The sequence below is a fragment of the Castanea sativa genome, chromosome 11, assembly GCF_040712315.1.
Source record: "Castanea sativa cultivar Marrone di Chiusa Pesio chromosome 11, ASM4071231v1".
Taxonomy (NCBI): Eukaryota; Viridiplantae; Streptophyta; class Magnoliopsida; order Fagales; family Fagaceae; genus Castanea; species Castanea sativa.
In genome coordinates, this window is record NC_134023.1 from 26,276,634 (window position 1) to 26,348,148 (window position 71,515).

At 38.4% G+C, this 71,515-nt stretch overlaps 5 protein-coding genes across 6 annotated transcripts; all 5 read right to left on the bottom strand.

Moving 5' to 3' along the window:
• Positions 1–7,661: 7,661 nt before the first annotated feature.
• On the bottom strand, positions 7,662–8,566 carry LOC142616288 (uncharacterized). Its single transcript, XM_075789167.1, has 3 exons — positions 8,220–8,566; positions 7,828–8,077; positions 7,662–7,727 (listed from the first exon to the last, which is right to left on the bottom strand). Exons 1-3 carry the CDS (start codon positions 8,564–8,566, stop codon positions 7,662–7,664), a joined length of 663 nt encoding a protein of 220 aa, XP_075645282.1.
• Positions 8,567–10,824: 2,258 nt separating this feature from the next.
• On the bottom strand, positions 10,825–16,063 carry LOC142616289 (uncharacterized). The gene is made up of 3 exons (XM_075789168.1): positions 16,003–16,063; positions 11,150–12,746; positions 10,825–11,065 (listed from the first exon to the last, which is right to left on the bottom strand). Exons 1-3 carry the CDS (start codon positions 16,061–16,063, stop codon positions 10,825–10,827), a joined length of 1,899 nt encoding a protein of 632 aa, XP_075645283.1.
• A 3,144-nt stretch (positions 16,064–19,207) lies between these two features.
• On the bottom strand, positions 19,208–22,465 carry LOC142617657 (putative RING-H2 finger protein ATL21A). The gene is made up of 2 exons (XM_075790610.1): positions 21,683–22,465; positions 19,208–19,795 (listed from the first exon to the last, which is right to left on the bottom strand). Exons 1-2 carry the CDS (start codon positions 22,416–22,418, stop codon positions 19,365–19,367), a joined length of 1,167 nt encoding a protein of 388 aa, XP_075646725.1. The 5' UTR covers positions 22,419–22,465; the 3' UTR covers positions 19,208–19,364.
• A 1,129-nt stretch (positions 22,466–23,594) lies between these two features.
• On the bottom strand, positions 23,595–27,420 carry LOC142616290 (putative F-box protein At3g61730). The gene is made up of 8 exons (XM_075789169.1): positions 27,305–27,420; positions 26,461–26,663; positions 26,331–26,375; positions 25,591–25,752; positions 25,449–25,496; positions 24,572–24,742; positions 24,093–24,200; positions 23,595–23,899 (listed from the first exon to the last, which is right to left on the bottom strand). Exons 1-8 carry the CDS (start codon positions 27,418–27,420, stop codon positions 23,817–23,819), a joined length of 936 nt encoding a protein of 311 aa, XP_075645284.1. The 3' UTR covers positions 23,595–23,816.
• A 14,966-nt stretch (positions 27,421–42,386) lies between these two features.
• LOC142617328 (histone-lysine N-methyltransferase ATX3) lies at positions 42,387–57,209 on the bottom strand. Of its 2 annotated transcripts, none has more exons than XM_075790122.1 (23): positions 55,956–57,209; positions 55,814–55,869; positions 55,534–55,729; positions 51,376–51,495; positions 51,193–51,261; positions 51,030–51,098; positions 50,846–50,937; positions 50,611–50,703; positions 50,276–50,411; positions 49,572–49,644; positions 49,332–49,431; positions 49,059–49,183; positions 48,513–48,658; positions 47,300–47,404; positions 47,016–47,080; positions 46,674–46,887; positions 46,361–46,447; positions 46,164–46,220; positions 45,957–46,046; positions 43,988–44,074; positions 43,375–43,449; positions 42,828–42,928; positions 42,387–42,748 (listed from the first exon to the last, which is right to left on the bottom strand). In XM_075790122.1, exons 1-23 carry the CDS (start codon positions 56,781–56,783, stop codon positions 42,658–42,660), a joined length of 3,075 nt encoding a protein of 1,024 aa, XP_075646237.1. In that variant the 5' UTR covers positions 56,784–57,209; the 3' UTR covers positions 42,387–42,657. The 2 variants fall into 2 exon arrangements, with proteins under 2 accessions (XP_075646237.1, XP_075646236.1); XM_075790121.1 differs by having other exon boundaries at positions 50,611–50,706.
• Between the last annotated feature and the right edge of the window lie 14,306 nt (positions 57,210–71,515).

The window sequence follows — 71,515 nt, forward strand, 5'->3', positions numbered from 1 at the left end:
TGGGGACATGACCAAGGGGTTAAAAAAATGCATATGTTAAATTGGGATACAGTTTGTATGAGCAAATCAGAAGGGAGTATTGGTCTTAAAAAATTCAAACTTATCAACCAATCCATGCTTGCTGCTCAATTTTGGAGAATAAGTCAAAATCCCAACTCCCTGCTAGCTAAGACCCTTTAAACCCAAATTTTTTCCTAGGTGCTCTATACATGAATGTTCCCCCAAACCCCACCATTCTTGGTTTTGGAGAAACATAATTACACAGGAAAATTCAAACTTAAAGGACGCTAAATGGAGAGTTGGTGATGGATCTAACATTCCCCTTAAGCATCCCATCTGGTTTCACTGCCCACCCCAAAATCTGCAGAATCCGAATCTTGTTACCGGTACTGTAGCCGACCTTATTGACCACAATAAAAGGACTTGGAAGGTGGATCTGGTTAGGAAAATTTACCCACCACCTCAGTGTGCTGAAATCCTTGGTATTCCCATTTTTAAGACAGGGGCTGTACCAGATAAAATTCTATGGAAACATTCCAGCTCAGGGGGATATAAGGTTAAAAATGCATATAAACTTCTCCTCAAGGATGCTGTTCAAAATTCATCCTTACATCCTAGACCTTCTCTGATCCCAACAGAGGTGTGGAAGTTAATTTGGAAAGTGCAGGTGCCTCATAAAATCAGTATGTTTGTGTGGAAGTTGATGCATGATAGTCTCCCCACCTATCTTACTCTTAGGAGCAGAGGTATTGCAACTACCAGCTCTTGTCCAATGTGCATGGAGGAGAATGAATCACATTCCCACCTATTCTCTTATTGCTCCTTTGCTAGAGCATGCTGGCATGGCTCCCCTTTGGCAGTAAACACATCTGAATTGGGAGATGTCTCTGTCCAGCACTGGCTTAGCAATCTAATACTTAGATATAAAAAATTAGAGCAAGATATGATGGACTACCTGCAAGCTGTCTTCACTTTACTTTGGACCATTTGGACTCACAGGAATCTTGTTACTCATGAAGACAAAACTCCTTGTCCTTTAGAAGTTATTCTCACGGCTCAGATATTGTTTTGCAGGTATAAGGAGGCTTATAATATGGAAAGGAACAAGAGCAGCAAATCCACAAGTACTACTTCTGTCAGTCAGAGCATGGGAGGGCATTGGGATTTGATTATCAAAATTTCAGGAGCCAAAGCAAGAAGAAGTGGCAGATCAGGTCTAGCATATGAAGCTATTACCCCCCACGGATTGACCATCTTCAAGGGCGGTGCAAGTTGTGCAGCAGCAACAGCAGTTGAAGCAACGCAAGAAGCTCTAGTGGAGGCTGCGTTGATAGCTAATACTTTTGGTTTTGTTAGAATTTTGTTTCTGTCTAGGAGGAAAGGTATAGTGCAGGCTTGTAACTTGACTTGTCCGAATGGTTGAAGGATAGTACTATGGTTGCTGATATTGTGGCCCTTAAACAGTAGAATTTTGTGTGTAAAGCTGTTTTTGTTCCTAGGGTTATTCTAAGCTGTGTGTATAGGTTAGCTAGTCTAGCAACCAAAAATCCTGGACATCACAGTTGGGTACACCCAACTTTATTGTAATTTGCTGCTGTTGTGTTCTATTGGTATCAAAAAAAAAAAAAAAAAAGTTCAGATTCAAAAAAAAAAATCTTTAGGTAAAAGTCAATTTCAAGCCATTATGATTAGGATGTTAGTGTACGTATTTAATTATATAATTCACATCACACAGGTACCTCGCTTTTTAACTAGTTATAACACTACATGCGTGATCTTGGTTACCTTTGGTTCATTGTACTTGTCCATGCAGTTGGCTTTCTAGAGCTGCATTTGTACTCATGTGAGCTCAGTTAATTTGTAGAAGAATTTTTTATTTTAGAGGACTAGCATTAGCTTATGCAAAAATATGTCATTTTAACCTATAAGAGCACTCTTATCAGACATGTTAAATGTGCCAAATATCAAATATTTGGCATTTGACACACCAAAACACCAAAAAACTACCTTCATCAGATATTCTATACGTTTCAAATTTTTGAAACATGCTACAATAATGTTCTATGTTTAGAATGGTACGGCCAAGTATGCTATAATATTTAACATTATTTTATTCTCTTTTCCCCTTTTCTCTCTCACATGACTATTGTCCTTCTCCCTTTTCCTCTTTGTTTTTTTCCTCTTTTTCTCTTTGCACTCTTCTCTCCTCTCAAACAACTCTCATCACTCTCCTCCCTCTCTTCGATGGTGGTGGTTGTGATTCCTAAGGATTCAAATGGTAGTGGCAGATCATGATGGTGCTAGTTGTTGTGGCGGTGGATCGCGGTGGCGGGGTCTGTAAATCCTTCATTTTTTCTATTTTGAGCTCTCCTTCTCTTCATTTTTCAGCCAAACACCTCAAGTAAATTCATTTTCGCATTGATTAAACCAAAGTTTCTTTATTTTGGGTTGATTTTTGGTGGTCGCAAGCTGGGTCATGAGTTTGTTTGATTAATGGGTTGTGGGTGGTGGCTATAGCTTGGCTTTGCTGGGCTGATTTTTTATTGATTTGTGTTTGATATGTTTGGTAACTTGGTTTTATACTAGATTTTGTTTGGCTAATTTGAGCTTGATGTTTGGTTTGTGTTTGATATTTGATTTGTGTTTGATCTATTGGGTTTTGATAAGAAAAAAAGTTGAACTGGGGAGGAGGAGAGAGCTTCAAAGAGACTATGGTTTGTGAGTTGATTTTGGTGGTTGTGGTTTTTTTTTTATGAGGTGGTGTTGGTGGTTTGGGTTTGTGCCGTTGTTGCGGCAGTAGGGGTTGTGCCGTTGTTGACGATGATGGGGAGGAATTTAATATATTATTTTAATGTGTTGTAAATATTATTTTAATGTATAGAATTGAAGAATAAAACATCTAATAAATGGGATATTGTAAAATGATGTAGTAAAATAATAAAGTAGGCTTTTGGTGTGTCAAAATGACATTTTTTTTTATAAAAGAGAATGCTCTAAAAGAGCTATTTTATTATTTTAGTGCATTATTTTACAATTTTCTTTATGTCACATGTGCGTCCCAAAATAAGGTTGCTGGGCCTCAAAGGAGTTTGGGCTCACAATCTATTTGTATAATGGGCTTTTGGATTTCCTACCACGGGTGGCGCGATGCTCGGCAAGCCCGTTTCCTGAGTCTCCCCTCTTTTCTCACTATCTCTTCTCTTTCTTCCTTGGGGAGAGTTGATATGGCTCTCTCTAGTCTTTTCCCTCTAAAATTGCCAAAAACCCTTTTAACTGAGTCTTCCCTGCCTATTTATAGCCAAACTTAGTGGAACGGTCATAATTATTCCCCTGGTGGGTAGAAGGAGGGGTCCAATACTATTACCCATAAGTGGGGGTTTAGTTAGGAGTGGGAAGAAATGAGAGTGGCATTGGAACTGGCTCCAACGCTGGGTTTGATTCTCGGCAAGGGCGTTCCCTAAGCAATGGAAGGGAGGTCCAATGCCATTTCATCTAAGTGGATGTTTGGTGGCGAGAAGGAGATAATGATAGTGGCGTTGGGACTAGCCCCGCATGTAAGTTCTGTGCTCAGCAGGGCACGTCACAGGTTGCTTTGAGCACTCCGAGCTCATAACTTCTCAGACGGCACGTGCGTTACAATGTGTGATCAGTGTAGGGCTCCTATAAGAGTTAGTCTTCATGGGCCTTAAGGCGATTGGGCTTGACGGGGGGTAAGGCCCGTACAATAGCCCCCCTTGATTCATGTTCTGCTTCAGGCGATGAATTAAGGATCTCGGGCAAGTCGTAGTGATGGCTTCCCGCGGATGTATACTCTCGGCACACGGCCTGGGCGATCATCTCAGCGGATTTCTCTAGAATGGTGCTGTATTAAGTCGTCGCGTCAGTAATTAATATTTAATAGTTGGCGAACTGCCCGACGGTTCGTGAACCGTCTGACGGTTCGTGAACCGTGCCCACGCGTGTGGAGGGTTATCCAAGAAAAGGATTTGGGAGGGTTATATTTCCCGCCCCTAGCCTCATTAAACGCTTCAAGGTCCTATAAGTAGCCCATTCTAGACTCCTTCTCCACTTTTCGTGTTTCTCTCGCTCTCAACCCCTCCTTTGCCGAGCATTCTTCTTCTGCGCAAAAACCTCCTCAATTCTCCACTCTCTAGAGCCCCAAGTAAGTTCTTTCTACCTCTCTTTCCTTTTCAATTCTCTTCCATTTCATACTATAGTAATTGGGTTTTCTCACCTACTTACCCCTGGGGCTACCTTGGCTAGTTTTAGAGAGACCTTTGGCGTCCCAGGGGATGTCAACATTGTGTATTGCAACGTGGGCGACCTCGAACTTCAGAGGGCTGCTGACTAGAACACAGCGTTCTTCCCACTGATGTTGATACTCGAGGGTGGGGTTAGGTTCCCTGTAGACCCTCTCGTCATAGGTACCCTAGGGTTTTACGGCCTGTGCCCCGACTAGTTTCCCCCCAACTTTTATAGGGTTGTTAGCTGTGTCATCCAGTTAAACCACATGTTCGGGCTGCAGTTGAACCAGCACGACATAAATTTCATGTATAAACTGTGCAGCAACTTCGCCCGTGGTTATTACTTGAAAACTAGAGATACCCGAGTCCGGCTCATATCCTGCTTGCCCGACTCTAATAGGAACTCGGCCGGAGAGTTCGTTTGTGTGCGTGGTAACTGGCATGCCAATGACCTTCTTTGCCTGCTCTCACCACGTGAAGTTGTTCGGTACTGACAATCCCCCTTTGATTTGTTCTTGCATCTTTTATATAAATATTATATATATATATATATATATATATATATATATATATATATTTAGCTGATCGGTTTGTTCCCGGACTTATTGCAGAATCCAGAAGGTTATTCCCGGACAGTTGAGTTATACACGCACGAGACCTCAACTTCGTTCTTAGGTCGGAGATCTTCGTGCACCACGACAAGCAGCTTAGGGCGTCTCATTTGATCCTCGGCGTCAACCACGTGTACACCACTTGGAAAAACTTCGGCTAGGCGCTTTTGGTAGACAGCTCACTCCTGTCGTACATCGACGTGCGGTACAAGACCTTCCTTCCCCCCGGGCTCACCACAGGTGAGGCTCGAGGAAGTGGCCCGCCCTATACCACTGCAGATGACATCGCGCCGGTGAGGGACGGCTCTGCCGAGCGAGTGTCGTAGAGTCGACGAAGGCACGTAGCGATCGGACAGCCAGAGGACGCTGCCCCCGTAGCCGAGGAACCAGCTGCCGCCCAAGCAGAGAGAATGGTGAAACATAGGGAGATGACCTTTCCCCGGTTCATCCCCGGCGCCAGTCCGGCGGCTCAAACCCAGTCCCCGAAAGGAACAAGTCAAACTCCTCCCGGGGGCGAAGGCAGGAAGAGAAAAAGGGTTACCGAGAATAACCCTCCTATCCCGGGTGACGCTTTACCGAAGACCCCTCCCCGTGCAGCGAGCGGTTCCAAGCTTCCGGAGGGGCCGATGGTCACACCCCCTGCGGTTTAGGTCGGAACCGACGTGGCATCCTCTTCCCGACAGGTAGTCGGTTGGCAGCACACCTTCCAGTTAGGTGACAAGTGTTTGCCGGAAACCGCCAGCGTCTAGCTATGGGACAGGGGTGCAGGGGGTGAGTGGCCCAAAGTTTGGCGCAGGGCCTCATGCTACCCGAGGATGTGCATTATTATGCGCAGGGCGATGACGAGACACTTGCCACGCGACTACAGTGGCACTCCATCGTGGTAACGCTCTATTCCCCTTGACTGTGTGCATTGCACTGAGTGGTCCTCTCTTTTCTTTTTTAATTTCATCATTTGGCTACTATTTTTATCTCCAGGCCACGCAGATGACCAGCGTTGTGACCGGGCGATTGAAGGATGTGGCCAAGGCCCTGGAGGGGGAAAAGGCGTTGAAGTCTGTTGCTGAGGCCACGGCCAGGGAAAAAGGGGGAGGCTACCACGACGTCGGAGAGGAAAGCGATAGATGCCGAGAACGTCCGGCAGGCCACCAAAGGAAAGCTAACCTTCCTGGAGGCGAAGCTCGGGGAGACCGAGCTTAAGTTAGTGACGGTGGACAGCTTGAGTCTAGCCCAGGCTAATGAAATCGCCAGCCTGAAGGAGTCCCTCGAAGCCTGCGAGGAAAAGTGGTACAATGTCGGCTTCTCGGATGCTGAAAACTCCGCAGAGCCGATCATCCACCAAGCTCGGCACCATGGCTTCGGGGAGGGATGGCTAGCTGCCCTTTAGGCGATAGGGGTGGCCGCGTACTCTCCACTGTGGACCCCCGAGCAGATCCCTTACCCGGCCCCTCCTCCACTTGCCGTTCAGAGTCGGACCGAGGCATCAGGCGAGGAGGAGACTCCAAGTATGATCGACCTCGTGCGGGACATTGACGCTCATATGGAGGCAGTCGACCCAGAGGTTACAAGCAACATCCGCGCAGGGGCCGAAGCTGCACTAGACCAGGTCCCACTGACAACTGTGAGCGGAACTGAGCAGCCTATGCCTCCGCCCCCACCAGCAGACCCTATCGTTTGATAATCCAGCCCTTCTTTGCCTCTCTACTTTTTCTTTTTGTTTTATTGCTGTTATTATTTTTTCTTTGACATTTAAAAAGCTTAGATCGTCGGGCTGTGGCGATAGAACAATTTCCCTGCCTGCCAGACAGTTATAATTAATGTTTTTTAGATATCGTTGTTTCAATTTATGTCGTTTATATGCCGCTTGTGCTTCTCTATTGCTTGCTTGATAACCGCCGATTCTGTACGCGATTACTCTCTTAATGTTAATGTCGTTGGTAAATGCCATCATATCTTACTTTCTCGCTTTTGATTGCCGGGAGTAGCCCCTTTGAATTCAAGCCGTAGGGGCTTATGTTACGAGACGCCCGGCATAAGTGAACGGGTCCCTGTACCTACGTGAGACTAGCGTAAGGTTTTCACCTGCTTGGTGATAGGAATCGGACCGAGGGCAGGTCTCTGTCCTTAGATAAAAATAGTGTAAGGTTTTCACCTGCTCGATGATATGGCTCGAACCGAGGGCAGGTTTCTGTCCTTAGATAGAAATAGCGTAAGGTTTTCACTTGCTCGATGATAGGGCTTGAATCGAGGGCAGGTTTCTGTCCTTAGATTAGAAATAGCGTAAGGTTTTCACCTGCTCGATGATAGGGCTCGAATTGAGGGCAGGTTTCTGTCCTTAGATTAGAAATAGCGGAAGGTTTTCACCTGCTCGGTGATAGGGCTCGAACCGAGAGCAGATTCCTGTCCTTAGATAAAAATAGCGTAAGGTTTTCACCTGCTCGGTGATAGGGCTCGAACCGAGGGCAGGTTTCTGTCCTTAGATAGAAATAGCGTAAGGTTTTCACCTGCTCGGTGATAGGGCTCGAACCGAGGGTAGGTTTCTGTCCTTAGATAAAAATAGCGTAAGGTTTTCACTTGCTCGATTATAGGGCTTGAACCGAGGGCAGGTTTCTATCCTTGCCATGAATAAGTTGCCCTTTACCCTCGCAATTCTCTTTATAATTCTTGCCTGGTGATAATAACTTGAAATAAGAAAAAGGAGGGGGGGGGGGCAGCTAAATCAAGGTCTTCATATTAAACATGCAGTGATGCCCGGTTACATTAGGTTTATATCTTTGGAGGGTGTTCGGTTACTGATAAATTTTTTTCAAATTGCGAACATTCCATGGCCGGAGGAGTGGTTTTTCCTCCAAATCCTCCAGATAGTATGCCCCTGCTCCAGCAATAGCAATCACACGGTAGGGACCCTCCCAGGTTAAAGCTAGCTTTCCCGCGTTCGTCTCTCACGTATTCCCCACTACCTTTCGGAGTACCAGATCTCCCGCAGCGAACTCCCTCCTTTTGATAGCTCTATTGTACCTCCGGGCAAGCTTCTGTTGATACTCTGCCAGCCGAATGGTGGCCATATCTCGGTGCTCCTCTAGCAAGTTCAGCTCCTTGGCCATCAACTCCTTGTTCTCGTCAGAAGCGAATCCCGCAACTCGGGCGCTACACACGTTTACTTCAGCAGGGATGACTGCCTCTGCCCCGTAAGTTAGAGAGAACGGCGTTTCTCCAGTGGATCTCCTCAGAGTGGTTCGGTATGCCCATAGCCTTGTTTGTCGCTTCTACCTGGCCGTTACTCTGCGGGTAAGCCGGCGTGGAGTATCAGTTCCGGATACCAAAGCTCTCGCAGAACTCCCAGAAAGCCCTGTTGTCAAACTACAGGCCATTGTCCGATATTAAAGATTTCGGCACGTTGAACCTTGTTATAATGTTCCTCCATACAAATCTCTTAACGTCAACGTCTCGGATGTTGGCCAGTGCCTCAGCCTCTGCCCACTTTATGAAGTAGTCTACTGCCACCAACACGAACCTTCGGTTGCCCGTTGCTCGGGAAAAAGGCTTGACTATATCCAGCCCCCAGCAGGTGAATGGCCACGGGCTGCAAACTGGGTTCAAGTTCCCGGCCGATTGGTAGATCATCGGCGCGTGAACCTGACACTGTTCACATCTCTGAGCATACTCGGTGGCTTCCTTCCTCATCTGCGGCCACCAGAAACCCTGGGTCATTTCTCGGTGCGCCAGCGAGCGTCCCCCCACGTGGCTACCGCAGTCTCCCTCGCGCGGTTCGGCTAACAGCTCTTTAGCCTGGCCGGGGCGAAGGCACTATAGGTATGGCCCTTCGAATGATCTGCAATATAGCTTCCGATCGGCAGATAACCAGTACCGAGCGGAAGTTCGCTGTACTCTGGCTGCCTCTTTCTCATCTTCCGGGGCTCGATCCTCTGAAAGGAAGTTGATGATTGGATCCATCCAGCACTTCTCGGCTACAGTGACCTGTAGAATCAGTGCCCTGGCGGTAATACTTGGCTCGGGCACCAACTCCACCCTGATCAACCGAGGTACCTCGTCAGCTATTGATGATGCTAGAGTTGCCAAAAATCGGCGTGCCAGTTCCGTCCCCGGGCTATCCGCTCGATCTTGACTATCACAAAGTCACCCATCATTTGCTTTGCTAGCCGCAGATATTCTATCATCCGGGGATCCTTGGCCTCGAAGTTCCCTTGGACCTGACTTACCACGAGGAGGGAGTCTGAGTATACCTCCATCTCCTTTACCCCCAGATCCATGATAACCCTAAGTCCTGCCAGCAGGGCCTCGTATTCGGCCTCATTATTAGAAGCCCTGAAGCCTAACCTGAATTAGTGTTCCAGCTTCAGATCTTCCAGGGTGATGACCACTATCCTTGCCCCCGCTCCAGCCGCATTGGACGCTCCACCCACAAACACCTTCCATGGCTTGACTTCTACTACGCAGGTTATGTCTGTACCTTTCGATGAGAACTCGGCAATAAAATCCGCAAGTACTTGTCCCTTCACTGAGTTCCTCGACTTGTATCTGATGTCGAAGAAGCCCAGCTGAGTCCCCCACTTGGCTATCCTCCCCGTAAAGTCAGATCTCCTTAACAATGATTGCAGCGGGTACTCGGTCAAGACGTGGACTGTGTGGGCCTGAAAATAATGGGGTAATTTTCGGGTTGAGTGCATGAGTGCCAGCACCAGTTTTTCCAGTGGTAAGTACCTGGCCTCCGGGTCGACTAGCGTCTTGCTAATGTAATAAACTGGGAGCTGTGCACCGTAATCCCTCAGTAGTACGGCGCTCGTTGCATGTTCGGATACTGAGAGGTACATGTACAAGTCTTTTCCCGGTTCTGGGGTTGACAACGTCGGTGCCCGGCCAAGGTAATCCTTTAGATCTTGGAAGGCCCTGTCACACTCCTCGTCCCACTGGAACCCCTTCCACTTCTTCAGAAGTTGGTAAAAAGGCTGGCACCGATCAGCGAACTTGAAAATAAATCGGTTAAGAGCAGCCAGCATACCGGTCAGCTTTTGAACCTCTTTCGGGTTGCCCGGCGGTTTGAGAAACTTCACGGCTTCAATTTGATCGGGGCTGACTTCTATCCCCTGTTCAGTAATCAAATAACCCAGGAACCTGCCGGATCCAACCCCGAATGCACACTTATCAGCGTTAAGGCGCAGCCGGTGTCGTCGGAGGATCTCGAACACTTCTTTCAGGTCACCAACGTGCTGTCCTTCTTACTTGCTCTTTATCACCATGTCATCAATGTATACTTCCACTGTCCGTCCAATCTTATCCCTAAACATCCTCGTCATCATTCGTTGATAAGTGGCTCCCGCGTTCTTCAAACCGAACGGCATCACAATATAGTGGTAGTTAGCATCGGGCGTTAAGAATGCCGTCTTCTCTTGGTCTTCGGTGGCTAGGGCAATCTGGTGATAGCCCTGGAAAGTATCGAGGAAACTCATTCTCGGGTGCCCGCATGTAGCGTCCACCAATTGGTCGATTTTCGGCATCGGGAACGGATCCTTTGGACACGCTCGATTCAGATCGGTAAAATCAACACAAACCCTCCACTTGCCGCTCTTCTTTTTCACGACCACCGTGTTTGCGAGCCATTCCAGAAAGAACGTTTCCTTTATGGCCCCCGCTTCTCTCAGCTTCCCGACTTTCTGTCTAACGGCTTCCACATGCTCCCTAGCAGATCTTCTCGGTCTCTGTTTCTTCGGGGGGCACAGCGGATCCACATTCAGCTTGTGAACTATGAACTTGGGGTCAACGCTGGGCACCTCATATGGATTCCACGCAAACACATCCACGTTTTGTTTGAGGAATAAGAGTAGCTGTACCCTTTCCCCATCACTCAAGCCTGCCCCTATCTGAAAACTCCTTTCACTTCCTGGTAAGATCTTTACGCTTACCAAATCCTTGGCAGCATTAGTCCCCTCCCCTTGGGGGTGCTGTAATTGCTATAGGGGTGCCTTCTCAGCTGATTCCTTCTGCTCTGTTTGTCTGATTTCTGTGGCTACCAAACACTGTCTGGCCGCTTGCTGATCACCCCTTATCGTTGTAATTCCTTCATCAGTTCGGAACTTGACTTTTACGTGCAAGGTGGACGACACAGCCCCCATGTTATGTATCCATGGCCTTCTGAATATTACCGTGTACGGAGAGAAAAAGGCGACTACTATGAATGTCACCATTACCTCCCTGCCACCCATGATAACTGGGAGCGAAATCTACCCTTCTAAAATCACCATATGCCCGTCAAATCCTATTAAAGGTGTATCATACTTGGACAAGTCCCCCTTTTTCAGGTCGAGCCCCCTGTATAGGTCCGGGTACATTACATCTGCGCCACTCCCTTGATCTATCATTATTCTTTTCACTATAAATCCCCTTATTCGGGCCGTGACTATCAAAGCGTCGTGGTGGGGCTGAGTAGTACCTTCCAGGTCGTCGTCGTTGAACGCGATAGGTTGTCTGCTGTACCTCGGCTTCTTACCCGGGGGTTGTTCGCTCGCGCTTCCTTCTGCTGACACCACGGTCAACACCCCTTTTGCTGTGGGTGCTTTAATTACCCTTGGAGCGGCGTGGATGACCTCTATCACTCCCAAAGGGGGTGGGAGAGGGTTTCGACACAGCCGATCAGCCTGTTCAGTCGCCTGATCCCCTGTCTCCACCAGAAACTCTTTCAAATGCCCCACCTTCACCAACTGTTCCAGGTGATCTTTCAACACCCTACACTGCTCGGTGGTGTGCCCTTTATCCCTGTGATAGGAGCAATACAAATTCTGGTTTCTCCTTGACGGGTCGCCCGCCATCCTGTTCAGCCGCTTAAAATACGGCTCATTTTTTTTCCGATCAATGATGCGGTGTATAGGCTCCTTGAACGTCACGTTGACTCCCCCAACCGCCAAGCCGGGCTCTTGAATCCTCAAATCCTTCCTGTGTCTGGGGTTGAAGCCGTTGTTCCAAGGATAATTGATTATCGACTCCTTCCCTTTAGACTGTAGCCGATCATCTTCTAAGCGCTTGTACTCTTCGATACGCCTCATCAACTGCCTCATATCCTCGGGAGGCTTTAAGGTCAACGATTCTCTTAGCTCGGATTCTTCGGGTAGGCCCATCCGAAAGGTGCTCGCCACGATCTTTTCATTACCCCCGCCAATCTCATTGTACAACTCCCAATACCGACTGGTGTAGTTACGAAGGGTCTCTCCAGCCCCCATCTTCATTGATAGCAACACGTCCACGGGCTGCGGCACCCGGCTGCAAGTCATGAACCACACTCCGAACTCCTGGATCAATTCCGAGAAACTATGGATCGAGCCCTTCTTCAATCCATTGAACCAACTCAAAGTAATGGGCCCAAGGCTCGAGGGGAAAACCTTACACATCAATGCATCGTTATGGGAGTGTAAGGACATCATCTGAATATAGTGACTTACATGTTCCACTGGGTCTGTCTTCCCTGTGTAGGAATTGAACGGTGGCCGTGCGAACCGGCTCGGCATAGGCACGCTCTCAATATCTCTAGAGAACGGAGACCGAGCAGCTTGACGCAGTGCTCGGCTCATGGTATCCATGGCCGCGTTATGTGGTCGCTCCGCGTCGGGGGAAGTCGATTCACGGTCCGCATACTCTCGTGAGCAGTCGCGGTGCCTACAAGACCCGGATTGATGAGATCCTGCCTCATGGCGATTCCCCACACTTACTGACCTTTCCCTGGTCCCTTCTCCTAAGTCGGCCCCGTGCTTGCAACTCCAAATCCCTGACCGCCCTGCACAAGCGCTCGAGCTCTGAGTCCCTTCATTCAAGCTCCTGGTCTCTTCTGTCAAGGCGGCTGCGGCCTGAGGCGTCAGACATTGTCCGGAGGGTTTGGTACGACCTGATAAGAATCAACAAGCATTCAAGGATCCATTGCATGTTCCAGTTGGGCCTATTACAAGAGCAAGATCCAAGAAGAGCAAAGAAGTACTTAATGGGCTGATTCAAGAGATTTGGGCTGATTCTAACGCAGGACATTCCAAGCTTGGCCCAAAGGAAGCTGAAAACATAATAAATTTAATTCAAGCTATTTAGGGCTGATCTGGCTTAATTATGAGTGATTTATGGTATGAATTAATGATTGATTAGCTCTATATCAGTGAAGGCAGATTTTTTTCCTATTTTGGATCTGCTAATTTCAGACCAAATCAACTTTTATTTAGGGTTTTATTATTTAGTACCTTTTTTAGGTATTTTCCTTATTTTTAGGTCCATTTAATGCTTTTTAGGTCAAATTTGATTCCTGATATGGTAAGGTATCAATTAGGAGTTATTTTAGAATATATTTTCTCGTCTGTCAAGTTTTATGGAGCCCTTAAATAGGCTCTGAAGTTTGTAAACGTTTTTTAATAATATTATTGAATAAAAATCAGAAAATGTGAGGCTTTGCTCTTCTTTTGGTTCTTCAAGAACTGTGAACTTATCAGGGATTCTTCCTTGTAGCGTTCAAACTTTATACATTTGGTTCGTGATTCTTTATAACCATTGGGTCAAGGTCAACTTATACATTTGGTTCGCGTTTCGATTATAAACGTTGGGTCAAGGTTTCTATCAAAAATCTGAATTTTAGCTTTCTTAGGCAAGTATTCCAATATTTTTGTTGGGTCTCAAAGTGTGTCGATTGAGGTTCGCATCATTTGGTATTAAATATTCCAATATTTTTGTTGGGTCTCAAAACGTGTCGATTGAGATTCACATCATTTGGTATCAGAGCACAAGTTCTAAAATCAGTTTTCTATCCCTTTATTATTATTATTTTTTCCTGTTATCATCCTATCCTATTCCTTTTGTGTTCTTCATTCATCGTTCTTTTTTTTCTTTTTTTTTGTTGAAGTGCACTAGGCTAAAATCGTGCACCCAGCTCCCAAAAAAAAAACGTCAAAAAAAAAAGACATCAAAAAAGATTTAGAAAAAAAAAAGAAAAAAAAATTGTTTGTAGTTTCAATTCTCTCAGACCAGAATATCGTTTTCTTTTGTCCTCTTCCTTTGATTTAGTGTTACTGTCATATTTTCTTGCCGTTGGTATTTGTTTAAACACTACAAGTTGAATTTCTTGATCAAGTTTATTAGTTTAATGCAGAACTGAAAAGACGAAACTATGAGTGGAAAAAGGCAAGAGAGTGTGAGACTAATATCGGGAAAAAGCCAATTTAAGAGTGAAACACGAGTGGGAGTGACATAATTTGAGTGCAAACACGTGAGGGAGTGTTGTGAGGAATTATTTCTAACAATTCTCTGTTGTTTTAAAAGTATGTCTTCTAGGTGTGAAACATCAAATAGGGAAGGAGGGGAGGAGTCGTCCATCATTTTGCAGGCTATGCAACAACAATTTGAACGCATGAACGTGGTGTTTAATGAGATTCGGGATCGGATGGATAGGCAGGACACTGTTATTGCTACTTTGCGTAAGGAGCGTCCCCAAAGAGGCCTTAATGTTAGAAGGCAAGAAAGGCATGCGCACATGGATGATTCTGATGACTACCACGAGCATGAGTTTGAAGATGAAGAAGATCAAGCTTCATTGAACAATGAGGGCAGGTTTGTGCAGAGGGGAGAAAGGCGTGGTAGAGGTTTCCGAAGAGATCCAAGATGGCAAGATGGGACTGACAGGAATCTAGGAAACATAAAAATGAAGATACCAACATTCCAAGGGAAAAATGATTTAGAAGCATACTTGGAGTGGGAGAAGAAGGTGGAGTTAATCTTTGAGTGCCACAACTACTCCGAGAAGAAAAAGGTAAAACTCGCTGTCATTGAGTTTACTGACTATGCTATTATATGGTGGGATCAACTTGTGATAAACAGAAGGAGAAACCATGAGAGACCTATTGAGAGTTGGGAGGAAATGAAGGCCACCATGAGGAGGCGGTTTGTTCCTAGTCATTACTATAGGGACTTGTATCAGAAATTACAGAGTCTTACTCAAGGCTATAGGAGCGTAGATGACTACCACAAGGAGATGGAGATTGCGATGATTCGGGCAAATGTAGAAGAGGATAGAGAAGCTACCATGGCAAGGTTTGGCTATCTAGACAAGATCACCTAATATCGGTGAAGTTAGAGTCGAGTTTATCGGAGTTTTGGCCGAAATTCGTGATTTCTAACGCGGAGAGAAGAAGTCTTCGAGTAGGTCAAGTTTGTCAGGTTCTCAGATAGCCAAACCTCCACTCGAACTGACAATATCAGGTCCTAGCGCTGGTGACCTACAACCGACCAAACCACCGCCTGGATTAAGCGATTCTTGGGTGGAGATCGTCAAGTACTGGGTGGGTCTTTGGGTCCAAGTAGGTGGTGGACAGCCCTAGTATTGATGTGATTGAGATTAGTAGGAAAGATTCTTTCCAAATTTATTTTTTATGTTTAATAAAGGTGTGGGAGTAGATTTTTTTTTAATAGTACCTGGGCCCAAGTTTAGACGAGGATCCCGAACTCCCTGATTATAGTTTAAGGGGATTGGGCTTAGTCTACCGCAGCTAAGTAGGCTATTTAAAGACCAAGTGATGCACTGGGCGAGACTCCTGCAATTCACACACACTTGCAATCGAGAATATATGAATTGATCAACAAGAAAAAAAAACAACAGGGCAAACAAATATAATGAAGGAAATAACAAAGTATTTGCTCAGGATCCTTAAATCTGTGGAAAATGTTTCATTAATAAATTTCTTTTTAGTTACGGATTTACAATGAGCTCACCAAGGATTAATGCAAGGTTCAAATAAGCTCAAAAATTGCAGACTTAGATGACTCTTTTAGGTCTCCAAGACTTGCAAAGTATGAATCCTTTTGAATCCAAGCATATGCTATAGTGGCTGTTCCTGGGATACCGGGAGGTATTCCCTTGTTTGCTTTGAGTTTTACAGAGCTTGTTACTGATTCTATCTGTTCTCTCGTTTTTCCAAGATGCCCCCAACATTGGTTGCTCTCCCCCTTTTATAGTGTCACATTAGGGTTTCGGGGTACCATTGATTCTTTCCCTTTGGCCCCCCTAGGTACCAAAGCCCCTCTTTTCATCTCAACTCCTCTGACTACTCCCTTCCTCATTTTTCATAGCTTCCTTCTTTTGATGTTCCTTTCTTTGAAAGTGCCTCACTGACCTTCTACTCTAAGACCCTTTTGCCTTCTAAGTCCCTTTTTGACGCTCCTTCCTTTTGTCATTTTTCCCAGTAAGTGAGGTCTTCTTCTGGGAAAACCGAAGGTTTTCCCAGCCATTTCCTTTTGTGGGTTTCTCCCCTTTCTTTTTTTTTTTTCTAGGTTCCCAAGACGCCGACTCCCTACCTCTGAGCCGTTACTATACAAATCTTCAGGCTTTGCGCCGTATTACTGGTTGCTTCAAGAAGAAGGCCCATCCGTTTCTTGTTTCTTGGGGCCTTCTGAGCTGTCTTAATCCTTCTTTAGCCGTGCTGTACATCCAGAGGTCCCAAGAAATCCCCGGTGTCCTCAGATCTTAGTGGGCTGAACTCTTCTCCTTCCCTTCTCCGTTCCTTTTTTCTATAGACTCCTTACCCTCTATTGGGCCTCAGGTCCATAGTCCTCCCTTTCTTCGTGGCTTCAATCTTTCTCTTCCTTTCTAATTCTTTTATTTCCCACAAATTAGGCCCAATGTATCGTTCCCTTGGGCCTTTTATCATTTTTCTTATGTATATTTATTTTAGACCTCAACAACCGACCCAAATGAAGTTTCGGATCAACCGGGTCAGGTTGTATCGGTTTTCGGGTATGTATTGGTCGATTTTAGGTTTGCCAATATTGTCGTATTTTGGCTGAAATCTGGCCAGATCTCGTCAGATCTGGTTGAATTTAACAAGATTTGGCCTATATTCTTTCAAATCTATGGAGATCTTGCTGAATCTGTTGAGATCTGGACAAGATCACCTAATATTGGTGAAGTTAGAGTTGAGCTTATCGGAGTTTTGGCCGAAATTTGCGATTTCTAACGCGGAGAGAAGAAGTCTTCGAGTAGGTCAAGTTTGTTAGGTTCTCAGATAGCCAAACCTCCACTCGAACCGACAATATCAGGTCCTAGCGCTGGTGACCTACAACCGACCAAACCACCGCTTGGATTAAGCGATTCTTGGGTGGAGATCATCAAGTACCAGGCGGGTCTTTGGGTCCAAGCAGGTGGTGGACAGCCCTAGTATTGATGTGATTGAGATTAGCAAGAAAGATTCTTCCCAAATTTATTTTTCATGTTAAATAAACGCTAACTAATGTAAAATTATAATAGGAAGTTAGTCAGCAATTCAAGTATTACCTCAGTCAATGTTTTCACATATTCAAGTTAGTAAGTGTATATGCGTGTGAAGCTCCCTTTTAAAAACTTGAACTTAAGCCTTTGCACCCCACACTCCACAAGCAGGATTTGAACTTGCTCTCAGCAAGTGAAATAACATGTCCAACATGCAAACTATTGGGCCACGCACATCTTGTTGGTCAAGAATGAAAATTTAATAAATATATACAAATTTAAGTATCAAATATATTAAAAAATTAAATGACGCATCACGGTTTGTCCTCAGTTGAACCTTGGTCCAATCTTAAAAATCTTGAACCTCTCTCTTTCCTAGTTCATTAAACGGTCCGGGTTTCAAAACCATGGATGCTAGTAGTTGTAAATTGATGATATCATCACATTAGCCTAAGATCAGCTCATGCAGCCAGCATATTAATTTGTTGATCAATGCTTTCTTCTTCAGTATGATAAGGAAGCAATTTATCTTTTGGTGGTTTGTAGGCTTATTATTAAATATGCCAGAAATATACTACTGTTCAAGGGCTTGCTTCATTCTGTTGCATCTGGAAATTGATTTTGATAACCATCTTCGGTACTTCGTAAATACCATTATCTGCGTGTTTTAAATGTTTTAGTTCATTCTAATATCACTACTGGAAAAAATCCTAATGGCCAAATTGCTTGGGTTTTAATTAGTTGCAAGGATACCACTATCCCATAGGCTCCCACATCTTTTCTAAAAGCTTTGTCCTTCATTCCCTTTGTTACATTTTCCCAAAACCACTCAGTGGTGTTATCACTGATCGAATTCCGTCGTTGCACTTGCACACAGTTAATCCATCTAAGATGACTTTCAAATGTTTAGTCACTGAGCTTAATTCTTCACTTCTGCTGGGCTCATTTTTAATGCCATAGGTATTTGTTTCATTGCATAAGAGGTTTCGTGGCCAAAAGAATTGCAAGACATAGTGTCTGCTGACCATTAAGGGATAAAATGCGAAAGTGTACAAAGGAAATTGCATAGAAACTCTCTTTTGGTAACATTTGCATACTTCTTGTTCTGACTTGCTGCAATCATTGGCCTAGAGTCTCAACTCTTTTTGGTTTTTGTTTTGGGTACCAACAGGGAGAATTCACAACGTAATTTTTTTTTTTTCATCAAATCCATTAGTTTCTAATCTGTTTATGATGACTTATTTCTCCAACTTGTTTGTTGATATTTTTGTAGCTCCGGGAACGCAGGGGTAGCGGAAGAAGCGATGTCTCAAGTGAGGTACAGTGGCCCTTGATGAGATTCGGCAGGTCATTCTACCTGCTCCTTTCATCAGAGTTGAGTTCATTAAGTTATTTTTATACATGAACATATTTGCATAGATAAACGAACGTTGGTATATTGTGTGCTAGAATACACATTCTAGAAAAAATGTGGCTCTGTTATTGATAAATGAAATTACTCAACTTAAGTAAGCATTGATTTTTGTAAAATTGGGTTTGCTTTTATGACTGCTCTTCTTCAACTTATTGGAGTCATGAGGAGAATCGGCCGTGTTCAGATGATGTTAGTAGTGCTTATATTGGCGGCATGATATGTGTGTGCTGACAAGCCTATTGTATTATACGTAGACATATGGGTAATATTCTAAGATGACCGATCTTTTTGTATATAGATAAAGCAAGTGTCAAAAACATAAGGTGGTCAAATTTTCCCCCCTTGACCCTTGCACGTAGCAACTAATTTCCAAAATCTTCGCTTGGTCTTTTGAGAATGTATGTGTTTTTCATACATTATATTTCTAAGTAAAAGAAAGTATTATTGAGAGAGTTTCTAATCTTACAAGCTTTGTAAGCTTGTAGGGATAATCATCAAGTTGGTTGAACTGTTGTATTTTGGAGGACACACACATATTGTAAGTCTATTACACATTTACACCTAAAATTTCATTGATAGTCTGTATCGTCTCAAGATAGTAACCTAATCCACTCCTTAACTTCACCACTTAAAAATATTCATGAATTGACGATAAATTGTTTATTAAATTATGATATCTAATTTATGTGAAATATTATTATTTAACTGATAATTTGAAAATTATTTATTTATCAATTATTGTTCTTAAAAACAGCATACTGTAACTATGGATATACAGAGTAAAGTAAAGACTCAAAGTTACAACCTCCATGTACAATCAAACGGAAGTATACCTCCAAAAATGCTAATTACAATTATCAAACAATGTCTGAAGTATCCTGATGAGCAGTAGATGGATACTTTCGGCAGACTGGACAAGTTTTATTCATTCGGAGCCATTCATCAATGCATTCAACATGGAAGCAATGCTTGCACTCCGGTATACATCTCAGTGTGTCTTTGGGGCAATATTCTGATAAGCATATTGGGCAAGTGTTGTCATTGGGTCCGGGAAGTTTTTGGCTCTCTTCAAGGACTAGCTTTTCATAGGATTGAATGGTGGATTCATCAAGACCCATCATGACATCAGGACGTTGTGGTGTCACTATAGCCGGGGGATTGGACCTACTGCCTCTTGCACTTTCCATGCAACATGTGAAACATGCAATCCCAATAACACAGGTGATGGTTGGTAAGGCAATAGAGAAGCAGACGATCCTAAAAATTCGGAGACCTGTAGATAATTGGCCTGAAATTTGAAGCAGTTGAGGTCTAAATTAAGTAGCAATCAAAGGGATCAGATACAGTTTAGAGCTAAATTATCACCTAATTCTACATTCATTTTAGATTTCATATTTGAATGCTTTGCAAAAAAGGATGTCTATACTCTATCCCATGAGAGGGGAGAACAAGCACAGAATTTGGAATCAAAATAGATATGTAGAAGTTTTATTAGGCTTTGCAATCAATGCCAAGTATATGTAATGGAAAATTAAAGCTGTTGTTATACTGCAATTTGGTACAAAGGTCTAGAATCTTTTTGATTTTGGTAACAGAGATTTTAGAACTTAATGGGAGCTTTTTCTTGTCCTCAGGAATATAATATGCTCTAAAGATCTGTAGGTTAGTTAAATCCAAATAAATAGTTTGACTTGAGTGAGAGATCTCAACAAATTAACTACGTAAATAAAAATTAACATGATTAATTTAATTTAATGGGGGCAAGTGAGTTGTTGCATCTTCGAGTTCCAGCAAATGGAATCAATAGGATAACCACCAATATGCTGTTGTTCAAAGCTAAAGGAACCTAAAATTTAGATATCTAACAATACCCTTAAAGCCAGTTCAGAAATTAAGTGCCGATTAGGATGTCTAATGAGACGTCATTGTAGCTTGACAGACTAACAACAAAAAAGGGTTGGCAATTAAGGTCGGTAGAACCTGAATTTTAGTGATGGACTATCTAACTCATTGTTTCACAAGTGAATCTTGAGTTTGACTCCTCTCTCCATTTTTTTTTTAGAAAAAACAGATAAGCTCTGTACTAACATTATGATACACCTAGACATTTAGGCCGATATGTGTGTTAAATTTGTTAAATATGAATTAGAGATGGAAATTTTGTTAATATTTTAGAACTATTCAAATTTTGATTATTCGTTTAATAAAATTATTATTAAGAAGAACTAGAGTATATCTTATTAACATATCAATTCTAATAAATTGTAGGAATTCTATTTCCTATATTTGAAGTATAAATTATCAATTCTCACATACCCTACCTGTATTAGAATTACTAATGTAACACTTGAATTCAACATTTCACTTTTTTTTTCCCCTTAAAACTACCTATATAAAGTTAATTTTAGAGAATATGATATTTTGGGCAAAACTTAAATACAGTACTTAGGTGTTGTTCCTTAAATTCCCCTTCTAAGATTCTTTCATGTGAATTTTTTTTTCATGAGATTGAAGTGTATTTTTTAATTTAGAATTCATATGGCTGAATTTTAAGAGGAAAACTTAATTAGGAAACAGTACTTAAGGCACTGTACTTAAGTTTTGTCCTAATTCTTTATATCTAAAATTAGATATTTATTAATATGTTAGAAACAAAATTTTATGGTTTAAAAGATTATTCTTAATTAGCGGTCAAAATATCAATACCGACGGATCTGTTTAAGATTATCTTAAACTTCAAATTTTATACTTCTTAGATATAGTGTTGTCTAAACTACAATATAATTGTCAATTCTATCAATCCTACGGCTCCCATTCCATTGACATTGTCTTCTCTCTCTTTTTTTTTTTTCCTAATCAATACCAATAATAAAATACGAAGAATGTGCATGATATATATACACTATCCTTTTCGAAGTCAACGACCTTAATAAGCGTTACAACATTGTTATCCGTAGGCCCAAATAAGAATATATAGACCTAGTCCGAAAGCTGACATGCCATCTCTCTCTCTCTCCAATTCATTATTCATTTTCAAGATCTACGTAGGGTTTGATGGTTCTAAAACGATTCTAATTCTATGTTAAAGAAATTATATACGTCTGTTATCAAATAAATAATGGAAAACAAACAAATAAATAAAGAGAATATAGAAAGGAAAATGTAAATTAATTACCTGCTTGAGGTGGAAAGAAACAACCAATTTGTTGAGTAGTACTATTATTTGTCCTGAATCCACACACACCGCCTTGTGTTTCACAATCTCCACAACCGGGTACGTACCACGTTAAAAGAAGATCCTGATTGAGGTCATGATCTATGAATCCCTCATAATACTGGGATGGCCAGGTGACCGGAACCGGCGATATGGTAATGACTTTGCATGAAGGAATGGTAGAATTAGCAAGAATCAACGAGGATGTAGCTAAGATAGAATGTGTGGAATTGCTGAGGCATTCGATGACAGAGAGACCAAACTTTCTGAACTGAGATGGGCAGCGGAGAAATACGTATTCCTGATTGAAAGCAGCAACGAAAGGTGAGCCAGAAAGGTTGAAGCGTAGGAGCCTTCGTGAAAGGCAACGATCAGGGTCATACAACTCTATCCGCTGGTTCGGATAGTCGATGCTGCGCACAAAGAATTCACCGGAATGAGGAAGTTTTACAACTGTTTGACTCTTACTATTGCAGCTGAGGTCGAAACCTGGATATCCACACTCATTACTATCATTATCACGCCCAGATTGAGATTGTAATTGGAAGGGAAAACGAATAGATGGGCCGTTTCTGCCACACTTGGAGGCTGGGCAAGGTCCAGCTCCTGCAGCTTTAATTTTAATAATGATAATAATGGGATTGGGAGAGAGGAACAAGAAGAAGAGGACAAGAGACAAGACTTGGAATATGCTCATTTTTTTTCTTTGTTGAAATTGAAAGCCCCCCTGAATCCAGGGCCTTAGGGGTGAGATTGGGCACCCCTTGCACATATATATAGAATTTAATATATAGACTTAATTAAGTAGCCTGTTTTAACTTTAAAAAGTCTCACCATCATTATTAAATAAATTTCTAAACAATTCTAAAGTCAATGTTTTAATTTTGATACTGATCTGGCATTTATAAATTATAACTAACTGCATTATCCAATCAACACTGGTTGGTAGCGGCCTACTGACCGTTATTGTTACAGTTACGTACGTACGTGTCTGTCTAGTACTACTACAATATAATGGTACGGCTGCCATGTAAATACTTACCACCTATAAAATTAATTTATTATATTTGCTTCCAATGCTTAAAATTTTGTCATTGTCCCCCCTAATTATCAGGGGAAAAGTCATACATGAACTATTTATAAAAATATTGCTAAATATTAGGTAGAAAGCTGCAATTGAGCATGATAATATTAATAGTTATCATAAACACCCCTTATCTTATCTCCAAAAAAAAAAAAAGACTCAAGTAATGTGAAATACTTTTACGCATTTCATGTCTATAAGACTATAACGCATGACCGAACCTGGTTTTGTAGACTTAAACCAATAATTGAAGTAAAAAGTTTTTTTTTTCTATTTTTAACCACCCACTTTTCATTTTCAGTTCTTATACATTCAATTAAAATATTGATATTCTTCTCAAAAATATATATATTAAAATATTAATCATAATTTTTTTAATTTTGTTTAGGGAGTAGAGAGAATGGAAATAGAAATAAGTTAGAAACTTAGAATATAAAAACAGGAGAAAAGTTTTACAAAACGCTACAGTACTCCCCAAACTTGTTGAGCACTAAAGCATTTTGCAAAATTGTGAATAGCGTTGAAGAGCCAGATGTGAAACAATTTTGGATTTTCTTGATTCCTATACTCTCCAATTTGGCTGAAAACAAAAAGTTCTGAGGAGCCAGATGTTCATGCCCATTGCTCAATTATAGCCTTACCATTACTACTTCGCACTATTCATCCATGCCATCCAAACACAGACTGGCCGCCCCGTATATTTTTTATGCATGCATATCCACATGTAAGTGTACGTAAGTACAGGTTCATATATACATACATACCTATAGCCTATAGGAGCAAATGTTTGTCATTTCTATGCTGCCACAGTATAATACGGTACAGTACAGTCCCAGGGGAAACCAGACTCAATGTTTTATGTACTTTTAAGGAGCAACACAAAGGATATTATTATATTACCAACTGAATGGATCAACGGTTTAAGTAGTACTCTGTCTGAGTTATCGAGAAGGGGGATTTTACTTTCCTTGAAGAGAAAAATTTTGCTAAGACCAAGGGATTTGAGGAGAATTACAGGAGTTGCTGAGAGATTCTAATAGAAACTACTTCTCCATTAGTTCCAGCTCTCATGGTGTGGAATTTGACATTAATTCCTGTTTCCAAGAGAATAGACAAATCAGAAACAAATTAATCATAGAAAAGATTATTGCAAACTGCAGCCTTGAATAAACCAACTATAGGGAATGCAAGCAATGATCTGATTGTCTGTTTTGAGTAACTATATGACTAGTTATGGAATTAATAGTGGGGGGCAGAAATTAAAAGACTACTTTGAATTTTCTTTACCATCATTTTCTTGTAAATTGGTGTTGACTGCAACTGCATGGAGAGTGATCATAGCCTTTGGGTGCAAGTCATTGATTTTCCCTACCCATGAGTTGAGATTAAAGACAGCTGCCGATTCATTTGAAAATTAGACAATGCCATATTACTTTTAAATAATCAGCAATAGAACAAGACACTTGAGTTAGTTTTCCTACAAGAAAGTTAATTGCACTCTTAAACCCCTTCTAATCCCATTAAATAAGCAAAACTCATGAAATCATTATGCCTGACTTGTTGAAGAATACCATTCTAATGTTGTTGATAGTTAATAAAAAATAACTCACTCTTTGATGTGAAAAAGTACGTTATCTGTTCTCAATACATCAGTTAGGATCAGACAGCATTTTCAGGTACGTCATGTTATAGTATAATTTTTTTTTTCCTCTGGTGACAGCAAAATGATACAGTGACCTCAATTAGTGTAGAGTGTAAAGAATTACCACACGATGAAATGTCCTTCAGGTTTTTGACATCAAAAATGGCCCCAGAAGCTCCAGCTACACGCTCTTTAACATCATGAGATCCAATTAGCTGGTATTCCCAGCTTCCCTTTTGGTACCCATCATAGAGGAACAGCTCTATATGCCTTGCATCTAAAGTCTGCATCGTTCCTACATAAACAACGATATTAACTCATATCATGGAAACTTGTGCAGGCTTTTTGTGAGACATCAAAATGCCAAAACAAGTGATGTTTTATGCAAAATTTTGTTTTTATTGATAATTAAACAAGCGTCCAGCGGATCATGAACCCACAAGCTCACCCTCCACCTTACTCTTACAAGGGGAGGAGGTGCCATTTGAGTTAGAGCTCGCTGGCTTGGAACTTGTCTCTTAGTTGACAAATTTGGCTACTGCATTGTAAGATTCATCGAACGATAGCATGTATCAGTCAATGATAGGGTGTCTCAGTTATCCTAACTAACAACAGTATCAGCAAATAAGACATGCATGTCAGCTCATTTAGTATGGAAGTACATTAATATGGATTCATGGATTAATTTTGCATTAAAACAGCAAAAATACACTCTACTGAATAGAATTCTAAAAAAGGAAACAAGCTTATGAGTGACTGAGTCATTGCAAAAGTAGCTAATCCTGTGAAGATTTTTCATTTATTAGCCTGGCCATAAGTTACCACCACCCAAACTCTGAGCTAGTAAAGTTTAACTCACAGAAACAATACCAGATTATCTAAGTAGTCACATTTCTCTTAATAGTATTTCATAGGCACTAATCTCATGAACCAAATAAATCAACAAGGGAATTGATACATTGTACTTTTATTGGTATTAATGCTTTTTTTTTCCTGCTCACCATCACATGTATTGAGTTCGCAGACTGGGCATCGAACAAGCTGCAGATCTGAAAACATGAGCCCAGAAATAAAACAAAGGTTAATTGTGGTGATAAACTTTGAGCATAAGATCCTTTTTTTTAAAAGACTTATTAGAAGTACCAGCTATCCAGATCCCAGATTTAACATTGTCTAACACGCAACAGCCACTAGACTGCAACATCTTCTCTACAGCATCTTCATTTGGGATTTTGGGTGGAGGGCTTAACTTCTCTGTTAGGAATACTGAAGAGTCAAGCAAAAATGCACCAATTCGCATCCAATCTGACATTCCCATCACAACAAAATATTAGTTAACAACTCAGCTGGTCTGCCAATGCAGGGAAGGGAAGGTTGTTTTATGACTTATACACAGATTCATATCATTCGCATCCAACTGAAAAGATGAAAATTGCTTTCTTCCTCCTACAGTTAATATTACCACTACCTACAATAAATTTTTTTTTTTTTCAATAACAACATTCAATGCATAGCTCTTATGCAATTCAAAAAAATAAGTGTAAGGGCCCAATATTTTTCACAACTACTAATTGGCCTGTTTTGATTAGCGCTAATAAAAGTAATGTTAATTGTAATAAATAAAAATATTATCTTACTTTAAGTATTCTACTTTGTACTCCACTAATTATAGTATGCACTTCTTCTTTTTTTATTCTTTATAAAATATGCAAAGTTTAAAATGAAAAAAAAAATCCAAACAAACACATAATATATAACATAAATTTATTATTAAAGTAATAGCGTGTAAAAATAAAAGTGACGTTACTCCAATCACAATTTGCCACATCAATTGTAAAAATGAACTTCTTTCAAATCCAATATGCTTGACGAATCAAACTCACCAATATGCTTCTCTTTTTGGTGAAACTTGAAAGAGTGACTGCCATCTGCAAAATCAAAAAAGCTGATGATTAAGACGTGGAAAGCAAGCAGAGTAGAGAGGCCATGATAGTGTGAAATTTTTATACAGACCGAAGGCAGAAGTGTAGAGGTTGAACCATTTGAAATCCACGTGTTGAGGAGGAGCAGGGATCTGAAGGTCGCGAAGGCACACGAATTTCCAAATGCTATCATCCATGATCACACGCTGGAACCATTTGCTCGTCACAGCCAGCTTTATCAGAGACCTTCCGTCTAGAAACTTCGCAATCTCTGTCCACACGTCCTCTTCATACCTTCAAAGACAAACAATTAACAATCAAAAAAAAAAATTTAATCAAATTAAATTAAATTTAAAAAAAAAAGAGTCCAAAACTCAAACTCTGTTGTTTGAGTTTTGTTTTTAGGTTCTCTTTTAGTTGTTTGACTCAAAAGTTAGTTAGAGAGAATTCAAAAAAATCTAAATGAATTCATGTTTGGCTCCTGAGAAAACGCAAGAAATTGACTAAAGAAAAAACGAAAACAATATTTGCCGCTAGTGAATAACAATCATGATTCGAAATCAGATCAATCAGTCAAGAGTATAACAGCATTCACTTCAAATCACAGATCGGTACTTTAAAAATCATTTCAGAAAAAGATTTTCCAGATCATAATCCAAACAGCCGTACGAATATGAACGAAATTCATCACTGAATCGAGATTCAAAGGTTCACTAAATGATCAAAACGTGTTCTCCAAAAAACAGATTTACGAATCAAAAATTAGCTTCTCTAAACAAAAGAAAAGAAAGAATTGATTTCCGATCATTCTAAGAAGCACAATCGGATTCAGAATCTCACACACACTCAAATACACACCAAAACCTTTAAAAACTCAACGTAAAATTTAAACAAAATTAAAAAATAAAAAAAAAAGGGAATCAAAATGAATGTACCAGGAGAAAGAGGAGCGAGAAGGTTGAGGAGGAGAGGTGCAAGAGCAAATGCGTTTGGCTGATCGCAATCGCTTTCTCATGTGCTCAACTACGCTCTGCAATTGCCGCTTTCCCATGCTTTCGATTTTTGAAGCTCACAACCAAAAACTCACTCTTTTACTCTCACTCTCTGCCTCTATTTATTTGTTTCTTTCTTCGCGCGCCAAGTACTCCCATTCAAAACAAACCCACCAAATTATTATTATTATTATTTCAAATTGTTTGATATTTTAATGGGCCTCAGGTTAGCCCACAATCTCTACTTTTGTGTGGGGCTTGCTTTATGGACCCTAAGTTCATTTGAAGAACCTATTCGCTTTTATTAATGACTTTCATGCATAACATAAAATTATTTATAGGGTTTTTTTTTTTTCCTACTTTGTATCTATAATTTTTTCTACAAATTTTAAGTTGTGAGTAGTATTTTCTCAACCAAAAAAATAAATAAAAGTTGTGAGTAGTAGAGGATCATTTTTATATGGATTCACCATTAACATTGCTTTACTTTTCATTGTTACCTATCATTTTAGCAATTTTTACTTTTAAATATAATTCCCGCTTTTGTTTTTTTTTTTTTTCTTCTTTTGTCATTTTTTCATGGCATTATATTTAAGAAAAGTGTCACGTCCACATCGTTTTCACAACAAATTCTATGTAGGAAATTGTTAATGGTTCTTGTAGGGGTATTGGGCCCAGTAATTTACCAAGGATGGCCCAACAAAGTCTTTTGGGCTAAAAACCCAAATCCGAGGACATCAAATGATCTAGGAGTACATGAATGTACCTCATAAAGAAAATGTCAAGTAAAGATATGATAAACGAGTGACCAATTACGTCTGAGGAATAGATTTGTCCTCGGGTTTTTAAGCCGAGGTCATAAGAAGAGAGGTTTAGTATCCCCGAGCTATGTTATAAGAAATCCTATGACTACGAGAAGACACGGTACACGTGGAGGACAATAGGAAGAGCGGTGGAATATCTAAGGTAAAGCTGCTACCACCGCCCATACATTAAAAGCTCTGTAATTGATATACTGACTGCATAGATGGAAAGATGGGACCTGAGCATGAGGTTTGGAACTTGGTCCCTGACCCCAGCGGACTTTGGGGAAGAATTGATGGGACAAGTATCCCAAGTCAGCGTTACAACCATGAGGTGGAAGATGACAAAGAGAAGAAGAGGAAGTATAAATAAAGAGAAAGACCTTCGGAAAAAAATGGGGCTTCTTTCTGTAAAGGAGAAAGACAATAGTATATGGTAATCTACAATTGTAACCAACCTTAGGAAGCAATATTATAAACTATCCTCGGATTGTGTCCGATGATGAGCTTTTAGTTATACTCTTACAAATAACTCTTTATTTTGTGCCATTGGGCCCAGAGCCCGTTCTTTTCTATGTTATTTAAAACCATCCTTGAGAACTAGATTACAAACCCACTCTCTACAAATTTATTGTAAAAGGGTCTTTCAAGCCCATTTCCAACCTTAGATAGGGAGTTTGAATTGTGTTCTTACAATTGGCGCCGTCTGTGGAAATTTAGTCTTTGAGGAAGTTTAGAACATCATGGTGGGCTCAGGACCACAACGCAGTGCGGAGTCCGTAGGCTCCCAGCATGAGGATCACTCCTTGCATCCTGATCACGGAGAGAACCGGGAAGGTAGTGTACATACTACTCACACTATCAGAAGTACGAGTCATTCACAAGGAGGAAGTAGAGGTCCTCACGAGAGGAATACCAAGGCCATGCAGAAAGAGATTGACGGCCTAAAAAGAAATTTACGTCACGAAAGGCGAAGGCGAACTCCTTCGGTCTCCGATCCCTCTTCGGAGGGATCCAAGGATGACAATTACAGGCAGAGGTCCAGGACTCCCCCGGGTGAATCTTTTTCTTCCGAGGAGGACAACCTGCATGGGAGGCATGGCAGAGACTTCTCCTCTAAGGGCTTGGGAAATGATGCGATGGGTAGGGCATTGCCCCAAATCTCCAAGTCACCCTTCACGCGCAGACTGGAGGAAGGGAGGTTACCTCGGCACTTCACACAACCGGCCTTCACTATTTACAATGGCCGGACGGATCCTGTGGAGCACGTGAGCCATTTCAGCCAAAGAATGGTAGTACATTCTAAGAATGAGACCTTGATATGCAAGATCTTCCCCTCTAGCCTGGGGCCTATCGCCATGAGATGGTTTGATGGCTTGAGGGCAGGCTCTATTAGCTCTTTCAAGGAGCTTACTAGAGCATTTGGTTCTCGCTTCATCACGTGCAGTAAAGTTCCTCGGCCATTGGATTCATTATTATCCATGGCCATAAGGGATGGGGAAACCCTGAGAACGTATTCAGATTGGTATTGGGAGATGTTCAATGAAATTGACGGGGACTTCGATGATGTGGCGATAAGGACCTTCAAGGTCGGCCTACCGATGAAGCATGACCTAAGGAAGTCTTTAACGAAAAAGCCTGTCAGAAGCGTGCGCCGGCTTATGGATCGCATCGACGAGTACAAAAGGGTTGAGGAAGATCAGCAGCAAGGGAAGGGTAAGACGAAGGTTATCCCACAGGAAAGGAGGGATTTCAGGTCAGACAGATACAACAACAATAGGCCGGCAAGAGATTTTTCCAGACAAGCTAGTAATACGCCCCCATAGGTGGTCAACACTGTTTTCAAAGAACCAGTGCAGCAGCTGTTGGAGAAAATCAGGCATGAGTCTTTCTTCAAATGGCCAAATAAGATGGCAAGGGACCCTCTGAGACGCAACCAAAATCTCCATTGCCATTATCACTAGGAGAGGGGTCACACCACCGAGGATTGTCGCACTCTGTGGAATCATTTAGAGCAGTTGGTCAAAGAGGGAAAGCTAAAGCAATTCCTGTATTAGCCTAATGGGCAAGGAAACCAATCAGGGATGGCAAACCACGGTGGCCCTTCGTCAAGGCCTCCTCTAGGTACCATCAATGTAATTTTCGCGGTACTTGGAAGGATTGGCTCAGCTCCCTTTAGGGTAATGTCAGTGGCTCGGTCTTTGGCCGAGGAGTCAAGGGATCAGCCGAAGAGAATTAAGGCGAGTATCCTACCAGTTTTAAGTTTCTCGGAAGAGGACAAAGTGGGGACTATCCAGCCTTATGATGATGCCTTGATGGTAACCCTAAGAATAGGGGACTATGATGTGAAGAGGGTGATGGTCGATCAAGGCAGTGGTGCAGATATCATGTATCTTGACCTGTTTAGAGGTTTAAAGTTAAAGCTTGAAGATCTTATGGCGTATGACTCACCCTTGATAAGCTTCGAGGGAAAGGCTGTCGTTCCAAAGGGGCAAATTAGACTGCCTGTATAATCAGACCCAGAGGTGGTGAACGTAGATTTCATCGTAGTGGATGCCTATTCTCCCTACACCGCAATTGTGGCAAGACCTTGGCTGCATGCGTTGAGAGCTGTTTCCTCAACCTTGCATGTTAAGGTTAAGTTTCATTCTAGAGACTAGGTGGTGGAGCTACTTGGGAGTCAGTCTGTGGCTCAACAGTGTATCACGGCTGCAATTCTGCGTCAACCTGAGCCGGAGTCCTCGTCCTCGGCTGGCGGAGAGGCGTAGCAATCAAAGTATTTTGGAGCAGCCAAGGTAGATGAACCTGCATGTGAGGAATTGAAGAAGATTCTCATAGACGACGACCCTGAGAAGTTCTTTCAGGTGGGGGTTCAATTTCCATAGGAGGAGAAGGAAGAGCTGATTTTGTTTTTGAGAAAAAACATGGACGTATTTGCATGGAATGCTAATGAGGCCCCTGGGGTTGATCCAAGTTTCATTTGTCATCATTTAAAGGTCAATCCAGTTGCGATACCAAGGAGGCAACCACCTCGGCGGTCCTCCAAAGAGCATTCCGAGGCTGTGAAAGAGGAAGTGCTGAAACTCAAGAAGGTGGGTGCTATCAAAAAAGTTTTTTATCCTGAATGGTTAGCCCATACGGTAGTGGTGAAAAAGAAGAATGGGAAATGGAGAGTTTGTGTGGACTTCACAGATTTGAACAAAACTTGCCCGAAGGACTCTTTCCCAATGCCTCAGATTGATCAATTAGTGGACGCTACTGTTGGACAGCCTCGGATGAGTTTTCTTGACGCTTTCCAAGGTTACCACCAAATACCTTTAGCTGTGGAGGACCAAGAGAAGACTGCTTTTGTCACTCCCACAGGAAACTACCATTATAAGGTAATGCCCTTTGGTTTGAAAAACGCAGGGACTACCTATCAAAGGATGATGACGAGAATGTATGAGACACAGTTGGGAGAGACTATTGAGGTATGTGTGGATGAAATGGTGGTAAAGAGTAAAGCAGTTTCTATGCATTTGGAAGATCTGAGCAACACTTTTCAAACGCTAAGAGAGTATAAGTTGCGACTCAATGCCTCTAAATGTTCTTTTGGTGTGGGATCGGGCAAGTTTCTAGGCTATATGGTAACTCACCGAGGAATTGAGGTGAATCCTGCTCAGGTTAAGGCCATTAACAACTTACACCCACCTCGGAATCCTAAAAAAGTACAGAGACTAACAGGTATGACCGCTGCCCTCAACCGATTTATATCTCGGTCCGCGGACAGATGTAGGCTTTTCTTTCAGTTGTTGAATAAATGGAAGGGTTTTGAATGGACCGAGGAGTGTGCGGTAGCTTTTCAACAGCTTAAAGAGTATCTCTCGCAACCACCCATTATGTCTCGGCCAGAAATTGATGAAGTTCTGTTTGCATATATTGCAGTAGCTAATCATGCAGTTAGTTTGGTTCTTATACGAGACGATAGTAATATCCAGAGGCCAGTTTATTATGTAAGCAAGTCTCTGCATGAAGCCGAGGTGAGTTATTTGCCACTGGAGAAAGCTATTTTAGCGGTGGTGCATGCTACACGAAGGCTTCCTCATTACTTCCAATCCCATACGGTGGTTGTCCTTACACAACTCCCTCTTAAATCTATACTTCGGAGTGCGGATTATACGGGAAGAATTGCGAAATGGGGCACTATCCTAGGAGCTTTTGACATCAAATATATGCCTCGCACCTCTACAAAGGGGCAAGTCATCACAGATCTTGTGGCGGAATTTACTGAGCCCTCATTAGAGGAATATATTGAAGGATCAAGTGTGGGTAAAAAATCAATAGGCATGATTTCATGCAAAGAGCCTCCGTTATGGAAAGTGCACGTTGATGGAGCAGCAAATCAGAGAGGATCTGGTGTGGGACTAGTTTTGGTATCCCCGGAGGGAATTACTTTTGAGAAATCTTTGAGATTGGGGTTCTCGGCCACCAACAACGAAGCAGAATATGAGGCCGTCCTCACATGGATGAACATGATTCATAAAATGGAAGGGAAGATGGTACAAATGTTCTTGGATTCATTATTGGTGGTAGGCCAAGTAGAAGGGAAGTTAGAAGCAAGAGATTCAAGAATGCAAGGATACCTAACCCAGGTCAGATGTATGCAATCTTAATATGAGTCTTTTTCTTTATTACATGTATCCAGATGTGGGAATACTCATGCCGATTCATTAGCCACACTCGCAACATCCTCGGCGCAAAGCCTATCGCGGGTTATCCTTGTCGAAGATCTGCTAAAACCTGCTAAGATGAATGGTAACGTCACTCGAATTCTTCAAATTAGGACAGGGCCTAGTTGGATGGATCAAATAGTAACTTTTCTCAAAGATGATATCCTGCCTAAAGAAAAAGTCGAAGCAGATAAAATTCGCAGGAAAGCAACTCGGTTCTGGTTATCCGAGGACCAGAAATTATACAAACGCTCTTTTCGGGACCATATTTGTTATGTATGCACCCCGAGGCAACGGAGTTACTTTTGGAAGAGTTGCATGAAGGGATTTGTGCAAGTCACACTGGGGGAAGGTTTTTGGCTCATAGAGCCCTTACTCAGGGCTATTGGTGGCCCAATATGTAGGGGGAGGCACAGGATTATGTGAAGAAGTGTGACCAATGTCAAAGATTTGCTCCAAACATACATCAACCAGGAGGTGTCCTTAATCCTCTATCTAGCCCTTGGCCTTTTGCTCAATGGGGCTTGGACATTGTTGGACCTTTCCCAAAAGCAACAGAAAACAGGCGATGGCTCCTCGTCGGAACGGATTATTTCACCAAATGGGTTGAAGCTGAGCCATTATCGAATATCAGAGACATGGAAGCGAAAAAATTTGTATGGAAAAACATCGTTACCAGGTTTGGCATCCCTCATACTCTCATTTCAGATAATGGTTTACAATTTGATAGCAAAGCCTTTAGGAAATATTGTTGTGATCTAGGCATCACGAATAAATATTCCACTCCAGCTTACCCTCAAGGGAATGGCCAAGCTGAGGCCGTCAATAAAGTGATAGTTAATGGACTCAAAAAAAGGTTGGGTGAGGCTAAGGGAAGGTGGGTGGAAGAACTGCCACATGTCTTATGGACATATCAAACTACCCCACGAAGATCCACAGGAGAAACGCCCTTCTCCATGACTTATGGAGCCGAGGCAGTAATACCCCTGGAAACTGGGTTCCCAACCCTAAAGAAAAGCTCCTTCGTTCCAGATAGCAACGATGACCTATTGAGGAGAAATTTAGACTTAGTTAAGGAACGACAGGAGAATGCCATGGTTCAACTAGCTTATTATCAACATAAGCTCAAACAGGGGTATGATTCTCATGTAAAACTGCGACCTCTTGCACCTGGCAACTTGGTATTGAGGAAAGTTTTGGGCACAACAAAGAATCCAGCATGGGGAAAACTAGGGCCCAACTGGGAAGGACCTTATCGTATTACTTCGGTTGCAGGAATAGGGGCTTACAATCTGGAGGATTTGGACGAACATGTTGTACAACGTCCTTGGAATGTAAATAACCTACGGAGGTACTATTATTAAATGAAAGGCACTTCGGCCATTTTTGTTAAAACTGCATTGCGTTCATTGTCTTCGTTCATCTAAGTATCAAATTGAAGCTTGGTGTGCCTGGATCCTCGAACCACATACCTCGTCTAAATTGATATTTTTTATCAAGTGTTAAACAAAACCTTAGTTATGTCTGGTCCTCGGATCATCTACTTTGGGAAAATTAACATTTCAACTGTTGCATCTAAGTATCAAACTGAAGCTTGGTGTGCCTGGATCATCGGACCACATACCTCGTCTAAATTGATATTTTTTATCAAGTGTTAAACAGAACCTTAATTATGTCTGGTCCTCGGATTATCTACTTTGGGAAAATTAACATTTCAACTGTTTCATCTAAGTATCAAACTGAAGCTTGGTGTGCCTGGATCCTCAGACCACATACCTCGTCTAAATTGATATTTTTTATCAAGTGTTAAACAGAACTTTAGTTATGTCTGGTCCTCGGATCATCTACTTTGGAAAAATTAACATTTCAATTGTTTTCATCTAAGTATCAAACTGAAGCTTGGTGTGCCTAGATCCTCGGACCACATACCTCGTCTAAATTGATATTTTTTACCAAGTGTTAAACAGAACCTTAGTTATGTCTGGTCCTCGAATCATCTACTTTGGGAAAATTAACATTCCTTTTCTTTTTCTTAAAGTATCAAAGCTTGGTATGCCTAGGTCATTAGACCATATACCTTATTTCATATATTTGACATAAATCAAACTAGAGGTCTAAATGAAAAATCAACTGCTTAAAAGTCTCCCTGAGATAGTGATAAACGGATAAGAAATCCATGAGCATCACTTAATGCATCTCCTGCCTATAGTATTAAGTTTGATCCAGTTTTTTGGCTTTGACTTTAGTAAATTAATAAGGGCGAAAGGATTACTGTTCTAAATATATGGAAAAATAAAACAAAAGTGAAGACCATCAAACAAAAAAGAACTTGCGCTTACATTAGCTTCAGAAAGTACTTTGTAATTATAAGGAACTTGCGAAATTACACTTAGCAGAAAATGAAGAAAAAAATCAAAACTAAGGAAAAGCAATCACTGCTTCAATTTTATCTTCAGAGGGCCTTTAGGGTCTTGAGGAGGTGGAAGCTGCACCGAGGCCTCATCGGCAATTCCTTTGCCTTTGGAATCATCCTTCAAAGTTATCAGATTTGCTTGGTCACCCAACTCATCCTTGGAAGATTCCTGAAGGTCACTTGAAGGCTGTATGTCTTCTAGTGCCTTCTCTTGTATTGAATCAACTTGCTTGAGGAGATCTTCAGAAAGAGCTGAGTGTTCAGCCTGTTCACCTCTCTTATCCTCAGATGATACCTGGGCAGCTTCATTGTCAGCTTGAGGAGCGTCAGAAGCTCGAATTGCTGAAGGATAGTAGACACTTTCTGCTTTCCAAAGAGTAGAAGAGGCATCAACCCCAGCTTGGGAAAGTGCCTCGTTCCACACTTGGAGGCAGTAATGTCTACATACCTCGGGAACCTGAGCCTTGAAGGTTTCCGTGATCTCCTTCACACCAATCTCGTAACATTCTTGTTCAGCCAGCTCCTTTGAATTTTCGGCCTCTTCTTTTGCCTTTTCAGCTCTTTCCTTTTCTTCAAGGGCTTCCTCTTTGCCTTTGATGGCCTCCTCTTTAACCTTCTCAGACTCCTTCAGATCTTTTTTCAGATCTTCAATAAGTTTTCGTGCTGCAGCGAGGTTCTCGTCGGCTTGTCGGAGCATCAGTCGCTGGTCCTCGGCCTGTTTAGTGGTTGTTTTGAGATCGGCCTCTAAACCTGACCTTTCACTCTCTGCCTTAACCAACTTGGCTGAGACCTCCTGCAACTTCTTCTTCTGAATGTCCGAGATCCTTTGGGCGGCGTCACGCCTAGATTCCTCGGCCCTCAGAGACTTGTATGAGCTGATGGCAATCTCTTCTGCCCTATGGGCAGATTGAACAGCCTGTGAGCAAATATATATATATATATATATATATATATATATATGTGTGTGTGTGTGTGTGTGTGTGTAAGTTTTATAAAAATAAAAAAATATATATATACAATAAAAATAGATAAGGCTTAGAAGAAAAACTTACCATCGCAAGCTTCTTCTTCAGAATCATGAAGACATTGTGGTCTCTTTTCTTTCTGAGCTCACCCATGTCCTCAGGGAGCAGCAACGCTTGCTCCAATGCGTCTGCCACGCACGCAACAGTCCCCTCATCAGAGTTTCTAATGGACGCATCCATGGTAATAGCCCGGTCGTCCATGGTCATGTTAGGGAGCCATAGAGAAGCCTGCACAGTCACCTGCGATTCGGTCCTTTTGTCTGACCTAGTCTGCACCGTGCGGGCCTGCTTACTACCCTTTTCAATCTCGGGCTCTTTAGGAAGAGAGCCCTTCCTTACCTCCATCACTTCCTTTCCCTTTTGCTGTTCCCTTTTCCTTTTAAGGTCAGTCGGATTGGGACGTTGAGTTTGGGGAGGAGGAGGAGGAGGAGGAGGGAGTCTAGACTCAGGGCCTTTGTCAGCACCCTTATCTTGGGCCCTAGGGCGCAGTTCGTTAGGAGGCTCTTGAGAGCCTGTGTAACCCTCAAGCACATCTTTTAGACTAGGCTTGACCTTGCGTTGAATGCCCATGTTATCGGATTGGTGAACAATGGCTGGCAAGACTTGTGAAAAGGTGCCGAGGATAGAAATTGAGTCTTCGGGAGAGTGGGGTTGGTTAAAAACCTCGAACTCGTCCTCGGAATCAGATACCTCAACGATTTTTTCTTCTTCCTTTACAGTAGGATGGGAAGACGTGGCTTCACCAAGTACGGATTGTGTGGGAATAGAGACTAAGGGAATCCCAACTGGAACAGGTTGTGGTAGTTGTATTGGTTGAGTGATCAGAGTACCTTGGGGAATAGGAGCCCCCTCCAGTAGCAGGAAACCTTCAACGGCAACGCTAATCCGAGGAAGGCGGGGGTCCTTGGCTTTGATCACGCACTTCGGTGCCTGAAAGGCTTTGGAAATTGGATTGTAGCCGAGGATGAGATGAGCCGCTCGGAGTTGGCCGTCAATATGCACAAAAACTTCAGCTTGTAGGATCCTGTCCAAACATCCAAAATCGACAAGGAGAGGATGACGATCCGCTGCGTGTGGATCTGTAGAATTATCCAAAAGGAAAAGGGTAAGAATAAATAAGAAGACAAATATATATATATATATATATATATATATAATAATGGTTTTTAGGGTTCTAGATAAAAAACCAAAAACTTCACCTGGAGTCCCCTCCCTTGTCGGACAGGGTAAGCCGTCGTGCCAATTTCCTAATACGATCAGGAAGTCGTTTTTTAGACCCTTATTAGATTCGGGCAGACACTGAATTAGCCTAACTTCTGGGTATCTAGATTTTAGGTAATATTCGTCTTTTTTGTCAGGTAATGGAGGTTATAAACCCAGTTCACGTCGTGATAAGTGAGCCCTAGGTTCATCTTCTCGTTTAAAGCGTCTATGGAACCTAAGATCCTAAAGACATTTGGGGCGCACTGGGTGGGAGTTAATCTAAAAGCCCTAAGGTAATCCCTAGTCACGGTTCCCATGGGGATTCTCATTCCCCCTTCGATGAATGCAATCATCGGGATTACTACCTCCCCCGTTTTTCTTTTTTCAAAATATTCCTCCTCGTTACAGTACCTGATAGATACGTCTGAGGGGATTCGGTACTTAGCCTTGAACTGTTCTATTTTTTCGTTTGAATCCACTAGGGACGCAAACCTACCCATCTTTGAAAAAGGGGGGTGTGAAGAAACTAAAAAAGAACTATGCCGAGGACGAAAGATACAGAGAAAAAGAAAAAGAAACGGAAAGAAAGAAAACAAAATAAACAAAGAGCTGATAAGAAGGGGAAAGAGTATGAGAGAACTTACTTTAAAAAAGAAGAAGGCACGGTCACCTCGGACAAAGTATTTGGTAAAATGAGAAGGCACGTGAAGGTAGCAAATATGGCAGGTACGTTATAAGGTTATTGTAGTGTGAAAGATTTGAAGAAAATTAGTATTTATATATCAAAAGGAGTTATGAAGCGGGAGAATTCCCGCCTCAACCCAGGAACGGCTCTCAACCGTTGGATATGTGTCACATCGTTGAAACATGGGAGACACAGAGACGCCAGAAATTAATTCAGGGGCGCTTCATATGCCGGAGCATCGGGAACATGCGACAGGCAATTCAAAAGTCATTGTCCCCATTAGCAATATTGCCAAAAATCCGCAAGACAAAAAGGAGATTTAAGTCGAGATCCTCTTTTCCTCCCGAGGTGAAGAAATAAAGAATCTCGATGGGCTATTGTAGGGGCATTGGGCCCAGTAATTTACCAAGGATGGCCCAACAAAGTCTTTTGGGCTAAAAACCCAAATTCGAGGACATCAAATGATCTAGAAGTACATGAATGTACCTCATAAAGAAAATGCCAAATAAAGATATGATAAACGAGTGACCAATTACGTCCGAGGAATAGATTTGTCCTCGGGTTTTTAAGCCAAGGTCATAAGAAGAAAGGTTTAGTGTCCCCGGGCTATGTTATAAGAAATCCTATAACTACGGGAAGACACAGTACACGTGGAGGACAATAGGAAGAGCGGTGGAATATCTAAGGTAAAGCTGCTACCACCGCCAATACATTAAAAGCTCTGTAATTGATATACTGACTGCATAGATGGAAAGATGGGACCTGAGCATGAGGTTTAGAACTTGGTCCCTGACCCCAGCGGACTTTGGGGAAGAATTGATGGGACAAGTATCCCAAGTCAGCGTTACAACCATGAGGTGGAAGATGACAAAGAGAAGAAGAGGAAGTATAAATAAAGAGAAAGACCTTCGGAAAAAAGGGGGCTTCTTTCTGTAAAGGAGAAAGACAATAGTATATGATAATCTACAATTGTAACCAACCTTAGGAAGCAATATTATAAACTATCCTCGGATTGTGTCCGAGGAGGAGCTTTTAGTTATACTCTTACAAATAACTCTTTATTTCGTGCCATTGGGCCCGGAGCCCGTTCTTTTCTATGTTATTTAAAACCATCCTTGAGAACTAGATTACAAACCCACTCTCTACAAATTTATTGTAAAATGGCCTTTCAAGCCCATTTCCAACCTTAGATTGGGAGTTTGAATTGTGTTCTTACAGTTCTAATTTAAACTCACGGCTAAAATTACTTTTTTACCCACCAATAACAGCATTCTACTTAGAATTTTTTGTGAAAAATATTATGGACAACATTTCCTTATATTCAATGTAATTTCTAAATATTATTCCAAAAAAAAATTGTCCCTTTATTCATTCTTTTTTTATAAGCATACAATTTACACACTATAAATTTGTTGGATTACCATTTTAGTACATTAAGTTTAAATTTTGGATATACACTACTGTTAGTTTCTTTAAAACCTTCTCCCCTCTTCCCTTGTGTGTGTGTTAAAAATACTTAGTATTCTCAACAACAAAAAAAGTTTAAATTTTATCATCATAGTAAGTTAATTTTGATAACGTTGTCATTTTAGTCATATTCCATTCTAATGTCATTTTAAATCATTTTTTGATGTTATAAAGGTGAAACAAAGTAGTAATCTCTTCTCTTATCATCGAATAAGAGACATAGTATTCAATCCTTGACTATATCAAAATTTAATTAGTGTCTTAGTCTAATAATAAAGATTAATATCAAAAGCAGATATCATAAGTTAAAACTCTCTCTAAAAAAAATCAATTTAATTCCTTCCAAGAATTCTTGTCAAACTCTTTTTAAAGTAATCTTGAAAGAACTTTGGATCCTAAGATAATAATAATATATAATAAAGGTGATGTACATAGAGATCATGTGATATTAGGTTAGTCCTCTCAAAGGGAGAAACATAGACTTCCATTTAGAAGAACTAAGTATGATGGAGAGGATATGCACTGATATATCGATATAGAGATCCATTGGTTTAAAATGACAATTTTTCCCATAAGAAGGAACTTCCATTCCATTCTCTATTTTACTTTTTTCCACATCCACTTTAATTCCCTCAATTCCTTAATTGCTTTTCTATGCATAAGGTTTTGGACAACAATTAAGTTCCGATGAATGACTAATTTGGATGTCCCATTTTGCACTGATTAATAAATTCACATATGCTATCTCAATGAAGAAGTAATAAAGGTGTAATTGACTCTTTACATGATGATACTTTCTTAAGAGAATTTAAGATAATCCCAAGTCAAAAGTATTAAAATTTTATGTTGACAATGACATTTATTCACTCTAATACGTCACTTCACAATATACAATGAACATTTAAGTGATTTTATTTTTTGCATTAGAAAGTAGCCATCTATGAATTTAAATAGACACAAATTTGAATTATTTTAGATTTAAATGAGTAAGATATGACCGTTTGAAATTAATGTAACTGTATTATCTACTAATCATTCGCATGCATACACACTTGATATGTATCATAGACATAAACGAATCATGAGTATACAAAACAGAGACAAATACTCTAATTTTAAATGATTTCATAACTTAACCTTTTAATTTGATTTAAAATTTATGATTCTCAACAAAAAAATAATAATAATAATTTAAAGTGCTACCCACACAATGGGAGACTCAAAAAGAAATATATATATATATATATATATATATATATATATTTGAGGGGAAAGACAAAACTCAATAAAAACACTGATAAAGTTAAGGTTATGTTTGGTAACAATTTTTGTTTTCTATTTTCAAAAACTTGTTTTTGAGAATATAAAGAAAAAACAATTTTCTTGTATTTTTGAAATCAAAAACATGTCTGGTTAGTTGAAATTAAAAAAATATATATAGTTTTTTGAAGAAAAAAATAAAAAATACAAAAATATATTGTTACTAAGATTTGAACTCTAATGCTAACTCATTAAATGAGTTAGATTCATTAAATTAAATGCATATTTTCATTGACTTTTGAAAACTATAAACTGAAAACAACTTTTTACATGTTTTCAATTTCCTTTACAAATTGAGTTTTGAGAACGGTTTTTTATTTTTTGTCCATTTTGGGTTATCAAACAAGTTTTTTAGCTTCAAAAATAAAAAATTGTTTTTGAAAACAGGAAATAAGGGGAAAAAACAGTTACCAACATAACCTAAGTTTTTTTTTGGGGTGGGATTTTTAGCTTACACTAGATAAGATGATAGGTTTGCATTGATTCACCGATGAAGCTCCCTCGCCTTTGGGGATTCTGCTTAGGACTTAGAAGGGTGACCTCTGCTAAAATAAGCTTTATATCGCTTCCACTACCTCCCATCTAGTTACGTGCCGATGATACTCATAAAACAGAGCCAAGAAGTCATCTAGACCCAGAGGATTTGTAAGATTCCAAACTGCAATTATACTTATTTAAAATGTCTGCCTCATTAGGAGCTTGACAATAAAACATCATTTTTCCAAAGTCAAGATCTATGGAAAGATGATATTTCTAAGACCTCTAGAGCTAGAGAGTTTGAACTTGTGTTCAACAAAACAAATCAAGGACCAATAGCCACTCACATGTTTCCTTTTAAAAAATCTATTGAATTCCTCATGTCCCTGATGAGTGACGACTACAATCAGGTAGGAAAAACTAGTCTTGAGATCATTACTGGCTATCACTCAAAAGGTGCCGGCTGCAGCTTATACATATATAGATGTCCTCAAATTCATTGATTGGATTGGCATTAAGATTTAAGACCTCTCATCATTTAACAATTCTAAAGCCTTTCGATATATATTATGAACCTATGATTCTGCTTAATCAAAGAACCATAATGTACCACTCACCTGTTAGGCGGGACGGTACCCGTACCTCCCCAAGCCTTAGAGCTTGGGTGTGAGGGGGTCACAGGTTCTAGCTCTAGGCGAGTACGTTAGGATAAATTTAATATAAATTTCTATCCAGTTTTTTTTTTTTTTTAAAGAAAAAAAAAAAAAAAGACCATAATATAATACTGCTGGAGTCTTCTGCTACGTTTCCCTCTGTTTCTTGTCCATTCTAATTCTGTTGTTTGAGTTATTTTTTCTGTGCTGCGTTCTTGATTATACAATTACACTTTTTTTTTGCTAAGCGTACAAATAGACATTTACTTACAATACAAATGGTAACTCATTCAATTTTGGGACCAAATTGGCATGGTGCGCAGTCATATAATATGCAATTTTTTTCAGAAAAATGGCACCAACAAAAAAGTTGGTGAATTTACATTTATTGCATCTATATGACTATAATACAAATGTGGGTTAAAAAAATTACAAGCTCACTCTGAAAAAGAATGAATCCTCATGGGTTAGGACTAAGGAGGTAAGCGGCCAATGCAAGCTGCTCCATGCAGAGATAAAATGGCAAAAAAGAATGTGCAACTTAATTCATGAATTTCCTACAATTGGGAGTTCTACATCGGCAAGGAACTTTCAACTCATCAAGCTCATCTGGATCGAACAAGTAATCATACCTGTGGCAGAAAGATTAAACAATTGTTTATTCCCAAACTGAATTTTAATGCACCAATGAGGTCAAATTTTAATGCATACGTTAATTCTTCACCAGCAGAAACATTTGTCTTAGCAATAAGAACTATCCTGCTCTCCTCATCACCCAAACTCATGATCCTTGCATAGCAGTTGGGCATGCACTGCAGTAAAATGTGATTGAATGGTTAGCATTGTAAGATATAAGATGCATGTATAGAACCATCAAAAAGAAAAGATGCACGTATAGAAATCTTATTTGCCTTTTATTTCTCTTTGTAAAATACAAAGGTTGGATTTGGGCCGCATAATATCTAGAAAGGAACCCTAACCCAAGCCAAATCTACTTTAAGATCATTACTATGGTCTTACATGTTAATCTGCTGCTCTACTATTATAGTCTCAAAATATAAGCTAATATCTTCCTGGCCAATTCCTCAACAGGCACTGTGACCACAATGCAAATTTGACCAACATGACAAAAGCCAATCAAATTCCCAGTTGGGATCAATTCAAGTTAGAGGTCAAACCAAGCTACAAACAATCCATCAAGCATAAAGATATGAGCCTATGCTTTTTGAAGCAAATGAAGAATAGAACAAGAACTTACCGAATGATTGATTAAACGTGCTATATTCCCTTTATTTGTGGCATCAATTACTACTTCCTCGCTGATCTTGAAGAGCTGCATAAAATTTTTCATTGGACTTTAAAAACCACAGTTAAGATAGATAAATCGGATGAGATAAACAAGAATTTAACCTGCCAAAAAGAGGTGTTTGGGTAAAAATAAATTAAAATGGGGCATACTTAAAATCATCAGGTTAGGTCAGTAAAACAAAACGTACGACTTACTGTATTCTATATATGGTTTATCATGACCAGTCCCTTATTTTTAAAAATAATAAATAAATAAACAGACCGGTCATAAGACATGAGAAAGTAACTTCACCCTAACTTAAAATAAATTCAAACATTTAAATAGTCACTCCTATACTACAACGCTTTCACCTAATTATCAAATATGGAGTAAAAGACATGCAATGGGTACCTGTGCCTAAACTAAACATAGAATGAGAGTTCCCCAAAATTTCCCTTACTGCAATTGAGACATCATAATACTTTTCACGACTTCCAATATAGGCATATGGAGGTCTAACAATATTAGCAATTGCCAAGAGAATGCACATGCAGACAAAGGGAGTATTAAACAAAAGACTCACATAGCAATCTTTGCCTTCTAATTGGTACTTTGCCTCCCTCAAATCAGCAACACTACGCCGCACCTGCTCACCACGATACTCAACAACCTGGAGACATTCATACCTAGCATCAGTTGTCTGACCTTCCAAAGAAAAAAAGCATGACGCAGAACAAAATCAAAACAGATGCAAGAACAGAAAAATAAAAAGATAGAATCTAGGTGTCAACACCAAGGCTTGCTTCGAATCAGCATCAAGCAAGGAAGAGCAAACCTAGGGGTCAACACTTAAGGTCCGCTTGGTCGGAGAAGTAGAAAAGTGAGAGGACAAAAAATGGTGGGAGGATAGAAAAGATTTTATCTTCTCTCCTTTTTGTTTGGTTGAGAGTTGAAAAGTGGAGGGATGGAAAAAATGAATTTGAATAAATTTACTCATATACCCTTATTAAAGAATAATGCTCAATTAAAAAAAAAAAGTGACAGATAACCACACAAAAAAAAAGTGCAGTTACCCAAATTTATTAAAAAAATAAAAATCATATTCCAAAAAAAAATCACATCTAGTTAAAAAAAAAAAAACAACTATCATGCCCAAACCCTAGAAAATCAAATGGAAAAAAAAAAAAAAAAAAAAAAAAAAAAAAAAAGAAAGGCAACGTTACTGCCCAGAAGAGGGGGCAAAAAAAAGCCGCCAGGCCTAGAAAATCAAAAGGAAAAAAAAAAAAAGGCAACAAGGCAACATCAGGGGAGAAGAAAATAAAAATAAAGGCAACCCATGTGCACATGCACATGGGTATTTTTATCAATCAAGAAAAAATTCATTCTCACTCAGTTTTTTCTCCATTTTAGAGAGAGAACATTTTGGTGGGCCCGGAGAGACAACACCTGAGCCCCACCATATATTTTATTTCCTTCCTACTCAACCAAACACACTCCAAAAAAAATTTCCTTCCCATTTTCTCTCCAAAATTTTTCATCCACCCTATTTCACCTCTAAACAAACACACCCTTAGCATATGTTTGGTATGTTGTACTAGGTCTTGTGATGGAATGGTTATTCTTGTGAAATAGTTGTTTCTTTCTAAAAGGGCTATAATATTCTTAGTAAGTGTAATTACTTATAAAATTAATATATTTCCAAAAATACAAATTTTCCATATGCACCTAACAATTATAAAAACTATCTCTCAATTTTTTTTTTTTTCAAATTTTTAAAAATCTGTTTTTAGGAAATATAATTGTATAAGATATTGCATAAAACAAATCCTGAATTATTCTAATGTTACAACCAAAACGTACATATGAATAGATTTAATTATTCCATTACAACATATGTTATTCCAAGTAACAAAAATTATCATTCTTATTGTAATCTCCCAAAACGAGCCCTAAGGTTGGTTGGAATAGACTCCAGACCGTTGAACAATTTTCAAGAGAACTATTCTTAATCAATCATATTAAAAACTGTCTCCATAGGGGTATAATAGCATGCTTATATAAATCTTAAACCCTAATTCTAGTTAAAATTGACTTAGAAAACCAAGTTTCAAATGATTGGGAAAATCCCACTTATTAAATTACAAAAAATACCCTTGACTCTTAGAAATTAAATAAGATCCTAACTAACCTAATTAACTAATAAGACTTAAATAAAATCCAAGTGACTAACAAAAATGCAATTGACTTCCAAAATTACATAAAGACTAAATCAAAATCAAAATTGTATTCCTCCTTCCACATCAACAAACCAACCCACTAAAATACTTAAATGTTTAAAAGGGCAGAGAAAAAGTAGACAAAATGCTATTATGTCAACTAAACAAGGGAAGAAGAAAGCTACCACAACATTGTCTATTGATTTACCAAAAAATCTTTGGGAAGTGGTTATCCAAAGAAAAATTCTCAATATCAGAAATTATGGAAACATTATAAGCAATGCATATACACGTGTGTGCACGAGTGTGTCAAAAGCATTCAACTGAACATAGTACCATTTCTCCTTCTTGAATATTCCTACGCGCAAAGAGACCCCATCCATGTATACCAGATTTACCAAAGCAAACCCGATAACATTCAGTTCTCTGAAGCCATAAACAAGTGTTAATAAAAAAATACTAGACCAAAAGCTAATGAAATTAGAAATTATATCAAGTAGGCAGTACGCAAGTACCCATTTCATATTAAAAAACCATAGCTACCTGTAAGTGGCAAAGTCGTTCCTTGAAAGACGTGAAATCCTTAGAAACTTCTACTTCCTTTTAAAAGAGAACAAAGTATGAAAATGGATATTAACATGTCGCATTACACAACCAAAAAAGCAAAATAAGGTTATTTCCTTCCAAAATGCAAAAGTTTAATATCTGAGGTAAAAAAAATTTAAAAGACAAGAATTTACATTCTTTGTGCTCAAGCTACTTATTGCATCTAAAGAATGATGGCTTGGCCCCATCAGTCGGTGGAATATTGGCTGTCCGTCGGCCTTCTGGCAAACGAAAAAAAAAAAATTGAAATGAGACCAACAAGAGAGACAGTTGATGATTTAGTTGGCAAAATGCTAACAACAAAAACAACAATACGATCAATTGGGCTCATCCCTAACAAAAAAAGGAAATTAAAGCTTTGCAGTATGGAAAAATTTTGTTAAGAAACAAGTATTCTACTGAACTGAAAATTACAGAGACAGATATAAGGTTGCTACATAAAGTAACCTTATTCTTTGATCTTTTGAAGGCACGACATCTTGCAGAAGAAAGGGGCTCAAACTCATTAATCTCTGATGTTGGAGACTCAGGAAGTTCAGTGTTCTTCAATGAAGCCAGCCTTGAACCCCTGAAGCACCCCTGCTGGTTTGGCATCAAGCTTCTAGCAGAAAAAACCCCTGCAGGAGTATGAACAACAACAACAGCATCGGGGCTTGGCTCTCTGCGTGAAAACCAAGGTTTAAACCAATAAATGTGGTGCATAATGCAGTTGAACCAAAAGTAAAAAATAAAAAATTATTTCCACTGATAAAGAAAATATTCAAACAAATTGTGGGGCAAAACCCAAACCTGTGATCCGCACAATATATCAACTTTTTAGTCATTTGTGTCCCATTCCTTTCTGAGCAGTGCAACTGAATGTTCAACAGATAATGTTAATGCAGTCCCTTTTTCCATCCTCAAATTTTTCTCAAAAATTACAAGAAAATATTTTGAAAAATAAAGGCATGCATCATACAGACATGCAATGCAAGCACCAAAACAGGACAACATAATTCAATTCAAGAATATTCTATAATATTAGTAGTTTCAGGCAGACCATTGGTCTGTTCGTAATAACTGTGAAGACTTACTTCCATGCTATATCCTGCTCTCGATGCACACATTACATGAAAATAAGTAGTACACTTGCAGCACTGGGTGCAGGAACCATGACTCTGCTGGCAGATTACACAACGCTGCAGTCCAGAAAAATAGGGTATATTTAGATTTCAAGCACCAAAAAAAAAAAAAAAAGGCATTACCACACAGCAAATTAATCTCATAAAGCTTGGTTTGCTAAAGACCATCCCACGGGACTTTCCAAAGCCTTCTACTAACCATCAACAAATTGAACTCAATACTATGAAATTTTACAAGAGACTTAGGCTGTGTTTGTTTTTATGTAAATTTTATGCATTTCCGGGTGTTTGGGAGGACTGAAAAGCCCGGTCAACCTGAAAATGTTTTCCCTTTGACCATAAATCAATTTATACTTGATTTTCAGTCACAAGATTTTACAACCTCACACTCCTTCAAGCACAAAGAACACAGAGCACCCAACCAGCCTCGTGCCAACCACCGTGATCCATCCACCAGACTGCCATGACCCATCAAGCCACCACGAGGCCCGATCTTCCCAAACCAACCTCCGTTCGCCTCCATAACCACTGCATAACCCAACAGCCACCTCCCTAAACCACTGCAAAACCAACTCTCTTCATGGCTGTTGTTGCTGATTGGTCATTGTTGTCCTCCGCCAGCCACTTAGCGAAAATTTGTCATCCTCCACCATCCACTCCACGAAACTTTGCCATCCTCCACCAGCCATCAACACCGCTGTCCTAAGGCAGATCTCAACATCATCAGTCGTTGTCACCGATCTCTCTCTCCTTCTCAATCTAGCTCTCTATCTCTCTCTCTCACAATCTCTCCCATAAAATCTGGTTTTGTTCTCCATTTTTTGTTTCATTGGATTTTTATATTGGAATTTTCTATTATAGTATCAGTTAGGAACCTGGGAAAATGTGAGGTAGTAGTAGTAGTAGAAAATGTGTTTTCTGAAGCATTTTCACAAACACAACCAAACACCCAAAAATATTTTCTAAAACATTTTTATGAACGCAACCAAACACATGAAAATATTTTCTTTTCCGGAAAATGTTCACCTGAAAATATGTTATGGTCATATATTGATTTCAGTCAAAATAAACGCAGCCTAACATAAATTCATTCATTAAAGATTTTGCAATTGAAGCACCAGAAAATTAGAAACTGTCTAGACAATTATTAGGAACACAATTTTACCTTCAAAAACGAATTGGATGGAATTCTAAGGATTCCAACAGCAGGTTCCATTTTCTCATGATTTAAGAAACCAACTTCAGGCCGGAACCAAGCACACGTGACATGAACCCACAGCATCTCAACATCAGTTGGCTTCAGAGCACCCCCTATAAAAGCAGTTTTTAGAGATATTAACATATTAGCATTTGTATACAATCAACTTTAATAATCAACTAGCACAAGCATAAAAAATTTATACACAGTCATTATATTTGCATGCAACTTAGTGGAAAAAGAAAATACTAGTAAATTTGCTGGAAAGGGAGGGGGGGGGGGGGGGGGCTCTTAATGAGTATCATCCATGTTATACTGAAATCAACAAAAAAGGGATAAGGAATGCAAATATTCCAAAAAAAGGGTCAAAAAACTACTTTTCTGGACATACAAAGAAGATTCTCTTCTAGAGAGACAAAGTAGTGTCTTAATAAGAACTTCACAATATAATCGTATAAAACTTTCAACACAGATTGAATAGGAATTTTTAACACACTAATCTAGATGGCATACCTTGTACAGGACAAAGGCAACATTCTCTCTTGAGATCAGGTGATTCACATGCTCTACAAACCCATGAAGTAAAATCCTGAACAGATTTTTCCCCATAGCATTCTTGGTGGACAGCTATTTGGCATCTATACACCCAAGGAAAAAAAAAGTCAGAACTTCTTTCAGCATTGAAGCTTGTAAATAAAATCCTTTCTTCTACCAGCAAGGGAATTTTTATTTAAGCATCCAAAATACACAAAGTGGGTATTAAGATCCAATGAATTATGGAAACACCTGTTGCAGATAATAATTTTGTTGTCATCCCAATCTTCAACCCATCTACAAATAGCACATCTTTCTGTGGTCCATTTGGCACGAACAGGTTCATACTTCTCTGTAGCAATTAAAATAAGTATCCTTGCTGTTGAGAATTACAATCAAAAGACACCATGGCTGCAGATACAGCACCACACAAACACCAAAGATAGGACTAGCCTTCAACATGTAAAGATTCCAGTGAAGTGCATATTTTACCTCGCAAAAACCCAACTAACTGCTGCTTGTCTAACTTCAAAGGATCCACACCATGTGCATTATACTCTTGAATCTGAAGCATCTTCAATGTTAGCAGAGAATTTTATAGGGGCCATACATATAATTCATTAGCTTTAACCAAAGATGAAATGAGGGGAAAAAAAAAAAGAAGGAATGCTTATAAAGTCATACATAATTTTCCTTAAAAAATAGCAGTTGTCTAGTATCACACACATTGAAGCAAGAATTTCTTTTTTGTTGTTGTTGTGTGTGTGTGTTGGGGGGGGGGGGGGGGGGGGTGGTGTTTGGATTGAGGACTATATGTGTATGTGTGTATATATAAACATTAGATAATTTTTAATGTAACAAAATATAAATTTCTTTTCATAGATTAGTCCTAACTTAGCTGAGTCATTCTCTAAGTTCTTTCATTGTGTTAAATCATGGATACTTCACCCTATACTAAATTTCAGAGTCATCTCCCTTTCTGTATGCACAATCATGCAATCACCCAAAAACTCATTGGGAAGATGCTACCAAAACTTTGGGACATCTAAAAAAAATAAAACCCCACTTTCTCAAGTTGTTTTACGAAGAAAAGTTACTTCTATCAGTTTTATAACACTAGAATACCATAAACAAGTCAAAATACAGAACACGGAGAAACTGGTTGTGCTTTTAAAATTAAGATAATTGGTACAGACCCATTTTTCTAGTGGCAGCATTGTGCCCTTCACTTTCACACTATACTTCCACTTTTTAGCTCTGCAACCTGTGTGCCGTTCCCATTCACTAGGTGTATACTTCTTTGACCCACATGAACCGCACTTGCACATAACTCTAAGATGGGAGGAAAATAAAATGATAAATAAGCATCTTAATGAATCCTTCAACAATACAAACAAAAAGTTGCTGTAAGGAGTGCATAAGAAGAAAATGAATGTGGTGGTGAGAAAAGAGGGCATAAAGGTCCTACAAGAATATTAAAGAAAAATATGTCAACATACATGTAATATTTAGAAACTAGTTCAAGGCTTACATATGAAGGTTCGGAATATACGTTCCTTCCATGCCATTGCACACCACAGCTACCTTCTCAGGTAGAACATTTTGTCCACTATTTTCTAAAGACCTGCTTCAAGAATTGTCAAAAAATTAGGCTTTAAACCTGATGATAAACCTTAGTCTATAAAGTCAAATATACAATTGCCCCAAAAATCAACTGGAGGGAGAAGAATTGCACACGCACACACACAAAAATAGCGCAGACATACTTCACATTTGGCTGGCATTTTTCTGAAGCTGATAACTCATAATTAGACTTTGCTTTACAATCTGGGCAATAGTAATCTACATTCTCCAGATCCTTTAAACCATACACAAGTCAGCGAGTAAACACATATATGGCAGGAACAGAAATTAACATCACAATTCATAAGTCAAGTATATTAAGCACACCTTGAAAAGCTTGCTAGAAATATTCTCACACTCAGCATGCACCCAAACATTACAACCATCACAACACACCTGATCAACATCTCTGAATTCATTGAATTGTTTTTTAAAAGGAAAAAGAATAGGAAAAATTATAAACCAAATTCAGATTTGCTGGTAATCTCACCCAATCCCCACCATCTGAATGGTGCCAAATCTTCTTGCAAATGCCACAATATTGTTTTGATTTACATAACTGTAAAAATAAAGAGGTGAACATCATTTAGAAAACAAGAAGCTATATTAATGCTCTTCCAGAAAAGGTTCTCCACAATTTTTTCCTCTTATAAGTAAAACACTTAGCACTGACCTTAGCACAATGTTTACACAAAAGCTGGGTTTGACGGGTAGAGCCCTTCATTTTCTTCATATTTTTCCAAGGCAGAAACAAACCACAGCCGTCACAGGGTCTTGTATCCTTGCAGAAATCCTGCAAACATAACTAAGTCATGGATGAATTCTTTAACTCGACAGATCAGATTCCGTAAGCATTTAACTGATAAAGTAGTAACCCAAAACATGGAACCAAAAATTGCTTTTGAAAGTACATGCACACAAACACAAACCAAAGAAAATTTTCACACGTCCAGATGATCTGTTGCTACTAATAAAGCAGCATTTTGACATGAAACCGTCACTAAAATGACTGCAACCAGTCCATGATCAACCCATTTTAGTGCCTATCAAGCAGCATCTAAGATGAATAACCATAGAAATTACAGAATGAAAAAATATCTATGCTTCTCAGTACAAGGCCCCAAATAAGCATGTACATGTAGTTGCCATGGACAAGAGAGTAGTTTATGGAAGGGTATTGGGGCAAGTTGGGACAGCTTTTATTTATATATAACTTAAGAAGCAACATATCCATAGAATGAGTGTCGCTGAAAAGAGAATGTTAAGATGGATAAGTTGAAATAAATGGAAAGATAGGGTTCAAGATGAGGAAAGGTTAAAGAAGAGGTAGTGTAATGCAGGAAATTTCAAGATTAAGAAGGAAATATTGAAGACTGAGTTGTCTGTTTAGAAATAACGCACAAAGTTCAACTCTTCAAGAGCTTACTCTTGAAAAGAAACAATCTATCTTTATTATCAAAACTGAGTATTTGATACAGTCAGTGTCTTATTTATACAAAGCACTCCAAATTCTAATCACTAAGCTAGTAAGCTGCAACTAATTCAAGATCCAGCTGGGATTGGCTGACATCAGCATACCTGAATTCTATTTCAGCCTGATGTAGGACAAAGTAGGAATTTGTCTAACGTTTCATTGTGGCGGGTTTAAAATTAGGAAAGAAGAAGAATTAGAGAGAAATTAAGGCTGTTTAGGGGCTGTGTGAACAGTAACCTTAAAAAGAAAGAAAAAAGAGAAGGCAAAAGAAACAACACAATATATATATATAAAGACTCTTGCTTGTACTAATAGTTTTAGGATTCCTACTAGTATCAAGGTTCCTACTAGTATTAGGACTACTATTTTTAAACCTACGATACACACACACATATATATATATAAAGACTCTTACTTGTACTAGTAGTATTAGGATTCCTACTAGTATTAGGACTACTATTTAAACCTAATAAAGACTCTTACTTGTACTAATAGTATTAGAATTCCTACTAGTATCAAGGTTCCTACTAGTATTAGGACTACTATTTTTAAACCTACAATATATATATACACACACATATATATATAAAGACTCTTACTTGTACTAGTAGTATTAGGATTCCTACTAGTATTAGGACTACTATTTAAACCAAATAAATTAAATCAAAACCCATACATAAAGACTCATAATTATATAAGACTAATTAATAAAACCCATGGCTTATAACTGGGCCCATGCCCAACAAATGTAAAATTACGAAAATACCCTTGACTCAAGAATAACTAAATAAAATATAAAAACTTAGTTAACTACCATGGGCACTTATTCTTGGGCTTTTTCTTAGCCTTAGGCTTCCAAAGTGAATATCCTTTCTTTAACCATGTTATGATTCTGCCATCACAGCCACCCCAGGTGTTGCTTGTAACTAACTGATCAACTAACTCACTTATCTAAGTACATATCAAGTTTGACTATTTATTACAAATCAAGACACTCAGATTACAATTGCTCATCACTTGTGAGACTGCTAGATAACTTGTCAAGCTGCTGCCTTAATGAATTGCCAAGTTACTTAGTGACAGATAAGCTGCTGCATCATCCCCCCCCCCCCCCCCATTGATGAGAAGATGAGGGAGAGTTGATGAAAAGAAGAGGGAGAGTCACTTGAGATGGTTTGATCATGTTCAAAGGAGAACGATTAATGCACCAGTAAGGAAGAGTGAGTTGATCCAAGTTAAAGGATCAAAAAAGGTCAAGGAAGACCAAAAATAACATTAGTAGTAGTAGATTTGTAGATGTGGGCGATAAGCTGAAATGGAAACTAAATAGGAGTAGAATGTTTGTTCATATTACGAGGCCATCCAACTATCCAAGGTACCATGCCAACTTCTTTCCATTAGAAGAGTATTTGGTGTATTAAGAATCCAAAGAGAGATTCTTTTTTTATTTGGACAGCAGCATGAGGATTCTTACTTGTGATTATCTTTTTTTACTTGTGATTATCTGATCAAGAAAAGTTTCTATTTTTTTGGTTGGTGCTCTATGTTTCGTCAATATAGTGGGGAGACACAAAATCATCTTTTGATACATTGTGATGTTGCTTTTGCTTTGTGGAACTTTGTACTTAGAGCTTTTGAGATTCAATGGGTTGATCTCTTGTTTGGATGAGGAATTAGTTTGGGAAACACTTCTCAAATATTTGGAACCTATAGCTAAAAATAAAAAAATAAAAAGAGTAGTGTGCAATGGTTTCATGGACAAGCTATTTGTTTCAAGTTAACCTAAACCAACACAAGTTAATAAAAGTCCAACCATCCCTTTCTCTCCAAATTATACACATTCAACACGGAGAAATTGACTTCCAAATCTTCCAACTCCCAAACATAGAAAGCTTGCAAACAAAGCAATTCCAAAATAGCGTTCCCCACCCCTAGGGTTGTAAACAAGCTGAGCAAAGCCGAGTATGAAAAATTCATGCTTGTTCATTTAATTTTATTTCGAACACAAGTCAAGATCAAGTTCATCATCAAACTAGATTACATGTTCAAGCTTAGTTCATATTCTTATCGAACAAGCTTGAACTTGTTTACGAATTACTTAATTAACTTATTCTTTTCCCATATACAGTAAAACCTTGGATAAAATTTCTTACCACTTCACAAATCTATTTTATTATGAATGAACTGTTTTTATTGATGTTAAATTACCGATTGTCTCAAAAGCTTAAGTTATTGGCATAAGGTAAATCTAATTACTTAACCACACAATTCTAACACTCTCCCTCACATTTGGACTCAAATCCTCTTAATAGGTGAGGCCCAACACGTGGGATTTTAAATGGAAAGTAGAGTGGAGGAGACAAGAATTGAATTCGGGATCTTTGAGCTTGGCCCAACACATTATTATCTTTGAGTTTAGCTTGTTTAATAGTCAAACCTAAACTTGTGTTTGAGCTTGACTTGTTTGCTATACAAACGAACATAAACAAGTTTTTTTCCAACTCGAGCTCAAGCTATTCATAAAAGAGCTAGGTTCATTTACAGCCCTACCTACCCCTCCAAACTACACCAAAAAATAAAAATATGATAGACGCCTCCTAAACTACTAAGGCAAATAAATTGGCAAATTGGCCTCATAAAGGAGAGTTCCCACAACACAACTCAAGCCAAACAGAACTTGAAAACCAGGCCCCTATGACAAACTTTATTAAACATGAAAGTAAATCACAGCCATGTCCAATGCCTTTCCATAAGCTAGGTATATGCAAACCCCTTTCTACTGTAGATGCTCAACAATCCAAGCCTCTCCATAACGATAATCCACCCCAGTGACACATCTTTGCAACTGGACCTATTCCGAACATGCCTCAAAAGTTGTTTTCCTGATAAAGTTTTGGTTAAAGATGCTTTTAATTTTCTATCATCCACCAACCAAGCCAACATTTCAAACACTAAATATCTGTAGTTTGATGGTTTTTTATTTCCTTAAACAATGTGCTGAGGGTGACCTAATTCTAAATCTTTACAGCCCTATATTAATTAAAAAAAATTATATCTCATAAATCATCACTCTGCTTATAAGTGTACAAACCACTTAGCAAAACTAAGACTATTTCTATCTATGCACGTAAAATAATAGCCATTCAATTAAAACCTCTCCACCTCAAAAGCTCGGTCAACATAAGCAGATATCCATCCTACGGTAGAAACTGGGAGCTACCCAAAAAATAACCAACTCAGACAGTTACATGGTCAAGCCAAAATTTTTAAAAAAACAGACAAACAAACAGAAAGATAACACGGAGAGACATCCAGATCAGACGAATGGAAAACAAATTAAGTTCCGAGGAAACCTGCCTGATTCTGATAGTAATATTGGTCAAGATTTGAAGCAGTGGCTTCTTGGAATCCATTGGGAGTTGCATCTGAATTAGGCATTTGCCCAGCCCCAAGGTTTGCGTCCAGAATACCGTTTTCTGCCAACAATGCCTCCTCCAATGCCATTTGAAAGTCACTCGGTTTGCTCTTGTACAACTGGGTCTGCCCCTGATATCTGAACAGAGCAAAATTCTAGTAAGTGCTCAACGAAAACTACTCTTAGAAACATCAATCAAAGACCAGCTAGCAAGCAACATACCTGTCCATGAATTCCATAAATGGAAATATCATTCCCTGCTTCACCCACGCATAGTCCTGCCCCATCAGAGAGTTCACTAACAAGTTAAATTTTAACAACAAAAAATATCAAAGCCAACAAAAAAGAAGAGTGAATAATTTACCCTTTGTGTTCCATTCTTGGAATAGCCAAAAAACATGACACATATGGCACCAGGAACACAACATTTAAGAACAGTTTCTGGAGCCTGCAAAATGGGATCGATCACTACGGCCGGCCAAGCCGGATATCTCCTCCCACATTTTGCCCAAACTATATCTCCTAAAGCAAAATCCTCTGGCTTATACAACTCCTTCCTCTTCTGAACACTCTCTTTTGACATCACTCCACTATAACTAAACCCGGTTTTATTCACACCAAACGCATTCGCCATTGAACTACTCGAATTCAAATACTTTCTATAACCAAAATTCTTACAATTTACACCACCAGGTCCAACCTCTCCTTCCCCCTCCTCAAATGTGTAGAACTTGGAGTTCTTAAACCAGGCTTTTTCCTCGTCACTCTTTTTAACAAACCCTACATCTTCTACATGGTCCAACTTCAACTTCAACTTCGATTCCCCAGTCTTCCATATATCAACAACCGAGTCATACAACCTCGAAGGCAGCGTCTGAACCCGCCCTCGTGACGATTTCAACAGAGGTGGTTGCCGCAACCGCTGTGCTCTTTTACCATTCAATCGCTTCGTATTCAAATTCGACTCCAACTCTCCGACTCGGCCCCAATACGAACCTCCACTCGACCATGAATCGCCTGAGCCATTGCTCATATCACCATTACCCACTAAGTGATACCCATTGCTTTTCCTTTTCTTCGGATTCACCGAATACGCACTATCTTCTTCGCAATTGGGATCTTCTAGCTTGCAACGCTTCAATTTCGGCATTTCGAGCTTCGTAGTTCGTTTGATTATCATATTCCTAACCATTCAACTCGAACAATTCACACTCCCAACCCTAATTTCATGCCGATAAATCCAAAACACTTGGAACCTAATTTCCTCCCCCAAGGTTCCAAGTATTCGCACTTCGATTTTTGAACACCAGCACTGACTCTCACCGGCTTGAATTCAATTTAGAATTAAATAAACCCTAAATTCGGATTCGAAACCCTAACGAGGCAACCTATAAAATTCAAACGCTTCCCCGTAAACTTTTTCAAACTCAGAGAGAAAATTTGAAAGAAGAAAGATAAAAAATAAAAATAAAAATTATAGAATTACGATCTCCGAGAAGATTTCTCACAGAGAGAGCCAAACAGATTTTAGAGGAAGAATTTTCCGAGAAAGGCGGAGGATATTACAAAGAGAGAAATCTCGGAACGTGTAAGACTGAGGATCGGTTCATCTAAAACAACAAACGCCATACAATAGCAATTTGCTTTTATATAAGCCTGGCCCTCGACATTGCTTGTTAATGTTTTTTTTTTTTTTTTTACTTTAATATTGTTTATTAAAAATAATATATATTATTTGTTGTCTTAATATATTTAAACTTCATTTTCTTTCAATTTATAAAAGTTTAGAAATAAAATTAGTTTTTGTTGTTCTATCAAGAAAATAACTTTGGTAATTCAATGAACTAAAAAGATGTGTTATAAACTAAAAGTTAAAATATATATTGCACATTTAAAATTTGATTGATTCTCTAATTATATTTTTGTTTAATTGAGTTATTTAAATTTTAAATTAATTAATGACGAAAAGGTTATTTTGAAAAAAAAAATCTCAGATAAAAAATCTATAAATATATTTTTATTAATTTTGTAGATTTTTTTTATGTGAGAAAAAGTTTTAATAGCAATTTTTTAACAAAATTGAACAAAATATTTAAATTGAATAAATTTGAAACTTAAAATATTTAATTGTATAAAAATAAAGTTAACGAATTAAAATAAATTTCCATAAAATTTTCATCAAACTCAAATGATGCAGTTTAAATTTTAGCTTAAGTGTGCGTTTGGATAGAGATTAAAAATGAAAATTATTTCACTATTCAACTTATTTTTGCTACTATTTATGAGTCTCACTGCACTTTTTAAAATTATTCATAAGTCTCACTGTATTATTTCAATCAACTTTTACATTTATTTATAGTATTTTCAGCAATAATTTTTCAATTTCAACAAAATAAATAATATCCAAACACACCCAAACTGAAATTAAAATGTCCAAAGTTCATTATATTATATTATCAATTTATTAAATTTCAAGATGTTTCATTATCTTCCTATTAAAATATCAAAAGGTAATTATTATAATATATAAAAAATAAAATAAATAACTCCTCCGTTTTAAATTTAAATGCATACTGATAAGACCCACTCTTATGATAAAAAATAAAATTAACATTGTTAATTAAAAAGGAACCAGGTAAAAACAAATTGTTAATTAAAAGCTTGAATATAATATATATATATTTTTTTTTTTTTTTTTGAGAAAGTGAACATAATATATTAAAATGGAGAGAATCACTTTTATCAATTAAAAAAAAACACACACACACGGAACTTGAGGTAGTTTTGGCTCCAAAAATTGGGAGTCCAATTTTGCGGAGGAGGGAAACGCTGAATTTATTGTTTGCGTAGGGAGCGCCAATTGAAATTTTGGGAGGTAAGAAGGATGGATTTTCTGCGTCACCTTTCGTTATTTACAGTTGACAGTTGTGGACTTTTTTATTATTATCATTTTTTTTTTTTTTAACCTTTTGGACTTGGTACTTTGCTACTTGGCAGTTGCATGTTCTTCTTGCTCAGTTTTGGCTACCTGCTGGGTTGACTTGTCCATGTACTGAGAATCAGAGAATGTACTTTCTGACTTTCTATTGGATCTTAGAACTTGGAACCCCATACGTCTCCACAGATAATAGAAACAAATCTCTAATGGAATGAAAAACCAAATAAGGAACTACTAAAAATTATTCAAGAATTTTTTTCATTTTTTTTAATTAATTGAAATGTTATTCATAAACTTAAAAAGATTGTTCTTATATTAATAAAGACACGAAAAATTTTGTATGATACGGTTTCATGAGATACTTTCTCATATATACTCTAGTCTAGCATATTCTTCTGTTTTCTTTTTTCTTTTTTAAAGTCAATACTTATAATTTGGAGTTGCTATATTTTGCGATCACAAAAATATTTTAAAGGCGTAATGATATTTATATAGTGCTCAGATGATATTAATTTATAGTATATTAGACATGTTGAGATTCAGACATATGTCCAAAACTAGACACATCCAATACATTATTACACTAAACACAAGTCATATTCATTAATTTATTATATGTTTATAAAATTAATGTAGAATTTTTTTTTTTTTTTTTTAAAGGAACTTGTACTGCCGTTTTATTTGTTTCTCACTTCTATTCCAATTGAGGATTTTGTTTCCACTATATCTCTACAGTATCTAAGAAAAACAATGCTCCTATAGGGTTGAAACAATAGATTTCGTTATCCCAAATCTCTCTATAACTATCTAATGCTCATGGCTTCTTTTTTTCCTGAATAAGCTTATAGCATTTATTTATTTATTTAAGTTACAACAATTCAATGTAATGAACAACTTGATTTAAAGTTCTAAACATTTTAAAAAGAAAAGAATAAAAATTTTATACAACAGTATGTATAAATTAACAAACCCAAATTTATATATAAAAAAATCCTAACAACGTTAAAACATATGCAAATGTATATGAACTCTGAAGCACAATCTTAGAAATGACAAAACGTCCACCCCTTGAACCGTAGAGATAGGATAGGGGAAAAAAATCATGTATAAGCCTATAAGGTGAGGCAAAGTGGCCATAGTGTGGACTATGGAGACAATAGTCAGGAATGAGGTCCCTATTTGACTCCAACCAAACTGACGGTGCACATTGTTGCTGGTTCTTGGTTCATGTTAAGGGGGCGTATGGTTTGGTTCGATGTGATGTGCTCTTGATGTAATGCACGTTACAATAATGCGACATTAAAATGTTTGATTTTTTTTTTCTAATATTATCATAACCTAAAATTACAAAATATATTACACCATCTTAATCTCATCACCTTTCTAAATAATTTAAAATTGTATTTTTATATTAAAATTACATTGATGTAAGAATACAATAATGTAATATTACGGTGTAATATAATATCACAACAAACCAAATGCTCCATGAATGCTTATAGATCTACAAATCACCTACGCAATTAAAGTGATATATATATATATATATATATATATATATATATATATATATATATATATATATATGAAAATGAATGAGGTGAGAGATACACAAAAATGAAAGAGGTTGTAGTAAGTTATACATTTATCAAATCAGTCTAACAAGAATTCCAATGGCAAGCCTCCCTACACTTTTACATTTTTCAAATTTAAAATATGAAATCAATCAAAAACAAACACGATTTGGGTCCTTTGTGTATAATACGACATTAAGACGAGAGAAATCTGTAATATGAAAAACTTAAAGATGCAAAGCCCACTTTTATGAAGGCTTTGGGGGTGTAACTGATGATGCCGAAAAATCACCAATAAGCTACATGCACTCTCAAATCGAAGCAACACCTAGAAAACGAAAAGCGAAGACCTAACAGAGAGCACCGGTGTGGTGCCGGCCAAAAACCTTCTAAAGGTCAAATTAAAACTTTTCACAACCCTAAAGTACCAGAGTTGAGTCAATAATGCGTACCTTGATTTTTGAGGATTTTAAGGTATTTATAGTAGTGTAGGGTTTTAACCTCCGTGCCTTGTTCATTAAGTCCTTTCCTTATAGAATTAGAACTCTTTCCTTTTACACACCTCCCAGAATTCTTTTCCTTGTAGGAGTCCCTTGATCGAGGCTTAAACGTGTGACGCAAGGATTCTTCTTATGCACGTTTTCGTGGAGACCAAGCAAAGCCACACCAGGCTTAACCATAAAGTGAAAACCCTATTTTGGAATTAGTGGAACAAATGACTACTGTGTTGTATCTATCCGTCCACTGTGGATCCGAGCTCCTTGGTTGTTGACCATTAATCCATCACCCCCGTGTCGTCACATCTAGCCACGTGGACCCTTCGTGTTCATTTTTATTCCTCTTCAGTAACAATTAGAGAAAGAGAGACCAAGAGAAAGACAAAGCAATATAATGAATTTATTAAAAACAAATTATATGATCATAACTTCTTAATTGAGTTTTGAGCGATTGTCTTCCTTCGAAGACCCTTTCTAGGATCTCTTCTCTCTTAAATATGCCTATATGCTTTATCTAATATTCTAATGTAGTAATTTAAAAAATATATATTTATATAAGTCTGATGTAGTAATTGTTTGTTATTGGGGATATTTGAAATTGGTGGAAACGTGAGAATAGATGTGCTGAATTGAATTTGTTTTTTAGAATTTGAAGAAGAAAGAGAAAATATGATTAGGATGGAGAGACCCGTAAAATGAAGTAACTATTTGTTATTGGGGTAATAAAGTTTGTCAAAACGTGAGAGTAGATATGTTCGAGAAAACACAAGGAAAGAAATAAAAATTTTACATACGCTCTGTTTGTTTTGCTGAAAAACTTTCTATAAAGATAGTTTTTCACATTTTCCAGTGTTTGGCAGCACCAAAACAAATCAGTCAATGAAAAACTATCTTTAGTCAATAGAAAACCCTAATAAAATAAGGCTTATTTTTTATAGGTTATTTTCCAAAATAAAAAAGTTGGAAAACAATCTCTCTCTCATGCGTCACGTCTCCTATAAATATTATCTTATTTTATAGCCTCTATAGCTGCAGGAAACATAAATTTCTTTTTGCCGCCCTCTCTCTCTCTCTCACGATAAGCTCTCTCACTTTTTCTCTTCTCATATTCTCACTATCACCGCCTCTGGTCTCTCCTTTTCCCACAAATCTCTCTCTATCTGTCTCTCTTTTCTCTTTTCTCCATGTTTCTCTTCCCACGATGGAGAATGCCTAAATTGATCGTTGATACAAAACTTGAAAATGAAATAAATTAAAAGGAAAGTTAAGAAGACAAATAAACATAACCACGATTTGGAAGTTCCACTGTTTTGGAACTTCAACAAAATGGTTATATAAGAAATTATACAAAACTTTAGCATAAGGCCTCTACAGGACTATCAAAAAAACACAAAACCATATAAAAGAATTTGAAGGTTTAGTTCCACTCACAATCAACTGTAGCACTAAACAATCAAGTGAAGCTAAGGATCTGCTTGGTTAGGCATTTTGGAAACCTAAAAAAGCATTTCAAAACTTTATTTCACCACAGAACATCTTGGTAACTTTTGGAAATCTAAAAAAGTGTTTTTAAATTTCAAAACTCTGTTTCACAATGGAAACTCCTAGTAACTTTTTTACAAACAAAATTCATACTCGTTTTTTTTTTTTCATGTTGATTAAATTAGTTGGGTTTACATAAATTTCATATTATACATGTTTTTAATTATACAATAAATGTTACAAAAAGTTGTGTATCTCAAGCCTATTTTCAAGGTCGTTACGTAACAATGGAAAATTAGATAGTTTTTTAAAAAATGTTTTTTGGAAAATGACCAATTTTCCAGAAAACGTCAATGCTGAAAAAACAGAGCAATAAATGGAACTGATTTGTTTTTTTCATTTTGTAACTAGCTTTTTTAAAAAGAAAAAAAAATGTTTGTTGATATATATATTTTTTTAAAGAAGTTCTTTTATTTTTAAATTTAAATTTGACAAAGAAAAGTGGAGATGAGGGTTTTTTTTTTGTTGATGAAAGAAACTATTTTTTTTTAGTTATCTAAAATTTAGGAGCTATTTTATTTTCTCTAAAAAAATTTGTTTTTATTTTTAAATTTGAATTTGTTAAGAAAGATCTTCTGATGATTTTCAATTTGGTGAGTTTGATTGGCTAAAATTCCCTTAAATAAAATGAATTTCTTGAAAAAACCAAAAAAAGTTACTAGAATGTAACCCATGCCTTTTCATACAACAAGTTGCTACGCTTAATCATAGTTGCTACACTCTATTACTTCTTCTTTTTTTTTGGTAGAAACCAAAATGCATTAACAGAACTACGTAGAGTCAACATACAAAGGTCGCAGTTTCTCATAATACAAACCATAATTGTCATAAAATAACAGCATACATAAATCCACAAGCAGACTATCAAAAAACATAAAATCTTGACTTGAATCTCTAGCCAATGCGTTCGCACATTTTTTTGCTTCATGAAAACAGAGCTCCATCTTCACTTGAGGAATTTCGTTAATGAGGGTCCTACAATTCATGATAAAAGAAACATGATGTAAATCACTATTAAATTCTTGGCGTAAATGCACTTTTAGTCCCTATATTTTTCATTTTTTCTATTTTGGTCTTTATATTTTTTTTTTATCACTTTTAGTCTCTAAACCAATTAACGTCTGACTTTTAGGTTCTTTCCGTCACCCAACTAATAGCAAAAGCTGACATGGCTGATGGTGGAATAAAAAAATAATATAATCACACACATTAATTAATTAAATTAAAAACAAATATTAAAATTAAAATAAAAAATAAAAATAAAAACTCCTTAGTTTTTTGGAAGAATGTGACTGTTAATAATCTTCATGTTCTTCCTCTTCTTCAGAACATGAACTTCATGTTCTTCACCAAATCAAGACAAACCCAACCGGCCAACATTTATAATCAATCTTAACACAAAAAATTCTACCACGTTCAACATTGAAACCTCTAATAAATCAAACCCATAAATCCAAGAAATAGACCCATAAACCAATAACCAAAGAACTTGAACCCAAATCAAAGAACTCTTTCCCATAAAATTTCTATCAAACCAAACACTAAAAAAATTCACATCTAAAAAGCCGATGCATCGTAACATTTTCTTTCCACCCAAAACCATAAATTTTCTTATAAAACAACACATGCACACAAACCCAGACAATTCGACTCACAATAACAACAAACCCAACCAAACTCATAAATTTTTCTTGAACAATCATCAACATTTTCCTCAGAATATAAAGATTTTCTTTCAAACTAAACACTAAAATAACTCACATTTAACAAACAAACTTAAACACAAACCCAAAAATTTTCTTTCAACCTGAACCTAAACCTATAAATTTTCTCTCTACCCAAACACAGAAAAATCCAACCACCACCTCCACCGATTAAACCCAGCCAACAAACATAAACACAAACCCAACCAACAAACTTAAACACAAACCCATAAATTTTATTTCCACCCGAACCCAAACCCAGAAATTTTCTTTCTACCCAAACACAGAAAAATCCAGCCACCACCTCCACTAATCAAACCCACAACCACAGCACTTATCAAACAATCAAGAGTGAGAGAGAGAGTCGGGTTTAGATAAAGAGAAAGTCATAGATTTAGAGAAAAACAACCCACTACCACCGATTGAACTTGAACCCCATCAAACTTGCTGGAAGAGTCGTCTGATCCCCGGATGGTTGCCTCACTTCGACTCGGTCTCGACTCGCACCTAGAAAAGCCATGGACAAGCCTGAGAGTCAAGTTATGGCGTCAACTCGAGAACGGTCTTGTCATGGAGAAGCTCAAGGTTGTCATCACCCTTGCCGAGAGAGTGAGATTGAGAGGTAGAGATAGAGGTTTGGAGAGATTTGATGGGGACTATGGAATAGCTTAGAGAGAGGAGAAGATAAATTTTTGTTTTTGTTTTTTTTGATAAGTGGAGAAGAGAAATTGGTTTATAAGGATTTGTTTGGTTTTAGTTAGGAATTGTAATTGGAAATGGAATTGGAAGAAAGAGATGGTCTGAACATGTTTCCGACCAGATTGGGGAAAAAACATGTTTTTCCGAATATTCTAATGAATAAGAAATTTTTTTGAATATTTTGTTTTTTAACTTTGTTCACGATTCTTTTTATATCATAATTTTTGTGATTTTTGGGTTTTAATTCTGTTTTTTCTATTTAGTTCAAATTAATAAATTAATTTTTTAAATTTATACGCTGATGTGGCATTTTTTAATACCAAAACATTTTTTTTTTTTAATGTTTTTAAATGATTTTTAATTCTCTTCGTCAGCCACCTCAACTTTCACCATTAGTTGGCTGACGGTTACGACCTAAATGTCACGCGTTAATTGGTTTAGGGACTAAAAGTGGTAAAAATAAAATATAGGAACCAAAATAGAAATCGGGTCAAAATGTAGAGACCAAAAGTGCATTTACGCCTAAATTCTTCAGTAACCTAGGCAAACACAACTTTAGCATCAAGCTATATCTTAATTTCCAAAAGGTTTAAACTAATACAAAGCATCAAACCATCCCTAAGAGCCTAAAGTTCGACATCAAAACTAGATGCTACCTCTATAGATCAGTTGAACCCTTCAACCTATCTCCCACTATGGTCACAATTAAACCCCTTCCATTAGCTATTTCCCAATTTCTCAAAGAAGTGCCATTTGTGTTAAGCTTCATCCAGCCAAGCTCGAGCTTGTTCCACCTAACATGAAAAGGGTGCTTCCTTTTGATCAACACGGACCAAGAAGCACAAAACAAAAACTCGTTGGCAGATAGGGGTGACAATTTTTATCCATATCCATGAACCCACCCATAACCCACCTCATTTGGATAACTTTTAACCCAACCCCTTTGAATATTTTGGTTAAATGGGTAAAAATCCATTAGGCTATTTAATTAGATGGGTCTAAATGGATAAACCCACTAAACCTATCTAAAATCTAAAATTTAAATAAACAACATAAACTCTAAAAATATAAATCAAAAAATTCGGCAAGCTCTCAGTCTCACTCTCCTTAACGTTAAAATACATTCTTTCCCTCAGATTTTCTCGATAACCAAACAAGTTAGAACTTCAAATTAAGGAAAATCTAGAAAGAGAAGGAAGGTACCTGAAGAGCAAATTTGAGGTCGAGCTTCGATAGTGGCGCAGAAGTGAGAAGGGATCGTTGAAGGTCATGTCTATTTGTCTCTCTTGCTCACTTTCCCTCTCAGAAACTTGTCGAAGGCCATCATGAACTAGGTTTCCAATCTTCACATTAGATTTCTTAGGTAAGTCACTCAATTCTTAGGTTGAGTACTAAATTAGAGTTTTCAAGAGGTTTGGAGTTTTCGAGGAGAAAATGGGCAATTAGCCATATTTATGGAAGAATATAGTTAGTAGGCAGTGGTTTAGAAGTATATAGATTACTAACATCTCGACTCTTAGAGTGTCGATTTTGAGCCTATAAATCGACTCTTATATACTCGACTTCTATGGTCTGATCACATCTGATGTGGCGATTTTCCACGTGGCGGCCTCCTAGAAATCGAGTTCCTAAGAGTCGATTTATATATCGACTCTTAAATACTCGGTTTACATGTGACGTGTACAACACGTGGAAGTTATTGAAGTGAGTTGATCCACCTGGAAATCGAGTCTTTGAGACTCGATTTCTAATAGAGGTTTTTCTAAATTAAGCCAAGTCTAGCCTCTCGCACAGACCTGACCTCTCTCTCGCGCCTCTCTCCACTCTCTGTCACTCACCCTCTCACTCTCCCTCTCGCGCCTCTCTCACAACCTCTCCACCTTCTCACGGTCGTAGCTCTCCACCCACTGCCGCTAGTGGTGCTTCTCACTGGCGTCAAAACGGTTAGTGCTTCTATTCTTTATTTCATTTTTTTATTTTTGTTTCGATTTTTATTTGTTTTCTGGACATGACCGAAACCCCTTTGGCTTGAGTTTGAAAAATGGGGTCTTGGGATATGGCCAAATGCTGTGATTGAATGAAAAGTGGCCTTCTTGTAATTGTTGGGTGTACGGGTCTCTTGGCTTTGGCAATTAAGAAATCTTGATACCAAGTTATATATCCCTTTTCTTAGTTTCTCTCGCTGAAACAACTTTGCTTCTTAGCTTAATAATAAGCTCTTAGTTTGAAGTTCGTCACAATGTATTAGTCTTCTCTCATTACCTTTGTTAGTTACTATTGTGGTTTGGGTTTGGCAGTAATTGATTATTTTATTTTATTTTTATGTTGATTTTGGAAATGCACTGACAGAAACTTGAAGTGAGGGAGATTCACCATACTTAAAAATGCATGTTGTGCAGTGTTGAGGGAGATTCACCATACTTAGAAATGCACCAGTACCCTCTTAATTGGCTGATTCTCTTCTAGAGATTCATCTTATGCAAAGGGTAAAACCAAATAATTCGAAGTTTGGTTGAACCTGTTTCTACCATGGCATAATTCTTCTTGCCCTTCTGTTGTTGTTATTGTATAATCCAATTGTTGAGCAAGTTGTAACTTCGTGTTGTAGCTGATTTTGTGTTGATGAATCAATGTAATTTAAACAAATTTGTTATACAAATAGCATGTTGTGATGGAGTACAACTTCATGTTGTAGCTGATTTTGTGTTGATAAATTGATGTAATTTAAACAAATTTTTACACAAATAGCATGTTGTGGTGGAGTTATGTTATTAGCTTTTTGGGTCTTAGCTTGGAGTAAGTACTTAAAATTGAGGATGACTTAAAAACATGAATTATATCAAATTGTCCAAATAGCCTCTCCACCAAAAAGCCAGTTTATATGATGGAATTTCATGTAATTGCAATTGATTAGTGCTCTAATTATTGGTAAAGCTTTCAACTTCTTGACGGGCTCAATATGTTCTCTTGAAAATAAGGATTACAACTCAAGAGTCTTCCAAGGATTACCACCCTCTCGCCCCCTGAGCTGTCACTCACTCACTCAGTCTCCACTCTCAAGCACCCTCTCCACTCTCACTCATTTCTCAGGTATGTTTTTCTTAATTGTGTGATTTTTTCATGTGGGTTAGTGGTTTCTGTTCACAATTATATTATTAACCTTGATCTATTGGAACTATATTATCAATGTTATCAACTATATCAAGTCTAAGTTCTAGACAAGCTATGGTTATTCCATTAATTATGACAAAGAGCCTACTGCTCTTACCGTTTTCTGTATAAGTGTGTCAATTTGTGTCATAGCCGGCCTCATTGGAATTTTGTGTGCGTTGTTTTGCTGTTCTTTTACATTTGTAATTTTATTATTATGATTCGTTTTGTTTCTTTAATAAAATGCAGTTTTTTATATACTTTCCTTTGTCCCTCTTTAATTCCATTTAGAATCTTATACTTTAAATTAAGAACCACATTCAACAGCCATCTATTTGGCCAATGACCACCTATTCGGGAGATTCTACTGATAAAAAGTGCAATCTTTATCTCCAAAAAATGACATGGGAATTTAACATGCTTGTAATGAATTAGAAGTAGCAGAAAACCAAGAGACAGGAGGAAGAGCAGTTTAAAAGAAAGAAAGAAAGATGAGCTCTTTTGGGTCTTTTCCTTTTACAACAAAAACTATCCCAGCTTTGTGCCAAAAAGTGCCTACAGAAAAGTCCCCATCCTGGTGTGGGCATAAATAACAAATTAAACATACATTGCAAAACCTAAAGGTGCAAACCACCACCCCATGTTCTATAACCAGCAGCTAAATCATGCAGGTTCATTGCACTTAGTGGGAATCCTACATTTCCAACAAAAATCTCAAATGAAGTTTAGAAGCAAACTGCTATCAATATATTTCTTGTAAAAATACTAAATCTTTGTCTTCCAAATATTCTAGTCAGCTCAACAAAGCTTCAATCCCTACCACATGAGGCCTAATAAAAACACCTCCAAACTCCCTTCTTCACTTCTTCTAAGCTTAGAAAAACATTACTAAGACGGGTGCTCGAGTTTTGAAGTCCAAAAACCCACTGCTTAAGCAGTTTAGTTTGATTTCTTAGACTTATGGCATTCTAACCAGCACTTAAAAAAGTCTACAAAACCACAAAGAACGGTAAGAATAATATAACAATAGCACCTATCAGACCAGAGGCTTCCAGCATTTCCCTATCCTACCATTCAAGAAACTACTGCATATACAAAGTTCATTACTAATAATCAAAGTATACAAGAACTCCTACATTCTACTAAGCCATTCTTATTTCTTTCAAGAAACACTTCCAATACTCAACAAAAGCAAACAACAAGAACCCATTTTGAAACTTACCCTCTTTTACAGTTTAGCACTCAATTTAAATTGCATAGAACTAAAGTTGTATAACTTTGCATTCAAACTAGCTCAACAACACAAACACAAAGTGCACATTTTAATAAGCTACAAACAAACCTTCAATAAAGGAATATGTATGTCACTCAAAGTATCATTGGGAGTAATCAAAGCCGTCTCGAACTCCTCAGCCGAGAACTCAATCGAGATATTCAATAGCGGCCTAAACACCTTCAACACACAAAAACAACAATAAGAAGAATAAATAAAAAACACAAAACACACGCCAAACCCTAATGTTGAAAGCTTTTATAGAAAAAGGAGGAGATCAAAGACAGTACATGCAAGAAATTGAGTATAGAAGCCAACTCCCACATGGAGCGGAGAGTCTAGCGCGGCAATTGAGCCAGCGAGGGCGGGTCCACCAGCTGCGTGACGATTTGAATTCCCCTAGCATGTTGTGATACCATTCTTGACATTGATTTCCTTATCCAATACTGGACATAGGTTGAAATAGAGGTAACCCCTGCAGCTGATCAAACCTTTCAGCACCATGGAGCACTCCCAGATTTCCAGCCTGTAAAATAAAATAAAACAAAAGTGAACTTGTAAATCTTCGCAAGCAAAAAGTTAGGAAAATGAGAGTTATATGCGGATACATATTATATAATAATATACATACATGCATGCACATATATAAACTTTTATTCTTCTTCTCCTCCTTTTGGCAGTTTCATGCATTTATCAATCTCAGCATGAAAGAAAGCTGCACCTAGGAATTTTATGATTTAACAATGCGGGCACAAACATGAGGGTCATGTTTTGATGCAGGCATGAGACAGCTCCTAGAGCCTGCTCTGGGTTGTCATACTTCTTAATCACGCCTCTTGGGTCAAATAGGTGCATATTAGTTGTGCTAATTGTAGTGGTTAGTTTAAATTTCTTCAGCAAGCCCTCTTGAGTGACCCTAATCAAGTTCTCAGGGGTCAAGAAGATGTCAAATTCTACTGTTACGTCATCACAATTCATATCAAAATCCTGCAGCCAGCATTAGTTTTCATGAGAAACTGGGTACAATCTAATTCACATTGTGGGGGATAACATAATTCTCAAGGACTTGAGCAAATTTACCTCAATTAAGGGATCTTTGCATTCTTTATTACTAGAAGAAATAGATTCCAGGAATTCCTTGTAATCTTGTGTCCATCTACGGATTGGTAGCTCTGTTATCCTTAGAGTTGTCTCATTGACTTCCTCTATAGTTAGACAAATATGGTACTTTGATTTTTTCAATAAAATATAGGAACAACTTCCATTTAATTAAGAATGATTGATTCATTGTAAAAATTGAAATCAATTCCAAGTGCAGCACCAAGATAGATAGGTACTATAATTTGCAATTTCGGTGTTGTTAATTTGAAATATAGTTCTGCGATTAAAAAAAAAAAAAAAAAAAAGAACAAAAAAAAAACAAACCAAGATAACTCGAGTATTAAAAACCCGATTTACATTGTAAATCGAGTCTTAGAAACTTGAGTTACATTCAGTACTCGAGCTCCCTAGTAGCGAGTACGCTAGGCAGAGAGTTCAAAAATATTTACGATTAAATGCCACTGGAAAAATTCCTAGTAGAAATCGAGTGTCAGAGACTCGATTTCCATTAAAGTGGTTTTTTCGTAAATAGGTCCCATACAAATCGAGTGTTTGAAAGTCGATTTGTACTAGCAGTAATTACCATTATGCCATTCGATTGGAAGTCGAGTATTAGACACTCGATTTCCATCAGTGGAACTCGAGTTCGGTACCAGCGAGCACGCTAGGAACAGGGTTCAAAAATATTTACGGGCAAGTGCCACTGGAAAAATTCCCAGTGGAAATCGAGTCTCTGAAACTCGATTTCCATTTCAGTGGTCTTTTGGTAAATAAGTCGTATACAAATCGAGTTTTTGTAACTCGATTTGTACTAGAACTATTTCTATTATGCCATCCGATTAGAAATCGAGTTTTAGAGACTCGATTTCTACTGGTTTTTTTTTTTTTTTTTCTTTCTGTTACACTCTTCCCCTGCAGCAGTATAGCAGAAGTTTTTTTTTCTTCCCCTGCAGCTGTAAACCAAATCCAGAACACATCACATGGGCAATGTATACAAACATTAATTGAAGAGTACATTGAATGCAAGAAATTGGATTAAAATAGTTACTGGGCATGGGCAGTATAGTTGCCCTCTTAGCTACAGACCATACAAATTTAACCAGAGTACATCCACCATACAATCTGATAACTAGCTATCATTGCTTCAAACAAGGCCCCTGTGGTTGAACTTGCCGAAGTAAGTGCTACTAATGCCAAAGTAGTACGGTTGCTGGCATTATAGGCAAAAGCTGCACAACGCAACTAATGTAACGAGTACAATGGATAGCTACTACTTTCAATTACAACAACATTCAGTAATAAACAAAATAACAACTAAGTCGATACAACATAGTCTACATAGTCGCCTAACACTTGTTCATACTGATACAACATGGTCGCGTAGCACTTGTCCATACCGAAGATAACTACAACTCCCACGTACAATGCCATTCCAAAATCGAGCCTC

Coding starts and splice junctions, on each gene's coding strand:
- LOC142616288 (XM_075789167.1), bottom strand. CDS start 8,566: ATGACCCAGGGTTTCTGGTGGCCGCAGATGAGGAAGGAAGCCACCGAG. Junction 8,078..8,219: donor TTAATATCGGACAATGGCCT/GTAGTTTGACAA, acceptor CACTCTGAGGAG/ATCCACTGGAGAAACGCCGT. Junction 7,728..7,827: donor AGTTCGCTGCGGGAGATCTG/GTACTCCGAAAG, acceptor TTGCTGGAGCAG/GGGCATACTATCTGGAGGAT.
- LOC142617657 (XM_075790610.1), bottom strand. CDS start 22,418: ATGAGCATATTCCAAGTCTTGTCTCTTGTCCTCTTCTTCTTGTTCCTC. Junction 19,796..21,682: donor TTTCTTTCCACCTCAAGCAG/GTAATTAATTTA, acceptor TTCAAATTTCAG/GCCAATTATCTACAGGTCTC.
- LOC142616290 (XM_075789169.1), bottom strand. CDS start 27,420: ATGGGAAAGCGGCAATTGCAGAGCGTAGTTGAGCACATGAGAAAGCGA. Junction 24,201..24,571: donor GAAGGACATTTCATCGTGTG/GTAATTCTTTAC, acceptor ATGAATCGGCAG/CTGTCTTTAATCTCAACTCA. Junction 23,900..24,092: donor CAATTTACAAGAAAATGATG/GTAAAGAAAATT, acceptor TCTTGGAAACAG/GAATTAATGTCAAATTCCAC.
- LOC142616289 (XM_075789168.1), bottom strand. CDS start 16,063: ATGACAAAAGGAAGGAGCGTCAAAAAGGGACTTAGAAGGCAAAAGGGT. Junction 12,747..16,002: donor AAAGGGTCTTAGAGTAGAAG/GTCAGTGAGGCA, acceptor GATTCTTATCAG/GTCGTACCAAACCCTCCGGA. Junction 11,066..11,149: donor AAAAAGGGGGACTTGTCCAA/GTATGATACACC, acceptor CATGGGTGGCAG/GGAGGTAATGGTGACATTCA.
- LOC142617328 (XM_075790121.1), bottom strand. CDS start 56,783: ATGGTTAGGAATATGATAATCAAACGAACTACGAAGCTCGAAATGCCG. Junction 50,707..50,845: donor AAATGCCAGCCAAATGTGAA/GTATGTCTGCGC, acceptor CAATTCTTGAAG/CAGGTCTTTAGAAAATAGTG. Junction 47,405..48,512: donor CATCCAATTCGTTTTTGAAG/GTAAAATTGTGT, acceptor TCTGGACTGCAG/CGTTGTGTAATCTGCCAGCA.